Raw genomic sequence first — 72,089 nt, 5'->3', positions numbered from 1 at the left:
AGAAAGAAAATGTAAAAAGGTATTTATTTTTTGCACGGCTCATTATACACTGATCAGCCACAACTTTAAAACCACCTGCCTAATATCGTGTGGGTTTCCCAGCAGAACATTATCCAGAGCGTAACTCTGCCTCCTTCCCATAGTTCATCATGCTACCATCTCTTCCCCAGGTCAATTATGCACACGCACTTGGCCATCCACCCGATCTAAAAGAGAACATGATTTATCAGACCAGGCAACTTTCGTCCGTTGCTCCATGGTCCAGTTCTGATGCTCACGTCCCCATTGAAGGTGCTTTCTGTGGTAGACAGAAGTCATCATGGGCACTCTGACTGGTCTGCAGCTACACAGCTCCATACGAAACAAACTGTGATGCCCTGTGTATTCGGACAATTTTCTATCATGACCAGCAAGTTTTTCAGCAATTTGAGCTACAGTAGCTCTTCTGTGTGATCAGACCAGATAGATTAGCCTTCCTCCACATGTACATTAATGAGCCTTGGACGCCCCACAATCCTGACACCAGTTCACTGGTTGTCCTTTCTTGCACCACTTTTGGTACGTACTAACCACTGCATAACGATAACACCCCACAAGACCTGCCGTTTTGGAGATGTTCTGACCCAGTCGTCTAACCCTCACTATTTGGCCCTCGTCAAAGTCAGTCAGATTTTTTTCGCTTGCCCACTTTTCCTGCTTCCGAAACATGAAGTACAAGACTAAAATACAGTAAAAATGGCGAGGACGCACTATTTTCTGTGTGTTTTGGAGTGATACACACGGTGATTGTAGCACCTTGTTTCTCAGTTTTTATCAAACTTTACCGGTCAGTGGTTTTAATGTTGTGGATGATCAGCATATAACTAAATGATGGCTTTGGATGGTATATCATTTAAATGCTGGAAGGTTTTCCATAATAGTCCTGACTTAGAATGCAAGCCCTGGTATGGGATGAGCCTTACGAGGCAATATATTAGTTAAGTGACCATTCAGCGTTAGGTTGCTTAACATATACTACTCTGCTGGGCCTGATCCAGTGAGCATGTCACGTGAGCCGTTAGCACAAATAACTAGCCAAATACAGTAAATCTACCTAAGAACATTGCTGCCATCTAGTGGTTAGATTGTGCATACCACAGACATCCTCAGGGTTCCACTATGAGGTCCACATTTTTACCTCCGTATTTCCATAGCGATATAAGAGAGTTATCGGATACTGATGATGCAAACATTAAATCTTTAGCTCACACAGAGCATGATACACACATTGCATGATATCAGGTCTGAATAACAGGCTGAATTGGTAAGGATATCTCAGTCTGTGCCCTCCAGAGCTTAATTAATGGTAACAGCTTAAATAGCTGCCACCAAGGACTGTAACTCCCATTAATCTCACACTACGCTGTGAAAAAGAGAAAAAACAAAACCAAACATAATATAAAAGACAGAATAGTAAAGTGTGCACTCAGGGAAAATAATACCATTTCAGGGTTCTGGAGACATTTCTAAACCACTGGACCATCGCTTTTCTAAGATTTCTCAATGGCATTATTTGGTCATCATCCACAGTTCACAGGCTGTGTCTGTGTATACACACACACACACACACACACACCTCGTATGAGATGAACCCACTTACAGGATGCACCCGTCCTCTTAGGGCTCCCTGGAACAAGGTCCCGATAACAGGGAGTTTGAACTCTCTCATTTAATCTTGGAATCTCTCTCTCCACAAGTCTCAATTTAGTGAACAGACGTATGTGAGAGCTGGGTTCCCAGCCTTTTTGGATCACGTAACATTTCAATGAGAGTAAATTTTCCAAGGCACACGCTTCTCTTATTTATCCCACCCTCACCGGACAGATGGGCCCTCTTCCAGTTTATTTTACATATAAGTTCTATATGTGTGTAACATGGGAATTACAATTGTAACGCTTCCATGTGATAACATTTTTTTTTTTTTTAAATGCACACTTAAGGGCCCACTCTAGGCACCCAGCTCACTCCATCTCAGTGAAGGAATTGGAAGGTTTTCATTCCATGGTTTAAATGCCTCTAGTGGCTGTCTGCTACCCCACAAATAGCCACACACTGAGACTAATTGGAGCAGCGCAGCATTTTGCCACACATACGCAATAGCCACTCAACGCTTTCCTATGGGAAACCATTGGATTAGCTGAAATCACCGATCTTAATGATCGCAGGCAAGGAGGCCAGACGGTTGTGCGGAGACCGGCGTTGCGAGGAATAAAAAGCAAGTAAGACAGTTTTTTTTTTTTTCTCACTCCTTACAGGTGGGAGCTGGGGACCTAAGCTGCTATCAGGGCAACATAGCATTCGGAATACATATTAGTATTTCAGATGCTATAGCGTTCCTTTAAGGACTGCATTCAGCCTACTATACCCCCAAGGTCAATGAGTTCACGGCACACTTTGAGAAGGCTTGAGAGACACCTTTGAGAAGGCTTGAGAATACCACTGACACATTGGTTTCACCTGATCTCATGACACACGCACTCCCTTAGACGGTCAATCAGAGCACCATAAAAACTTTTAAGTCCGGCACACTTGATAGTTCAGTCGGCGAGTGCAGTGATTTGTTCTTGGACACGCCTCCTCAGAGACATCCAAGCTGCAGCCAAACATGTGCGATCCAAAGTTCTGCCTGTCGTTGCAGCAGACACTAACGGAACACACGGTACAGTCCATTTAGCATTTCATACTATGTGATGAATGGAACTGCTCCGGGAGGATAAACTACATATACCATATACACCTGTATGTTTCCTGCATTAGAAGCAGAGATATGGTTTTCTTCTTTATTTAGAGCTATACAAAGATTTAAAAATAAATAGGTGGTACTTTTTACCCTACAATTTCCCTTTAAGTACAGGTATAAACGACACCTCGTGCATTTAAATCAGTTGTGGTTTTAATGTAAATTAATAAATTTAACATTTTCACAGGAAGAGATCTATCTAGGCATACAATGCTCCAGTGGTGAAGGAGACGATCCTGTGTGGCTCAGATACGCTAAATTAACGGGAAAATAAAATCACTCATAGAGCTGTTGTGCAGGTAATTACAGTAACATTTGCAGTTAGGAGAATCCCCACCCCAGGCAAGAAGTTAAAGGGGATCTATCATAATCATAGACAAACAAAGGCCCGCATCTGCATTGCAGAGACATCACATGGCGTTAACTCAGCCATTTACAAAAACTTCATCTTAGTAAATTCTGTTTTTCTGTGCAGTAAGCAACACCCAAAATAAATCATTACCTCAAACTGCAGATAGGGCCGTAAGGTTAAAACCAACGAACGCTCTTCCTACAAGAACATTATTCTGAGACTTGTTAGAAGGCTGTGGTCTAGTTTCTGGGCCTCCAAGATTACACACCAACAAATATCTAAAGGGGTTAAAGGGACACTATAGTCACCTGAACAACTTTAGCTTAATGAAGCAGTTTTGGTGTATAGAACATGCCCCTGCAGCCTCACTGCTCAATCCTCTGCCATTTAGGAGTTAAATCCCTTTGTTTATGAACCCTAGTCACACCTCCCTGCATGTGACTTGCACAGCCTTCCATAAACACTTCCTGTAAAGAGAGCCCTATTTAGGCTTTCTTTATTGCAGGTTCTGTTTAATTAAGATTTTCTTATCCCCTGCTATGTTAATAGCTTGCTAGACCCTGCAAGAGCCTCCTGTATGTGATTAAAGTTCAATTTAGAGATTGAGATACAATTATTTAAGGTAAATTACATCTGTTTGAAAGTGAAACCAGTTTTTTTTCATGCAAGCTCTGTCAATCATAGCCAGGGGAGGTGTGGCTAGGGCTGCATAAACAGAAACAAAGTGATTTAACTCCTAAATGACAGTGAATTGAGCAGTGAAATTGCAGGGGAATGATCTATACACTAAAACTGCTTTATTTAGCTAAAGTAATTTAGGTGACTATAGTGTTCCTTTAATATACAGGATTTGACCTCAGTGCAACAAAATAGCCTCCTTCATTCCTAAAGGAACACTAGCGTTGGGGATAGAAAAGTGTATTATGTTCTACTTACTGTAAAGACTTCTGGGTCTCCCCATCTACCAAAATGCAATAAAAAGATAAAGACTTTTACTCACTCTTTTCTCCGGTGCTCAGATCCAGTCACTGCATTCACCAGTACCGCCTCCTCTGCTCATCCAATCCTTCTCTTAGAGAAGCATTGGAAGCGAGAAGCACATGCCGGCAAAACAACAATCCTCTAATTAAATGCTCTCTATGAGAAGCTTTATTGAAGAACCAAGTGTGACTTTAGCCTACAATGAAAGCATTGCCGTTTCTACACAAAGGCAAAGATTTACATTGCAGGACTAAAATCGCCAAGGGCACTGCACCCAGACCACTTCACATGGTGACAGTTTAAGAAAAAATTCTTTAATTTAAGAAAAGAGGAAACATCAAGACTGATCTCTCAAAATACAATGAAATGCGTTCTTATATTGCAGGATGTTGTTTTAGTGTCTAAAGTGAATGGAAAAGAAAAAAAAACAGTTTCTGATGTGCGTTGACACAATAAAAGATCTATGTAAGGGGTGGGCAACCTTCGGCACACTAGATGTTGTGGACTACCTATCCAATGATGCTTTGCCAACAGTATGGTTGTAAGAGCATCATGGGAGATGTAGTCTATACCATCTGGAGTGCTGAAGGTTCCCTACCCCTGTTCTAGGTAATCACTGTGCACCCAGTGGCACTTATTTTATTTTTAGGTGTATGGCACAAGTAACAAAAATTATATTATATATAATATGCAATAAAAGAAAACATTTTAGTTCTTTTTACACATCAAAATTAATCTTAATTTCTTTCATCTTTTCTCGAATAAAAGTTCCTACCTGCAAACGCGCTACTTCATTGTCTAAAATAAAATAATTAAAAAACAAAAAAACCAAACACCACACAACTAAAACGCATTGGTTAAGATACAAACACAGCAGACGTTCCATTGCAATAAATTGTGATTTATGATAAAGTCCCTTTAACCGGATAAAGTACATGCGGTTCTATGGAACGATGCTGAGCTGGACTACTCGGCTCATATATACACAAATTCCTTGTTCAAGACAATGGTCGGTTGGCCGAAGCTTAGCTGGATGCAATATGGCAAATCAGGCAAGCTTCACCAGCACAAATTAAATCTAAGGACGCACAGCGTATACTTTGTTTGAGATCGTAATTAGAGAATACACACCTAATGTTTTGTCTCTCATCTAATAACAACCCTAAGAAATAATCTGTACCCCCCCCCCACCCCCCCTCCCCACTACCTTTTACATCTGTAGCTACTACAATCCAAATATTATCCATCCAACATCTGGCTTCATATAAGGGACAGGTGCTTCTGTCAAAATGATTTCCCCTGCAGTACATAAAAAGTTATTTTATTTCGGTAACGCCCAGGGTTTTAAACAAACGAGTACAAATTCGTCATGTAGCAGGTCAAGTTACTGGCAAGTCCAGGAAACCTATTCTTTACTAGTGTTCTGTGCGTATTCATATAGCTACAGTCATTAGGCTAATTAGCAAATCTCTAACTAAATAACAGGAAAGATTAGAATTATACACACCTGAGAGAATTAAGAATATATTTGTTTAAAATTATTTTTACAACAGGTTTTAGTTTATTAAGCTATTGTGATGAATCTGATTCCTTGCATTATAATTTAACAAAATGTTAATGCATTTCTTGGTATGAGAATAAATTTAAAAAACAAATAAAAAAAAACAAAAAACTAACAATAAATTGCCATTTCCTTTTGCGATTATAAAAACTAAGCATTCTAAACCACAGGCAAGAGAACGTAATTATTTTTTTTTTTTTTTAAACATGCAAATCAGAGAGAAAGTAAGTATTGAGTACAAGGCTCCAGTGCATAAGGTATTCATGAGATCTTTAAGAGATCTTCGTATATAAAATTTCAAAATGAAACTACCTGATGGAATAAAAAAAAAAGAAATAAAAAGAAAAGAAAAAAAAAAAAAAAAACACAAAAAAAACAACAACGATTCTACCCCCACAGATCAACTAATTCCAAAAATAGTGAAAGTGGAGGAAAGTGGGTTAAATGTAGCAGCATTGGCCAATGAGACCATTCCTTGTGCAGCATCATAGTGAGATGCACCAATAGGGTTTGAGAAAATATTCCATGCGCTGCAGGCTCAGAGATTAAATTGACATATTAGCGTACACTTAAATATTACTCCTAGTATGGGATTCCACTCAACGTAGAACTTCTTGTACACCTCTACTGCCAGTGCTGCTAACCTGCAATAAAACGTCTGCAGTAAAAGGGGTTAACTTTTGCAGAGCATTAGATTATACTTTCTGAAAATCAAGTAGACAATTGTTCGAGGTTTTACCATCTGGAGAACGTCACATCATAGTAGGGAATCCAGCAGACAGTTCAAATTATCAGAGTAAGGACAGTCTTTCGGTGGTGGACGGCTAAAACATGAATTAGTGGGTTCTTCTAAGATCAGATGCAGGATATGCCGAGTAATGAGACCTTATAACCACTATAGAGCAAAAGGCAAATTCAATTTAAGAACATTTAAAAGCAATGGATGCATCTACAGTCACAGCATCCACTACTAAACTTTTTTCAAATCCAACCAGGAGAAGACCGCCTGCTGGTCTACCCTCTGAAATGTTTTTAACGGAAACAATAAACCAAGTTTGACACAAAATCCCTTTTCTGTGCCTGAGAGGCATCATTCAATGTCACTCGAAATTGGAAAATTCACAGCTCCTCAGTAATGTATAAATGGAGATGAAATGATGGAAGGATTAAGGTGGACGTGAAGTGGCATGGACAACTAGTTGCATGTGGCCTGGGATCTTTAGCCCATCCTTCTGTAGGTGTAGATATAGGCCTTGCAGTTTGGACAAGTGTGGGTGACATCTTTCAGATCGTTTATCATGCAAGGGATGAGGCAGCAGCCCAGGTCACATCTGGAAAAAAAAAAAAGAGTAAAAAAAACAAACAAAAACGCATATGGATAAAAACGTGTGGAGACCCAGTCCTAGCTACTGCCCAAAAACAAATACTTCTGGTCAAAAGGCCAAGTATACAGAAATAGTTTAGAAGTGTCAGCTCGAACATCAGTGACTCTGTTCCATTTGCCATCAGGCTCAACCCTGCTGTAAATGGGGACGGTTCTGGCTGGAAGGTTCACAATAGTTCTAAACATCGTCACTTAATTTAAGATCAACATGGCCGAGCTGGAGAATTTGTCCAAATCAGCTATGTTCATCCTTGTATTTGCAATTCTATACCAAAAACAACCATAAAACACCAGTGGAAGAATTTGTAAAGGGGTCAAAATAAATATTAACCCTTATAACACGTATAACTGTAGATTTAAAAGACTCCTCCTAATCTTCTTAAATATAGTAAAAATTTCGAAATCTACAGTTGTAAAAAGGGAATATATAGGGCAATACATGCACACCAGTGTATTTTAGAAACTATACTCTCACAAGAGATACTTTGTTTGAGGATATATCATCCAATGCTAAGTATATGTGGTCTTCATTCTCTCTCAAGTCACAAATATATATGAAAACAGGAGAAAAATAGAAATATAGCGTAATTCTGAAAATGAAAAGTTATGAAGATGATAAAGCATTTCACCATCATCAGCCAGGACGTCAATCTCCAAGCTCCAATCCAACAGAATACCCGAAGAATCCTCACTTAGATAGGCAGGTGTATAGCCCAATAAAAACAGGTAGAAATCACCCTACGCGTTTCATCCAAACGCTTGGACCTCCTCAGGGGCACTTGAAACAGCTCACGGAAGAAACCACTCACTCTTTCCTTATAAGTTTCCTGCATCCACGTGGAACTCAAACATCCCATTCCACATGGACGTGGGAGGAAGTCACGTTTTTTCTGTGAGACCTTTGAAAGTGCCCCTTAAGAGATTTGGGCGAAATGCGTAGGGCAATTGTTTTTATTGGGCTATTCGCCCGCCTATTCAAGAGTGAATTCTTTGGGTACTCTGGGGGATTGAAGTCCTGGCTGGTGATGGTGAAATGCTTTAACATTTGTACATTTTGTAAGTGTAATTTTCATTAAAGGATCATTTTACTTGGAAGAATTACACCATGTTTGTATTTTACTCCTGTTTCCATATTAATTTGTGACCTGAGAGAGAGAAGAAAACATATATATTAATATTTTCCGATAGATCTTCAATGTATCTCTTGTGAGTGTAATGGCTTATAAAATACACTGGTGTGCATACAATGTCCTATATATTCTCTATTTTAGATCTGTAGAATTCTAAAGTTTTGCTGTATTTGCAATTGACTTTCTAATTCTCAGGTTAATGAATACAACCCTTTAGTTTTTTTTTATGCTTTTGGACAGGGGGATCAGGCAGAGGTACCTCTCACGACCCTCTACTGGTGACCAAGTTTACTAAAAACAATGTACAACCAGGCTCCCCACTCGTATCACATACCCAACAAAGCAGCAGAAGCAGCACAGCAAGACGTTCATGAGTCCGATCTCATGAGATATTTTGGTAGCAATTGGCTGTTGGCAGTGCGGGCACACGGTCTGCACAGGATTGCTGCCAAAGGCCTCCCCCTGTAGTACAGTCACCGTGGTGGTGGCAGCAGATGAAGCACTGGCTCCTGGGGGAACGATCACGGTGGTGCCATGAAAGTCAGGAGATGGGTACGGAGCTGGGTAAGGCCCAGATGTGGGTGGGTAATACCCCATTGGTGCATAGGGCCCAGAAGGAGGTGGGAAGAATCCTGTAGAGAAAAGGGCATGAATTAATTATTTTGCAAAACATGTCAGCCATATTTACTTCTCCTCTCTGAATTATTTCAGATGCAAAACTCTCAGGGGTTTAAATAGTTGCGCCATTTTCCCTCCATTATACACGTTAGGGACTTAAAAATGTCAAACAAAATTTAGACTGTTAGCTCTTCTGACAAGGTTCACTTAGCATAAAATAAAGGATGTACCCAGCAACCAATAGGTTTAGCTGTCCTGCCTCCAGCCAATAGGATGCACCCAGCTGTGTTGCCTCCGGTTATCAGCCAATAGGATGCACCCAGCTGTGTTGCCTCCGGTTATCAGCCAATAGGATGCACCCAGCTGTGTTGCCTCCGGTTATCAGCCAATAGGATGCACCCAGCTGTGTTGCCTTCGGTTATCAGCCAATAGGAAGCATTAATTTGTAGCACTAGGAAAGACTATTTAGACAGTAAAACACTGCAGCTTAATATAACTGCTAGTAGAGGGGGCAGGGCCTGGGCATCATGGTGGCTGGCTGCACATCGTGAGAGCTCTTGCAAGAACTCAATAATTCAGCCTGTACCCCAGGCAGCCAGCCCCCAAAGCTCAAAGCACTCCGCTGCATCTCAACCACAACAGGCCCGGGGGCGGACTGGAGCAACCTACCTGCGAATATACTCCGCGGAGACCCCGCTGCAGCCCAGCACAGCAGGCGGATGGATGAGGCGGCCGATCACCTGGTCCTTGCAGCACAACACCTGGTGGGACTTGCTGACACCCCCTGTTCTCCCCGCCCCCCTGGACTGGTGGGGGTTATCCCGGTCCCCACTGGAGCTAACCTACCCTCGTGCGGCACACTGTGCACGCAAACGAGGCAAGTACAATATGTCCGCCGGCTAGGCAACGCTGCACTCCCGACCGAGCCAGGAGACTCAGGAGTGGCTGGACTCTTTCAATGCCAGATTCGAAGCGGTGTGCCAGAAGCTGTGTGGCAATGTCTGGCTACCCGCTCACAGGTGATATCGCCTCCTGCTTCCCCAATGCACCACAAACATGTGCGAGGCACCGCATGCCATTTGCCAGAGGGCAGGCTCCCAACGAATTTCTGCCCGCTCTTCATCCAAGCCGGGAGCCCAATTGGAGGTAACCCCCCACCGCCGTCCATACCCCCAGAGGCCTGCCCGGGACCCGGTAACAACATGGGCCCACAAATCTGCTGATGGGATCAATGGATTACAGGCATGGGCCACCACCAAGGCCTTGGGCCGAAGACACAAGCTGCAGAGGTCCCGCGGACCCACACCCTGGCAACATGCAATCACCCACGGCCCTCATGGACCTAGACACTGGAGGGATGGGGTGAAAGTGGAGACACCATTCCTGCCATGGCATGGACTACCACAGGGCCTTAAGGGACACCCACTCCAGGGAATAGGCCAAGCGAATACAGATGGACGTCGCACCCAAATGCTGAGATCCAGAACCAACTGTGCATATGATCTACTATAACTGATCGTTTATTTAGGCATGTTGCCCTTTTATTTTACTTTCTTTCGTTAAGAATGCGATAATACTCTACCACCATAATATCCCCCTGGTTAAGCTCATGGATAAAGCCATTACGGCTTCTATGCTAGCCTTGAGGCCACCTACAACCCAATATGGCCCCTGTGGTCTAAACTTGCTCACTCTCAGATCCGCCACTACCTTAGCAGCTTAACGCCTTAAGCAAACAGAGAGTGCTTCACATGTAGAATAACCTACTATTGACTAACAATAGAGTGCCGCACACTGTCTCTGCACACACCTATCATTCAGAGGCTTCACCAGGTCTTGTGCACATGTTATAACGGTGTTGTATATGTGTGGGGTTGGCCTGACCAGTTTATTCTCGATTAAGCATGCTTTCCCTCAACACCAAGTTAAAGTTGACTACTCATGCACTTAGCCTAATTGCTTTTACTTCTATAAAAATGGATACTGTCCGACCCTGACATGCGCTAATACCGCTACCTTGTAAGCACCTGCTCACATGTTCCTCTCAGCTTGACTGTATCCTTAAGCCTGATGCCAATATACCATTAACATAAAATATTGTGCTGTTTCCTCGAATTGAAGCATAATGTTCTCGCTAAATGTTTAAAACGTCATGCTATATGTTTCATTATTCAAATTCTTGCGATTGCAGGATGTGATGTATTTTCATGCACGACCAAAAATAAAGATTTACAAAACAAAAAATATAACTGCTAGTAGGTGGCGTAGAGAATAGACCTACCTGGGTTTGGAGAAATGTATCCAGGCTGGGCTTCATAGGGAGGAGGCCCTGAATCTGGGGGTGCGTATATTGGACCTCCTGGAAAGACCCCAGGATATTGTCTATTGTCTGCAAAACGTACATAAACAGGATTAGAAAATTTAAAACCATTAAAACACAAACCTAATAAATGATCAACAAATACCACAGATTCAGCATGGATTATTTTAATTTAAGATATGTTTAAACCCTAATTCCGAGAAAATATGAAGTAAACGGATTATATCATTTTAATTTATGGAGAACACACCAGATACATAACACGACAATTACCCAAACCAGCAATTGATATTGTAACACTAGGCCTCACTTATATGATTAAAGGGACACTCACCTAAATGAATGTTTAGTGGGATATTAATTGGGGCATTATGTGATCTATAACTAGGGGTGTGGAATGGGTACCTTATTAATGTAATGCTCAGCAGGATCTCCTAGTCTGGAATGTGTAGGTTACAGTTAGGTATACTGGGTGGTTTTATATTATTAAAGGGACACTCCAGGCTCCCACACACGTTAGAGGCACTGTGTAGGTTAGGTTACAGTTATACAGGGTGGGTTTATATTATTAAAGGGACACTTCAGGCTCCCACACACGTTGGATGGACTGTGTAGGTTAGGTTACAGTTATACAGGGTGGGTTTATATTATTAAAGGGACACCCCAGGCTCCCACACACACATTAGTTGCACTGTGTAGGTTAGGTTACAGTTAGTAATACTGGGTGGGTTTATATTATTAAAGGGACACTCCATGCTCCCACACACATTAGTTGCACTGTGTAGGTTAGGTTACAGTTAGTAATACTGGGTGGTATTATATTATTAAAGGGACACTCTAGGCTCTCACACACGTTAGATGCACTGTGTAGGTTAGGTTACAGTTAGTTATACTGGATGGGTTTATATTATTAAAGGGACACTCCATGCTCCCACACACGTTAGGTGCACTGTGTAGGTTAGGTTACAGTTAGTTATACTGGATGGGTTTATATTATTAAAGGGACACTCCATGCTCCCACACACGTTAGGTGCACTGTGTAGGTTAGGTTACAGTTAGTTATACTGGATGGGTTTATATTATTAAAGGGACACTCCAGACTCACACACACGTTAGGTGCACTGTGTAGGTTAGGTTACAGTTATACTGGGTGGGTCTATATTATTAAAGGGACACTCCATGCTCCCACACGTTAGATGCACGGTGTAGGTTAGGTTACAGTTAGTAATACTGGGTGGGTTTATTTTATTAAAGGGGCACTCCAGGCTCCCACACACACGTTAGGCACACAGTTCTACAGTAGAAAGCTAACATATTAACTATAATTCCAAGTATAGGATGGGCCTTTTGTTGAGTCCATGATATACTGCTCTGTAGGGATTTGCTCAGCACTACATAGAAAGCCCAGCATTATGAATGACCATGTCACTTTATGGTTTGGACCAGAGCTTGACTGCCATGTCACTTTAACTGTGTGCCAATCTCTCTAGTCAGGTGTAAAGCAGGATGTAATGCTCTGCGGCCTGACCAGGAAGGGGGTAAAAGTTTGATGGCTTTTTGTGGCTGCAAATTCCCCAATGTAATGTTCTGCAGACTGGCTCAGCCAGTAAAGGGTTAATAGTAAAATGCTATATCCTGAAACTCTCCAAACATACCATCTTCCACGCCAGATGTTCCATGTTTCTCCTCTAACAGGGGGGCCGTGGGTCCTCCAGGGTAGGGAGGTGGTGGGTCGCTTGCCATGGCTCTGTATATATATATCTGCAAGAAAGCATTAGTCACAGGATGAGCGCTTCCACACGAATGAACACTTAATTAACACTGCGCACATAGCAACGGCTTCCGCAAAATCACAACAAACGCTACCATGGAGGCATCTGTGCCTTCCAGCCCTGATATATATATTATATATATTCTGCAAGGAGGTAGCCTGAGCACCATATTACAGAGAGCAGTTAACACAGCAAGCTTTACAAACAGACTGTGCAAAGAATTCTTATCTATTTCATTGTGTGATGAAAACCAATTTAAATCTTATCTTACTGCTCTGCCTGGGTTATAAACAACCTGGGTCTTCTAGGTATCTCAGTCTATAGGGATACTTCTCCCAAGACCGCCTGTAAACCGCTATGAGGATCGTATGGGGGGAAACTGGGCGTAATGTGGGCTTCATTCCATAAACAGGAAGGGTAAAATAAAGTATAGAGAAATAGCACAATGAACAAGTTCCCAATCCCTTTGTTAATTCCTAGTTTATTCAATAAACACCGGTATTTGGTTTTATCGCAGCGATGAGACACGTCACACGCACTGCAACCCCGTGTGTACAGGACAAAAGCGGAATGTTTGATCAGAAATGCCGCTAATAATGCTAGTTTTGTTGCATTTCAGACCATTTGCCCTCATTACCACCGTTATATTTTTAGAAAGAGTTTTCAAGTATTTCCCGGGGCACTTTGTCACATAGATAACATACACAAAACACAAATAACCATCAGCAGACGTTACAGATTTGCTTTGATTGTATATTAACTTTTTTTTTTCCCCTACAACATAGAATTTGCATTTAAAATTTTACGCCACAATAGCCAAACTTAAATCAGAACGGATTTGTTTGACCACATATACTACAATAAGTGGTTATGGTACTTAGAGTGTCCCATTAAGTTAGTGTGTGATATTCTGGGCTGCTAAACTGATTGACTTATCACTTCAGTACCACTCTTGATTTAAAGGGGCATGCCGTGTAACCTGAGGGCAAAAACATCCCCAAAATAGGAGCATTAATCAACCCAGACACACACAGGCAAAGTGAGATAGGGGTTGTAGTCCAGCCGTATTTAAGTGGTCTGCAACTTGGCACCCTGTGACCGAATGCAGGAATGGGGAATTTATATCGACCGACAGCCAGGACACCCCACCCCTGGAACATCCTGCAAGGAAGATACTAATTTATTGCATGCGTCCAGACGGGTACAATGATTTTACACATTAATGGTTCTTTCCCCCCCCTCTCTATCTCCTTATAAACAGAATCAACAAAGATAAGTGGAAGAGCTCAACTTGTTCACAGAGACAGAAATTGCATCACACAAAGCAACAAGGCCACCCACACAGCCAGCCACCGCTTGCCCAATATTTACATCCAAGTGCTTAAATGGGAAGGGTCACTTTCCAGGATGTTTAATATTATGTTTACTTATCCCTATATTTAATAAATATGTACGTGTGATGTGTGAATAATAATCCTAAATGTAGTAATCCACGCATCTTTACCCTGCAACAGGACCCCTCCATCTTAGCTCCCTGTCAGCCATTGTTATAAGCTCTGTCATTTGCACCTGGCAATCAGCATAGAGAGAGCATACAGAGACAAGGAGAAATGAAACAATATTCCGGACGTTCCTAACCACAAATAGCTTTCTGCTCTCCTGAGCTAACCCTGCAGTGCTGTTGGCTCTCCAGAAGTGGTTATAGTGCCTGGATTGTTTATTTGATAAGTTATAGCTCACAAAGGTCACTGCGTCCAGAAATGGTCTGGGAAACTGATGACTGTACGTTGGGGCAGGCATTGTGGACTAACAGTAAAAACACAACGTTTTATAAAACAAGTATAAAAGTGACATTATGGTGCTTAAATCACAAAACAGCAAATTGCAAGAAAAAAAACAAACAAAAATTGCAAAAATCAGGCTGAAATAGACATCTATGACTAAAGAGCTCATCAGCTATTTTCACCTAAAGCTTGTGTTTGGTTTTCAATTTCCTACAATTTGCTGTTTAGTGAATGAGCCCCATGGCATGACTGAAACCACATCCTCCTAAATTATCAAAGCGTTTGTGTACATTTAAATTCTGCACTTTACATCTGTGGACAATACTATGTATATTTACTCAAACTCCGGCTTATTTTCTCTTTTCAAATGCGACTGACGTGCAATTTTCTCACCAGACTTATTAAAAAGTAATAGAATGCAAACCAATGTAGATGCTAAAATTCAAATGCTTTCACTCTGACAATACTCTAATTGCCTAAAACCACAACCTTCGTTTATCCGTCAAGAAAATAAATGAAAAAAAAAAAGATTAATCTGCTAAACTGGGATTGTAGTGAGATGAGAACAGGCTTTGAATATTTAGGCCAAAAATGTTAAAGGAACACTACAGGGTCAGGAACACAAACATATATTCCTGACCCTATAGTGTTAAAACCACCATCTAGCTCCCCACGATGCCCCCTTGCCGCACTAAATATAGTAAAATCTTACTTGTATTCAAGTCTGCAGCTGCTGCCTCGGCCTCTGATCTGCCTGTTAGTCTGATATCAAAAATGATTCTCTGATCCAATCACAATGCTTCCCTATAGGATTGGCTGAGACTGACAAAGAGGCAGATCAGGGGCAGAGCCAGCACAAGTCAAACACAGCCCTGGCCAATCAGCATCTCCTCATGAATCAATCATTTCTATGAGGAAAGTGGCCAGTGGAGGTACCTCTAGGCTGTAATGTAAACACTGCATTTTCTCTGAAAAGACAGTGTTTACAGCAGAAAGCCTGAAGGTAATGATTTTACTCACCTGAACAAATTCAATAAGCTGTAGTTGTTCTGGTGACTATAGTGTCCCTTTAAGTGGGAACGTTTTAGAGTTGACAGGTAAGTTTTGTAAAATTTGAAAGCTGATCACCAAATTCTCTGATACTCACAATTGAATAGAAAGCCCCTTATTACGATCATCCAGGTAAACTACAGCAAATCATCAGTTTCTTGCATCCGGCGATTAATGTACTTGCCCAGTGGAACCCACTCCAACCAATAAAATAGAACCCACATGAAATGCCACTCACAGGACTTGTACAAAAGTGTTCCTACAGCTTTATATCTGAAAGACAGGGTAGCAGATCGGCTTGTAAAGGCTGCTCGGTTTTAGATTCCTGCTCCTATAGGAGAACTCTATTTATTTTGTTTAGCGAGCACTCCCTTTTAAAGAGACAGTGTCACTAAAAGGCTCCCTTCAATCTTGCCTATTTTGTTTCCTTTATTGCAGATTTTACATTTGTATTCTGCAAAAAAAATAAAGAGAGACAAATAATGAGTAGACTTACTGCTGTGGGAAGTAGTATACTGCCGTACTGGTGTTACAGGGTTAAGCAGTCTGTATTTTTCCAGTGATGGTGTGGGGGGGGGGGGGGGGGGGGGGGAAGAGGAGCTGTGCATGAAATAAAAGAACTCTTTGTTATGGTAACAATTGGTGAATGCAGGACACATACCTCTGTATCTTTCCTGTTTTGATGCACTAGGTTTACAAATATCAAGATACAGCTAGTCTGATTTGCCCCAGCCAGTTCATTCCTTGCAATGATCAAGACATACTGGAACTTTGTCTGTGCTAAGAATAGTCCTTAACAGACTTTATAAACGATTAGAGTTTGCCTACTCCGGTTCATGATAAAAAATCTGCGAAGGACGATATATCGTGTGCCCAGACATGTCTCTGTACATTGACCTGATGGAAGTAGGGACTACTTGGTCTTATGGACAAGCCTTAGGTTGACAAGATGGAGCTTGGACGCCAACTTTGGTCCAATTCCAACAGCTATCACAAGTGACGGCTTTTGGATTCAGCCATGGTCTCATTTATGGCCAAATGTCAGCAAACTAGGCGAGTTGGACATGTTCTCCAGCTAATCTCCAGCTATTTTGGCCTATAGCCCCATAGTTTAGTTTGCAATTCACCAAAATCCAAAAGTGAGTTCAACACCCTGAGGGTTGTTTTGATAAGACAATTAAGCCAAAACAACCCTATGAGAGGAAGAGTCCTATAGTTTGTTAGTATCAGCTTATTGAGTAATAATCATTATCTGCATCAATTGTTCTTCCAGAAACAATGCATCAATGGCTCAACTGATTGCACAGACAGCCTACTGGAAGCAGGTTAATTGCATAACGAGATCCCACTCAAAATTATCGAGTTCTGAATAGAGTCTTTGTTTCTGGGTCTCTAATCTGTTTATATATATATATATTTATTTATATTAAATTGTGTTGGCTTTTCTCTACGTAAATTCCACCATTTTTCACGGAAGCGGCCGCCAACTTTAGAAGTTTAAAAGTGATGGAAATATTTATAAATTGTTTGTAACGCAAAAATATATTTTTAAAAAATGGCGTTCAATCGATGACCATTACGAGTGCAAAAGAAGCCTAAATGATACAGTAACGACAGAAGAATAGCCGAAGAAGTCTTTACTTCACTGCGATATCCCAGGCGACAAGGTGTGGGTCCATATTGCTGCGTATTTACATAATTCATCCCATGATACGAGCACTGACCCCTTTGGGCTATGTTTAAGGAGGAATTTCAGGCTAAAGTTCTAAAAGTGGAGCAGATGCCATAGACACCAATGGAATATTCACTATTTCTCCACTTTTAGAACTATGCCTTTTTATACAGGATCCCTATATCTGTTTTATGGCTGCTAGCGAGGAAAAGAAAATGTCATTTCAGCAGTTCATATCACCCAGTCTTATTCACTCAATTCTGATTTTTCATGAAATGAAATATAAATGGAAAAAAACTGTTGTGACTACGGCAGAGCTGGATAAATCTTTCTAGATCAGTTATTTTGGCCCTTATTTTAATACTCATATTGATTTAATTTGAAAAATTCAGAGTTTAGAGAATACGACTTAGAGTTAGATAAAAAAAAATCAAAAAAAAAAAAAAATCACCCAAATGGAGAAAGTTATTGATATGCTTATTTGGAATTATTAGGAAAGATTTATTCCATTCTTCCAGCAATGTGAAGAGCCTAATTAAAGGGACACTATAGTCACCAAAACAACTTTAGTTTAATGAAGGGGTTTTGGTGTATACATCATGCCCCTGCAGTCTCACTGTTCAATTATTGGCCATTTAGGAGTTAAATCACTTTGTTTATGAACCCTAGTCACACCTCCCTGCATGTGACTTGCATAGTCTCCCTAAACACTTCCTGTAAAGAGTCATCTAAAGTTTATCCTTCCTTTATTGCAAGTTCTGTTTAATTTAGATTTTCCTGTCCCCTGCTATGTTAATAGCTTGCTAGACCCTGCAAGATTCTCCTGTACGTGATTAAAGTTCAATTTACAGCAAGAGATAAAATTGTTTAAGATACATTTGATTGAAAGTGAAACCAGTTGTTTTTTTTTGTGCAGGCTGTGTCAATAAGAGCCAGAGGAGGTGTGGCAAGGGCTGCATAAACAGAAACAAAGTGATTGAACTCCTAAATGGCAGAGAATTAAGCAGTGAAACCTGAGAGGCATGATCTGTATACCAAAACTGCTATATTAAAGGATCACTATAGTGTCAGGAAAACTATAGTGCCCTGAGGGTGCCCCCACCCTCCAGGTCCCCCTCCCGTGGCGCCGAAGGGGTTAAAACCCCTTCAGTTACTTACTTTAATCCAGCACCGGGCTCCCTCGGCGCTGGTGACCTCTCCTCCCCAGCCGACGTCAGCGGAGCCGAACGCGCAGCAAGTGCCGCGCACGCATTCAAAGTGTCCATAGGAAAGCATTTCTCAATGCTTTCCTATGGACGCTCTGCGCGATGGAGGCGAAATGTGCCTCCAGCGTTGCATATGCGCCTCTAGTGGCTGTCCGGAAAACTCCTGGGCTGTGATTTGCCACCATTTGGTTAACAATGTATAGATGAACAGTTAATGGCACCAGGTAGCCCCACCTGTGACTCACACACCCCAAGACAGAAACACCCAGGGGTACATTGCTTTGGTAGCCAGCATAGTGACCATAATAAGAGATTTATTCAGTAAACAGCAAATTACAATGAACTGAACACAGAACATTTAGGACAAATCTTAAAACTCTGCTGTCTTTGGTGAAATAGCACAAATGTGTTTTGTAATTCACTGCTTAGTAAAATAAACTACAACCCACTGAACAATCAATGTGCCTCATTATTGACTTATATTATCTAAACTAAGCATCAGTGAGCACCAACAACTTGGGAGCCAGGATCTGCCATCACTGCTTTTAGAAGTGCAGGTAAACACAGGTAATGGGGGACACTTTGGGGGGTTATAAAGGTGAAAAAGAGCAGCCAGATTTATAAACACATAAAAATAAACAATATAAATATCTCACCAAATGAAATCTGGCCAGTCACCAGCTAGTCTGACAGCCTTGTACAGGGAAACCCACAATGCAGAATTAGCCAGGACATAAATATCCCAATATGAGCCATGCAGCAGCTCTGGGAGGGGGGTGGGGGGTGGGATTGCAGGAGTTGGTATAATGCAATTTAATGCAAATCCAGAGCAGGAACAACACACTGATACAAAGTATCAGCACACAGGGATCTATTTAAATCCTGACTGTGATCTCATCATGATGCAGCTGGTAGGGAAGGGGAGTCTGATCCTCTGTGTCAGTAATCCAGATATAGCTATTTCTGTCTATGTATGTAGACAGATAATTCATATTTATTACATTTAAAGCCCCTGCACTCACCTCCAGCCAGCTCCTCTGCTTTTCTACCTGTTTACTCCTCGCTATGTACAGTGGGAGCTGCAGTACCGCCCCAATCACCCAGAACTACAACTCCCAGAGGGCAATGCGCGCACTTCCGCCTTGTGGTCAGGGGGGTGGGACCTTGGCTCATGCCCCCTCCCAGGGATACAGTCAGACTACATGGATGGCAGGCTTTGCTTTCTATGTGAAATGGCTGGCACTGTGGCACAGGGTCACAAGGGTTCATCCTCTGTGCAGAGTGCAAGCTCTGAGGGTTAGGGGATGTCTGTGCAGTCTGTATTGTCTAAATAAAGTTATTTAGAGCTTTATAATATTATTATAATTGGCATTGTTATTGCGCCAACTTATTCCTCAGCTCTTAATAATATTGTAAAGGGAGAATTTTAACTATAAATGGGACAATTACAGAATTTTACGGGACCATAGGTTGATGAGGCGGACACTGCTCAAAGAGCTTGCAATCTAGAATATGGAAAGATATAGTAATTAAAGGACAACTGTCACCTCAAAAATATTTTTTTATATAAGAATCCGTTGCTAGTGATGAAAGAAATTAGATTTTTTTTTTTTAAATTAAGTATATGTTTAAACAAATTATGGGAAACTCATTCCTACCTTTAATATATAACAAGATCATTCTGCTATATACACTGATCAGCCATAATGTTAAAACCATCTGCCTAATATCATGTAGGTCCTCCTCGTTCTGCAAACACAGCTCTGATGCATCGACGCATGGACTCCAGAAGACCTCTGAACATGTCCCGTGGTATCTGGCACCAAGACATTAGCAGATCCTTTAAATCTTGCAAGTTGCCTCCATGGATCGGATTTGTTGTTCCAGCAGATTCCTTAGATGTTCAATTGTATTGAGATCTAGGGAATTTGGGGGCCAAGACAACACTTTGAACTCTTTGTCGTGTTCCTCAAATCATTTCTGAACAATCTGTGCAGTGAGGTGGGGTGTATTATCCTGCTGAAAGAGGTCACTGCCATCAGGGAACACCATTGCCGTTAAGGTCTGCAACAATTTCTAATTTGGTGGTACGTGTCAAAGCAACATCCACATAAATGCCAGGACCTAAGGTTTCCCAGGAGAATATTGCCCAGAGCATAACACTGCCTTCACTGGTCTGTCTTCTTCCCATTGTCCATTGTCATTGACATTGTCCCATTGTCCATCCTGCTGCCACGCACGCACGCACGAAAATGAAAATTACGCCCTTGATGGCATACCATTTGCAATAGTAGACAACCCAGGGTATTGCAAATGGGGTATGTTCAGTCTTTTTTAGTAGCCACTTAGTCACAACTACTGGCCAAAATTGGCGTTCAAATTAGTTTTTTGCATTTTCAAATATTAACACTAACTTTGGCCAGTGTTTGTGACCAAGTGGCTACTAAAAAAGACTGGACATACCCCATTTACAATACCCTGGGTTGTCTGCTTTTGTAAATGTTATGTCATCATGAGGGTAATTCTTATTCCTGGGCTACCATATGGTCTCAAAGGCAACGTAACCAATTTGGCGAATTTCAATGTGAAAAAAATGAAAAATGTAACACGCTATATTTGACCCTGTAACTTCCCAAAACCCCATAAAACCTGTACATAGGGGGTACTGTTTTACACGTGAGACATCGCTGAATACAAATATGTGTATTTAATTGCAGTAAATGCAAACAGTATTTTGACATTTACATTTAAAAAAACACGTAGAACTAAGAAAATTTAAGAAAATCTTATTTTCTCCCATTTTTTTTTATTTTATTCATATTAAATTATGTTCCATACCTAAATATTTGATGTTAAATGAAAGCCCTGTTTCCCCTGAATAAAATGATATATAATAAGGGTGGGTGCATTTAATATGAAAGAGGTGAATTACGGTTGGACAGACATATAGTGCAAATGCCAGGTTTTGTTTACGTTTTGTTTTGATCACAACGTGTACATTTGGCTGCGGTCTTAAGGGGTTAATGTTGTGACTGACCAGTGAACATACACCTTGGGTCGGACAGTGTTTGAAAACCGACAGTTAGTCTCTATGGTCGTCCCTGCTTTATTCCATGCTCTGTGCAGGGAGTGAAGCAGGTAAAACCATAGAAACTACTCTGAACATCTTCCCGGTAGAGGTGAAAAGTGAAGGTGCCGTCTATCTGTTTTAATGTGGCTGGCAAAGCATCATGGAAGTTGTAGTTCTGTTTCAATTCTAGTCTATCCAGTGGACATAATATATAAATAAATGTGTGGTAGGGTTAGGGTATCATTTATAGATACATTTAGCAGGCCTTTAGCAGGAATATAAATGGCTGAGCATGTTATTATAACTGGGGTACTTCACTCTCTGAATTTGAAGATTTACTGCATTTTTGAGGTGCGGATACAGATTCTCAGGCAATATTTAATCAATTTGTCCCCTCCTTGGTAACTGGAAAACCATAACAAAGCTCCATGCTTCAACACGGGTGGTGCTGTGCCATGTTTTATCAGAGACGGATGGAGATACCATGGGGCACTACCATGGGGCACTTGCCAGGATGCCAGTTTGGACCCCCTTCCGTTAGTATGGGGGTGGGAGAATGGTGCCTTGTATCTCACCGGCAGTTAGTGCAGGTTGCCGCCTCTCTGCTTTCCCCAAATCGCTCCAAGTGCTGCCATGCTGGGAGGCAGCCTGCTGTATGTTGTATGTACGCAGGCCAGGTACTGCCATTGCCATAGAAACACACAAGCTAATTGTGCCCAACCATTAAGATTGTTTCAGCTGCATAGTGTGTGTGTGTGTGCTGCAGCTGGACAGACTGGGCCCCTGACTACGCCATGGGCTCTAGGAAGACACTTTAGACAGGGAAGCATTGCAGAGACACTCTACTGCACAAATACAAAATAAATATACATGTAAATAAAAATAAAAATCACTATTTATTTTATATACATGCATGCATTTAACTATACATTTTTTTCATTGCAGTTATATCTAAAAACATTGTAAACATTGTAAAAGTTGTAGATCTCTTGTTTCAAGCATTTACAAGCCCCTCCCATTCTAACCCCGCCCAGACTTAATGTGGCTGTCCAATCACAGACTTCCCAATGCAGCTCAATGAGAAGTCTTTGCAAGGCAGGTGCTCTGGGCAATTGCTGCCTCTTGGGCTTAGCTTCACTGAGCTAAACAAACCAGGAAGTAACAGGAGCAGCTGTCTGATTGACAGCCAGGGGGTGTGCCAAGGTTAATTTATAAAAGTGTAAAGCAGTGCAGAATTCATGACGCTATATAAATGCCAATAATAATAAGTCAAAGTTTCTACTTAAATCTGCACTTTTTGTAAAATTAGAAAAGAGGTTTTCAGAGTGTCCATTTAAAGGAACAGTATAGTGTCAGGACTACAAACGTATATCTGACACTATAGTTGTTAAAAAAACATGCTAGCTCCCCGGCCCCCTTTGCCTCCCGGTAAAAAGTAATTTTACTCAGCTTATTTCCAACGTCGTACCTGTCATGTCGCAGCTGGATCTGACCCGCTCTGCTGCCTTGGCTAAGATAATCAAATTTGAAAGCATTGGGAGGCTATTCATCATCTCCGCATAGAGGTACATTGACTCAATTAATCTATATGGGGAAAGTTTAGCGTCTCCACGCTCTGAACATCAATGCTGCGCGCTGTGCAGCACTAACCTAGGAAGCACCTCTAGTAGCCATCTGAGTGTCTGCACCCAGAGGTGTTACTAGGCAGTAATGTAAACACTGCCCTTTTTTCTGAAAAGGCAGTGTTTCCATTAAAAAATCCTGCAGGGGCAGGCTATAGACACATTTAGCTGTAGTTGTTCTGGTGACTATTGTGTCCCTTTAAGATCCTACAGGGCCTTTAGCAGGATACCAGGGGCCCCCCTTCACTCTTCGTATAGAGGCGATTAGGGCTGATAACAGGGCTCTCGCCTTAGGTCACCGTATGGTTAATGATATGATTATGTGACTAGTGCAGATCAGTGATGGCTATGTACCAGTACATTTTTACTACATCCATCACATTTCTAAAACACTGACGGGTAAAATAGTCAACATAGTTGTTTGTGGACATTGCGTTGCCAGGTCTGTTTCTACATCTTAATGTCAATGGGAAGCACATGAAAAGTGTTGCCCTATATAAAGCATTTCTATCCTGCAGGAGGAATATCAACGAACTAATTGAGCCTGCACCCCTGGGTTTATTGATTAATTATTTTGTTTTCTTCCTGCAACAATTCAACGTGTTCCGCAGGGCAGCCCTTTTCATGTATTGCCTTACAGAATATAGAAGGGAGATATATCTAGAAAAAACATGGTGGATATGGCAAACCTGCAATTGCCGCATTTTCCCTGGTATCAGCTGTAATTTGGAACTGGATCTAAATTCAAATGTGGGGGGCGGGGCCGGGCCGCCGAGCTGTATAGCAGGCACGAGCTTTAGCTCTGGCCTAAGATAACTAAAAACGACTTAAAAAGCTGTCGTGAGACACCTTAAAGGGGACATCCCGGTAAATAAGTGGTGGCACACTCTCCCTGCACCAGATAGACACCTGTAAGGCACCGATTACGCACCGGGGAGCGGAAAGAAAGCAATCATGGCCGCACATGACCGGGAGCCTGGAAATACGAAGCGGCCCAGGGCGGACGTTAAGTAAGGGACCCGAACCCGATGCCATGCGGACAGGCCCTGCCGGCGGCACGGCCCCGCTCCCCCCCCAGGCCGGTGGGGGTTATCCCGGCCACATGGTGACGATCTCCGTGGCAACGGAAGCCCCCGTGAGTCGATCGCCTACATTGGTAAAGGCTTTCCAGGAACAGCCCGTCAACAGATAAGTGTAAACGGCATATAAGCGGGCGCGGAGAGGTCCATCTACTTACCTTTATGTGGAGGCTTTTGCATGCGGCTTGAGGGGCACAGACGGCTGCCGGCCCACGGACGGACACCCCGGGTGGCCTACCCCCTGGTAACATTTCTGGACCATGCATCTGGGTTTGAGGGGGGCCCGGAGAAGGATGTCCCTGGCGCAGTGAGTCCTGCGGCGCTAGAGGGCACCGACCCCCTCCGGTATACCGGTGGCCATGAGGGGGGAGGTGCACCGGCTCTGAGTGTGAGGCCTGCACTGGGAGACTCGTGGGCCCAGGTGTTATAAGGCAGCGGGAGTGATGCTGGGGAGGTGCAGGGGACAGCGGGTGCTGGGACCTTTGGTGGGGGGGTCCCCTGGACTGGTCTGGATCCCGAGTGCCCACGGCATCGCGGAGCGCTCTGCGGGGGAACAGGTCCTAGGGGAGGACAGACGGAGGACTGGCGTCCTAAAAGACCTCACAGAACCTGTGTGCGGACAGCTTACCGTGTTATGACTTGGCTCAGCATCAGATATGCTGCTTATACTGTGGGATCTAGCTGCACGGGACAATCTACGGGTTTAATAATGTCAGTTAGCTTGTATATAAACCTGAACGCTTACATCGTATTGTGATCTCGCCTAACAGTCTCTGCCATGAGACCTTACTGCATAACTGAAAATTTCAGGACACTCAGCTTATTGTTCACAGCATAATGAAGCATTAACCAGCTTGATAACCTATTGGTCTACTTAATTTCCTCTTAATACTTTTATGCCCATGCTTCTTTCTTTCTTTTCTTTTACTCATAGAAGTTACACTGCATCTGAGCAATAGGTTAGCATGTGCCTGTGCCTGTATCCCAGGGGGGATACTCTCACATGAAACATTACGAGGGCACACTTGACAGACCTGCAGCACGACAGAAGCCTTACACTTAGGGATCACGTTAGAACCTTGGCACGGCTTAGTAAAAAAGTGTTTAATTATTGCCTGCGCTTAAAGGTACATTTATGAGTTTCTTACTGATAGTTTATAGCCAGTAAGGATTAACCTGTATAAACTCCTTGATAGTTAACCTTTACTTAACTTTGTTTTACCATGCATAATCATAGGTTCAGACAAGATCGTTTATGTTTCATAACGCTTACATAAGAGATAATTACTTTACTTAAACAGTTATAATACTTATAACCTTGACACATCACCCTGAAAAACACTTGAATGTCTTAAACCTTGTTTATCATTGATTACGTTACTTTTAATTTAAAAATGTGCACAATAATTATTATGCCATGTTACCATTTGTTGAAATACGGTCTTACATTGCTATTGTGCCGTGACAGACCTAACTGTTCATTCATGCACAAACAAAAATAAAGAATTAAAAAAAAATAAAATAAATAAATAAATTCAAATGTGTATTGAGAAAAAAGAAAGCAAAACCAAAAAAAAACATTGCTAAATTCCAAGTCCCTCCTCGATCCTCTTGATGACCTAATCACAGCTAAATCCAAAGGGCACTACTCCATACTAATTCTTCTTGGCCTCTCTGCTACCTTTGACACAATTGATCATGGCCTCCTTCTCCTAACTCTTCAATCTCTTGGTCTCTGTGACACAGCCCTCTCGTGGTTCTCCTCCTATCTCTCCCAACGCTCCTTCAGTGTCTCTTTTTCCAACGACAACTCCTCTCCTCATCCTGTCTCAGTCTGAGTGCTTCAAGGTTCAGTTCTTGGTCCCCTTTTGTTCTCTCTCTATACTGCCTCTCTTTAATTCATTAATTCATTAATTCATTTGGATTCCACTACCACCTGTACACTGATGTCACCCAGATATACCTCTCCTCCCCTGACCTCTCCCCTGCTGTCCTACAACGTGTCACCAATTGCCTTCTATCTCTGATTGGATGTCCTCCCGCTTTCTGTAACTCAATCTCTCTAAAACGGAGTTTCTTATTTTTCCTCCTTATAACACTGATCCTCCTCCTTCACTCTCCCTGCAGGTTGACGGTACCTGCCTCACCCCATCCTTTCAAGCTCGCTGTCTTGGTGTCACTTTTGACCTCACCTTTGCGCCTCATGTCCAGTCTGTTGCTAAAACCTGTTGATTCCATCTTAAAAACATTGCCCGCATACGCCTCTTTCTTACGCAATATGCTGCCAAGGAGCTTGTTCATGCTCTAGTAATGTCTCGCATGGACTACTGTAATTCTCTCCTAATTGGTCTCCCCAGAAGCCATATTGCCCCCCTACATTCTGTGATGAATGCTGCTGCCAGGCTGATCTTTGTCGATCTTTACACTGGCTTCCTGTACCCTACAGGTGTCAATTTAAAATACTAACCCTTACCTATAAAGATCTAACCAACTCTAGCCCCTCTTACATTTCTTCACTGATTCATAGGTATTCCCCCTCTTGCTCTCTTCGCTCTACTGGTGACCTTCTCCTGTCTGCTGCTCGCATCCTTACTGCAAATTCACCCCTGCAAGACTTCTCACGGGCGGCTCCTTTCCCTCGGAACAGCATGCCTACCCCCGTCAGACTCTCCCCTAGTCTCCAATCCTTTAAGAAGTTCCTCAAAACCTATCTTTTCAGGATTGCTTATGGCCTCCAAGAGTAACTTCTATCTCTCAAACCTTCCTCTTGCTCTCTCTCTCCTATAGGGCCACACTCCACTCTCACCTCCAGATCTGCTACTTTCCCACCATGTCTATTTGCTGTCTTCCTCAATACCCCTCCTCTTGTGTTTTTATATCCCACCTCCTCTAGACTGTTAGCTAGTCTGAGCAGGGTCCCCAACCACCTATTCCTGTTACATTTTGTTATTGTCTCATTTGGTAAATTCCCCTCTTATTGTAAAGCGCTACGCTATATAAATAATAACCAATAATAATAATAATATTATAGATAGATATCTTAGTTAATGTGTACATTAAAGTATTGCTGCTGCACATTCATACTCCTGCCCTTTACACGTAACCCTGGGCTGTCCAAGGGACCAGTGTTACATTGCTTTGTAATGTGAGTTACCAGGAGATAGAACAACAGGGACATAAACATTGAACAAGTGGCCTCTGCAGATTAGCGTTTATTGGTGTCCTGGCAACCAGGGAAACTTCCCTGCAGATACCGGGAGAGGGAAGGCATGGCTGGCCAAGGTTTGGAGGAATTACTATGATCACAAAGCAGCAGGCAGCTTCTGGTCTAAAGAGCTTGCAATCATAGCCGGACAATTCCTTGAAGATCTGACAGTCTCAATATTCTGGAGGTAATTGGGTTGGGTCTTTCTGGAGCTCTGGGGACTTTTTATACACCAGGATTACATCTGCCAGAGGGGAGTAGATTCAGCAAAGTTGTCTATTAACTTAATTTGGAATTTAACACTTGTGAATTTGTCATCAGTTAAGGATTCATTTTAATTGAATGTTTATATACATATAAAATGAATACAAGTAAAAATATATTTATAATCTTACAAAGTAATACATATTGAATTTAAAAAAATATCGCAGGGCTGGCGTAGGTTTCATTTCTCCCTCCTTTTTGGAATAAACCTGTAAGAATTAACTGTGTCCTATACATGGTATATGCTATATGTAACTGTCTGAGTGCTGTCAGTGGGATCAGGGAACAGAACCGAAATACAGAACTACAATACCCAGGATGCTTTGCTAGTCTACAGTCTGTGCAAAGCACAATGTGTTGTACATACCTTATTTCTTAGATAGCTCCCTTTCTAAAAGAATGCTAATAAGATTGGCAGTTAACCATACATATTATCACAGATAATAATGATCATTAAAAGTAGGTGAGATCCCCATAAATTTGAATTAGTTGCAGATTTGTACAACACCTGCTTGTTAGGAAAGGGTTATTCATTGAGGAACAATGCAGTAATACAGTGTGACTCATATCACCATACAGGTACACAGAAACACTCACAATACCTAGATACATTACGTGCAAAACAATTACACAAATAATTCACATACAGCGATACGTTGCACGTAAACCAAGTGACATTTCCATACTAAACAGGAAATGTGTTATACTTACTAAGATTTAGGTACAGCTATATAAACATTATACAGAGCACACTGACACAGTGTTACGTTGCGACACAGATACACAAACAAAATACGCTGATAACTACAGAAAACACAATAGAGTGATACATTATTAAAGTTACACAAACCCATTCAGCAATGTATATTGTACATGCGCAATGACAGGTATAGTGCGTACAATACACAATAAAAATACATAGTAACATTAACTACGAAACAGACACACAAATAATTTACGTAGGACAATATTTACATAAAGTATACAATACAAACTGGCACATTGTTTGAGTAAAATTTAGAAATGAGCAAATAAATTGGAGGGATACATGTGTTTTGTAATGTGACTAGGATATTCATATGATTTATTAAGAGACTGAAACTAGCTAACACTCAGATCTACATATACTCGTATCATTTCTTGCATATTTTACGTAACAAAAATGCATTAATATCATTTGATGTGAAGAGAAACACAGGATTCTTAATGCATGGAAACAATGTGTTAGATTTACTAAACAGAAACTAAACAAGATAAAACACAAACAGTGATACATAACACACAGATTTATTGTTAACTATTTACTAAACACACAAAGTAGATGCAGTGATATGTACAGTGTACACACTGTACATAATATCTAGACACATTGTGACATTTATGTACTACATATATAAATATGTATAAATAAAGTAAATGTCTTTACACAGTATGTATATTTCAAATACACACAACACCGTAAAATGCTAATTAATATAAAGTCATTACATTTACATTATATTTAGACCAGATTTCTCCAACCCCACGTCTACAGCGTATATGTTTCAGCTTGATTGTCAGCTCACAAACTCTCTTATTCACTAAAGAGAGAATTTTTGAAAATTTTAATTGATTCAAAGTGAATTTCAAATTTAAGGTAAAGATCCTCCAAGTCAGCTATGGTTCTAGTTCTGATACTTTGTCCTGTTATGATTTTCTTATATCTGACGTGTTGCTGACCTGTAGTGTATCCTTTCCACAGATCTTCCAATAAGTCTCAGCATGTCGGCGTCTGTGTCTTTCAAGGAATTGGTCAATCTTGCCATCGGATCTCCAGAGGTTGGTGCCGTTAACTTTAACGCTCTTTACACCCTCCTTCATGGAATGCTGGAGCACCTACAGCTGGGTGACGTGCGGAGGGCGCTTTCCCAGGAGGAGAAGGAATTCTTACAGCCAGGGCTGATTCTAGGGTCCAAGGCCAATGAAGCAACGGAAAAGTCACCTTCACTCTTTCGCCAGGTGCAGGACAAGATAACCAGGATGGAGAGTAAACTCATGGAGCTAGACTCTCTGCCATCATCTAATAGTCTCTTACAAGCCAGTCAGTCCCAGAACAAGCCCGTTCAGGAAATGTGGCAGCTGATGCAACTCAAGAAGAAAGTGGAAATGAACGAAGATGGAGTCAACAAGGTGAGGAGGTAGAGTGATCTCAAATGAGCACTGGATGTTCTAGGTCAACGTGCCTTCATACCTACAGGGAAGGCTGGTAAAGAGACAGGAGATAACTGCCCGGTGGTTGATATTGTTCATAGAAATGATCAAAGCAGGATTAACTTTAGTAGGACCTTAGATATGTGCCTGGGGCCTCTGGGTTATGATGGAAACATGAATTTGCTTGGCCCCATTTAACATCCCAACGTGAATAATGAAGGGACGCACCAACCCAACAATCTGTATAATTTCCTATGGGATTTTAATCCTTCTCTGATTAAGCATCCAAAATGCCAACCTACCAATAACAGGGCCTGTAACATTGGTGCTTCCTGGACTCTGATATTAGCAGTGATGGTTAAGTGTAGACTTCTCCTTTGGTTCAATATTTTGCAAGGTTGGAAATTCATTGTAACAATCTCCTGCTTGAATGCATCGCCCAGAATCATGCAGTATAGACTGACATCCCGAATGAGAATATCCAGGTACCCAGGCCAGTAGACACGTCTCAGTTAACACCAACACTGCTGTCATAATACCTGTGTGTCCCTTTCAAACCTCTGCCAATGTCAGCGTTTTGCCATGGTTCGTGTATCTTACTATTAGGGGGGTCTCACTACCTATTTAAGAAGAGGAGCTTATGAAACGCTACAACAAGGCTCAATTGGATAATATGCAGGCTGCTCTCTACAAATGACTGATTAGAGGCATGATGAGTGCATTTATTTAACACGTCCCTAAATGAATAGACAATGTGGCTATACAACTACATGTGTAATGATCTATATATCTTTACTCTCTTTTAATCCCCCTCCATGTTTAATTTGTAACTAAGGTCACTAGATTCCCATCGTCTGTTTTAAATTTACAGCTGGTCACTAGATCCCCCTGGTCTCTTTTATTTCTAAATTAAGTTGCTGGATCCTCCCGTCCTTTTAGCTTTCTAACTCAAGGCATTGGATCCTGCCACCACCCTATGGAGTAGTCTATATTCACTGGAACCCAAAGGATTTGTCCACATGCATATAATTGATACTTTAAGTTATATAACACGATCCTATTTAATTTAATTGATGCATTCACGTAGTTCTTTATATCTGTTTATTAACTGTACTCTGTCTCTCCCACTGCAGGCGATGAGTGTTTTTCAGGAACTGCTCAGTACATTTAACAGCCTAAAACAGACCACTGATCATATCCAAGGCGATCTAAGTAAGCTGAGTGACACCGTGAAAATGGTGAGTTTCGTACGATATCAGATATAGCCTACTACTGGCCGGCCAGTCACCGGTTTGCTATTACTACAAGGGTTTTTATATAAAGTGTGAATAATCCACAATTCAAAGCAAAGTCAAAATGAATTTTGTAATTTAGGCAAAAGTAACTGAACCGGAAGCAGCTCAATTCCATTTCAGCTACTTTGGCCTGAAATACAAATGACTTTTGAATTCCCGACAGTTTCTACTTTGGTGAATAACTCTGTGTGTGTGTGTAGAAAATAAACTCACGTTCATCAAATATTAAAATGCAGCGACTGCATCCGTGAACGACTTGCAATGGCAACAGTCCCTGCAGGCATGGATTTGTGCTTTATCAACAGTTTGACTTGTGAGCAGATTGGGAGAGATCAAAGGCGAAGACGCAAATAAACGCAGGACGCGTAACAGTCACGTGGGTGGAGCATAGTGGAACCAGCACTATTTCGATACAGAAAACTATACAATGTTATTAAAGTGTACCTCTCATTTAACACACAGCTTTACATAACGATAGTACAATAAAATGTTGTCTGTACACTGGGCGTTTACTGTTCATGTGGGGTTTATTCTGGCAATTTTACTATTTGGGACTATTTCTTATTTTATTTGTGCGAAAATATTCTTCACTGCACTCGTTCCACCATTTTATTTTCCCATTACTTTTTTGTTCATGGTTTTGGTTCACAAATTTGTTGCCTCCGATGTTTAATAAGAAAAGCCCAAAAGTTTTCCAACATATTTTTTCCGTCACTGTTAGAGTGGTGGGTTTTCTGAGACGGGTACGTCAATCTATGATAAATTCCAGCAAACTGCAAACGTGCCTTTTTTTTCCTGAATAATATAACTTTTTTCTGTCCTCTCTCGTTTCTGCAAATGTGTTTTCATAATGATCAAATCAATGGAAAAAGGAATAAAAAGCGGAAGAGATATAGATCACTTATAAAAAAGGGGGCACCGATGTATAAAGTGCACAATGGTTTTGTACATAAGAAAATTACTGTGTAATCTGAATTGCTAGACAATTTCTACATAAACTGACTGACATGGGAGAGCAGGAGAACTCCCCTAATGGTGGTTCTCCTGCTTCCCATCGCAAATATTCCCCCAAGCACATCTCTTGCTGACAGGCGGAATAAAAGAATGGAGTGATGGTGTGCCACTCTTTTTTTTATGTGAATGCACTGGTAATGAACTTTATGATCAATGATATATTCATTGCTTTAAGAGCTTGTCAAGACAAGTTCACTTAAAAAACAAAAACAAATTTAAAATAAAAATTGTAAAACAAATATTCTAATTTGTAATATTCTAAATGCAAATGATTAGCTATATCAAAACTTTGTTTTTCTTTACTTCATAGATACCAATATTTTTTATTATTGCTGTTTATGCATATGCAGTAATTTAAGGATAGGAAAATACTTTATTTACTGAAACAAACCAATGTTGCTTGTAATTGGCCTGCAAGCATACAATCTAGAATAAGGGCGACCCATCCACTAACCTACCCTTATCCAGGGGAGATATGTCCCAATCTGGTGGCCCCTTATTAGCCATGCATGCTCTTGGCTAAAATGTATTAATTTTCTATGACATGAACCACATTTCCCATTAGCATACATGGAATTGTGGGACATGTAGTCCTAGAATCCTCTGAAGACCCAGGATTGGACACCCTTGTTTTAACATACTTGTACTGAACCATATGCTTTTGTTTGTCTGTGTATTTTTTGCAGATGGATCTAAATGCAATTCAGCAGAGATTGCTGGATTTGGAGAGGCGCAACAAGGACATGCCCACCCTGGCCGACCAGCTGGTAAGGCCAAACTGATGTCAGAGGTGATGAATAACCCCCCTCCAATCTTAAGTTTGTTACTTTAGTTAGAACACCTGGGTAATACATAAGCTATTAGCAGGGGTGTCTGCCAGACATATTCAAGGGGGAACAAAGTCATTATCTGAATAAGTACTGGAAAGGAGGGGCAGTAGTTGGGGTAAGAGAGGCATTTGTCCCATATTGTCCTATGCTGCAGATACCCATGGCTGTTACAATGTGCTTCTTTCCTGCCCTATAGGAGAGTCTTCAGAAAAAGCTTTTGTCTTATCCAGAGTCAACAGATTTGGCCACCTGGTCCTCACTTCATGACTCATTGACCGTTGAGGTAAGTGAATTTCATGTTGTCTTGTGTAAAATAAAAATTCAGTGAATCAAAACTTATTCCTCTTACCAATTATCTCGACCCCCACCTCTTTGTTCTAGAAGATTATTCATAGTATGCTGATCCAATTTTATGATGATACAAAGTACAATACTGGATCACAGTTACCTTGTCCCTTTTCTAATCCCTGTTGTAAGTGGTCCACTGATTGAATTTTGACTACAATGGCGATGTGGCTTAAACTTTCACTTATTGTTGGACTTCTCTCTTATATTAAAAAAAAAAATACAAAAGTTACAAACAAAATGTACAACAGATTCAACTGTAAATTTTCCCAAACTGTACTTAATGCGACAAAAAGTTCTGAAAAAAAATGAGAATGTTAGTGGAATGTTACTATTGATTTGTTCCACATTTAGAACTTTGTCCAATTTTCCGTATGCAATAAGTTTAAAAAAATAAATACATTTTTAATGTGAACAGTTCCCCGTATTTTAACTCTAACCACACCTCTTTTACCTGTCATGGTCTCGGTTACCCAAGAGAGCATTTTGACTTTAGGCATGCGTTTATCTGACCTCAGGAATCCCTGACCTTGACTCTCTTTGTACTGGTGTTTGCATGTTAGGGTATGTTGCTTTGACATTAACCCTGCATGCGGTTTGCCAAATGGGTGTGTATTGTAGAACTCGAGATTTATTAGTGAAAAAAAATACTAAACTCGTAGGTCAGGCCAGTGAATTGGATCTCTTACATTACCCATGCACATCTTGCCATTTTCTTAGATGAGAAACACTTAACTCCCCCCAAATCTCATGGAGGACAGGGTAACACAATGTTTGTTTGGTAAATGGGGGTCAGTCAGTGTATCTGTGTAAGAGGACACATGGAGGTTGTAGTATGTTTTATATATTGATCTGTACCTGGCAGGCCTCAGACAACATGCTAAGCACTGACGCAAAACAAAAAAATGCCAAGGGAATCCTTCGAAACTTGGGGAAACTGCCCGGGAGACACGAGGAATTGGCCGAACGGGTACACAGTATCGAGGAAGAGCTGAAACGACTGGACAGAGAAATCAGTGAGTCAAAACAGAAATCATATGAAGCAAAGTGGCATCTTTGGTTTTAGAGGAAGATTATTTATTAAATGTGAAGAATAACACACAATGCTTTTTTTGTCGAGCATTAAATATAGGATGAAATGTAACCCCGTAGAATGTAAGAATATTATTTTTGCAAGTTTATTTGTCCATTAAATCTTGTTAGGTTATTGACCTCCAGCTCACCATTATAGTGGATCACATGACACGCAGGCACCACTTACTGCTGGCTAAACTCACTTGGCTGAATAATCATGGTGAAACTTATAAAATCTATTTCCCATAGGTCACAGTGTCGCCTTGAATATCGTGGTACAGGCATTCTTTTATTTGCAACTGCGTAACATTATTTTTTTTCACTATCTGGTTTTATGCAGTACACACAGAATATTCCATTACAATGTGGAACTGTGCAAATAAGCAAAAAAAAAATAGAAACATGAGATAAATATTAGATTAAAAAATAGATAGATGTATGTTACAAAAAAAAGCATATCTTTATAGTTTTATTCTGCATATTTTAGGTCAAATTATCCAAGCTGGAAAGATTGTTGAGTCACAGGTTTTTTCCAATTTGAATATTTTGCTCTAAAATAAGCAGTTTCCCAAGTCAATTGTTCATATTCTCCTAATAATAAACCACATTATGTTTAAGTAATCAAAACACTCCAGCCACTCTTAATGTCACAAAAACCATTGAGGCCATCTGCAAAATGGTACCCAAACTGTGAACTAAAGGCGAAGCCAGAATATATCACTCCAACTGTCTGGAACATAATCTCCCATAATGCTTTCCGTCTCCAGATGCCCCACTGTATAGCTTATCCCATGTTGTAGCTATATATATAGTAAGCTTAATGAGAACATGACTTTCCCATATCATGTGACCCAGTATTACACATTACTTCTCCACATCCCCACTATGAGATTGCATTCACACACACCCTGTTTCCAGGTTTGTCTTGTAATATCTTAGATGTGTGATCATGTTCTGTATCACACAGGTAACGTGGGAATCCCTGACAACTTGTTGCAGCAGCTTCAGAGCCTGAGACGAGATGTGGACAGAATATTCAGTGAAAATAGTAAGGTTTGTAAGAGGGAGAGAGGGACTCTTATACATTACTACAATACTCTAATACAGTACTATATTACTATTATACAGGTCTACAATACTCTTACACAGTACTACAATACTCTAATACAGTACTATATTACTCTTACACAGTACTACAATACTCTAATACAGTACTACAATACTCTAATACAGTACTATATATTACTCTTATACAGTACTATAATACTACAATACTCTAATACAGTACTATTACTCTAATACAGTACTACAATACTCTAATACAGTACTATATATTACTCTTATACAGTACTATAATACTACAATACTCTAATACAGTACTACAATACTCTAATACAGTACTACAATACTCTTACACAGTACTACAATACTCTAATACAGTACTATATATTACTCTTATACAGTACTATAATACTACAATACTCTTATACAGTACTACAATACTCTAATACAGTACTACAATACTCTAATACAGTACTATATATTACTCTTATACAGTACTATAATACTACAATACTCTTATACAGTACTACAATACTCTAATACAGTACTATATTACTCTTACACAGTACTACAATACTCTAATACAGTACTACAATACTCTAATACAGTACTATATATTACTCTAATACAGTACTACAATACTCTAATACAGTACTTATATTACTCTAATACAGTACTACAATACTCTAATACAGTACTACAATACTCTAATACAGTACTTATATTACTCTTATACAGTACTACAATACTCTAATACAGTACTACAATACTCTAATACAGTACTATATTACTCTTATACAGTACTACAATACTCTAATACAGTACTATATTACTCTTATACAGTACTACAATACTCGTATACAGTACTATATTACTCTTATACAGGTCTACAATACTCTTATACATTACTACAATACTCGTATACAGTACTACACTACTAGACTCCTACCAGGTACCTCCTGGTACCACACTGACAGAGTCTCAGAGTTCCACCTGGTACCACTCTGACAGAGTCTCGGAGTTCCACCTGGTACCACACTGACAGAGTCTCAGAGTTCTACCTGGTACCACTCTGACAGAGTCTCAGAGTTCTACCTGGTACCACTCTGACAGAGTCTCAGAGTTCTACCTGGTACCACTCTGACAGAGTCTCATGGTTCCACCTGGTACCACTGTGCTGCATTGCTGCCTTGATATCACATTTCCAGGACATAAATTAATCTGCATATTCTAACTGTCCTCGCCACGTTTATATCCTCCCCGGCCACTTTTATATCCCTGTTCATTCCAGCCCTTCAGTCTTCGCAGTAGCTCCCAAATTGGAGAGAAAAACTATAGGTCAATTAAAGTGTAAGGGCACATGTGACATGTCTATATCTTCTCATGTAAAAAAGTAGATATGTCTCCTCAAAACAGACTTCCATGACCATCAGTAATAGAAAACATAGGATTTATTCAATCTAATGGACATATTTACAACACCAGACCAATGAATGGTCACTGAGGCCTGGTTAGAGAAGATGTCTTTTACACTAGTTCAAAAAATCTTATAACAACCCATTATACGATTGACATAGCACAGTTCAACTTTCTTATGCTTGCTAAAATAAAAGACGTTTTCTATATGTGTAGGGCAAGGATGAGATGAAGACTCTGCAAAATGCTCTACATCAGCTGAACATGGCTCTGCAAAAACTGGATTCAAAGACTGCTAAACTGGAAGCTGACCTATCAGAGACAGCAGTGAGGATGGGGAACCATTGTAGGGGGGTGAGGGTAGTAATGGGGTCTGAGAGCAGGAATGAGGTAATACTGGTGTAATATGGTTGATGAACGGTGAAAGGCTAGGAGGTAATAATGGTACAGAATGCTTGGTGCACAGCGAGAGCCTCGGTGTGTAAGATAATATTGATATAATATGATGAGTGTAACGTGAGAAGCTCGGAGTATGATGTAATATTAGTATAATGTAGTTGGTGTATGGTTAGAAGTTTGGAGTATGATGTAATATTGGTATAATACGATGGGTGTATGGTGAGAAGCTCGGAGTATGATGTAATATTGGTATAATACGATTGGTGTATGGTGAGAAGCTCGGAGTATGATGTAATATTGGTATAATACGATTGGTGTATGGTGAGAAGCTCGGAGTATGATGTAATATTGGTATAATACGATGGGTGTATGGTGAGAAGCTCGGAGTATGATGTAATATTGGTATAATACGATTGGTGTATGGTGAGAAGCTTGGAGTATGATGTAATATTGGTATAATACGATTGGTGTATGGTGAGAAGCTCGGAGTATGATGTAATATTGGTATAATACGATTGGTGTATGGTGAGAAGCTCGGAGTATGATGTAATACTGGTATAATACGATTGGTGTATGGTGAGAAGCTCGGAGTATGATGTAATATTGGTATAATACGAATCGGAGTATGATGTAATATTGCTATAATACGATTGATGTATGGTGAGAAGCTTGGAGTATGATGTAATATTGCTATAATACGATTGGTGTATGGTGAGAAGCTTGGAGTATGATGTAATATTGGTATAATACGATTGGTGTATGGTGAGAAGCTTGGAGTATGATGTAATATTGGTATGATGGGTGTATGGTGAGAAGCTTGGAGTATGATGTAATATTGGTATGATGGGTGTATGGTGAGAAGCTCGGAGTATGATGTAATATTGGTATAATACGATTGGTGTATGGTGAGAAGCTTGGAGTATGATGTAATATTGCTATAATACGATTGGTGTATGGTGAGAAGCTCGGAGTATGATGTAATATTGGTATAATACGATTGGTGTATGGTGAGAAGCTTGGAGTATGATGTAATATTGGTATAATACGATTGTGTATGGTGAGAAGCTTGGAGTATGATGTAATATTGGTATAATAAGATGTACGGACAAGCAGTCTTAGTGTGGTGATATTGGTATAATATGAATTGTGTACGGAAAGAGGCCCACTGTATGAGGTAACATTGGTATAATATAATTGGTGCATGGTGAAAGGTTTGGTGTGTAACGTAATATTGTGATATATGGTTTATGAAGTAGATAACTATCTCCTTTCCCTTTAGACCTTGCAGGGCCAGATCTATGAACTGGAGAAAAAGAAACTCGACCGCGAGGAACTCACGTTAGAACTAAGCACTGTGAGTGCACACTTTCTACCAATCTGTGACATAGTGAGAGAGTGCAGAGCGTTCTGCCAGATTACAAGTGTAGAGTGTAATTTTCAGTAAGTTTACGCGTGTGTTCTTTTGCCCCATTTTACCTTCAGAAAGCGGATAGGCGGGCGCTAGATACTAAAGTGGGTCACTCTCAACTGGAGGCCGCTGTGAGCGAGGTCAATGGCGTGCTGGACGATCTGATTAAGAAGCTGGATGCGCAGGATTCGGAGTGGCGGACCATGCTGGAAAAACTGCTAGCCAGCCTGGAGGCAAAAGTAACGCAACTACACAAATTGCCTTATTCTGGCAGCAGCAAACAATATACCCAGCACTGTAATAAATGTAACACCAACTGGCACACTGCGGACAATTATTGCACTTGTAGGACAACCAGGATACTTATACTAGGCTGCTCCTACTTTGATTGTGTGCCAGCTTATATTTTTATAAGATACAAAGAATAGAAATATATCGATATTTTAAAAATATGTGGGGGAGAGGGGGTTACTCCTCAATCTGATAACCTACCTTTATCTTTGTACAAATTTGATCTTTTGTATAAATTCCCATAAAAAGTGTGATTACACAATATAGTTACAGTCACTCATGGGACCACATGCAATTCTTCTTTTTTTAGCTAAGCCGATCCGACCTGGATGCCATTAACAGGGATCTGGAGGAACTGAGGCACATCCTGAAGAAGCACATGGAGTCCAGACAAGCCTTTGAACCGGATGGGGCTGCTGGTTTTAGGAAGTGAGTTGTGTTTGAGAAGCACAGTTCAGCCTGATATTACTAATCATTGAGTAGGGCCTGCAAGCAGTCTCTGGCAATGGACAACTTACAAGAGAGATATTTATAACATAACAAACAACACTCAGTATTTTGAATAACCTTTTTTTATATATGCAAAGTTTGGGTTGTGGTTGTTATAAATATTTATTTCATAACTAGGTAGTTGAAATGCTGATTGTGAACACAGGCCTAAGCTCAGAATGTTTTAATATGAGATAAGTTAGTTTGGGCTTTTCTTGGTACCTGCCCCAATGTTGAGAACAAAGGAAGGTCCTTTAACAGATGGTGTTAGTGGGAACATACCCATCCTTGCATTGTGTACATAAACTTGTATCGTAACGTAGGGAGAGCAGGAGAGAGGAGATTCTCATTGCTGTTCTATTCTTTGCAGGAAGCTGTTTGAGACAGTTAAGTGCATTTCTTGCGATCGTCCTGTAACCGTGGCAACTGGACCGTAAGTAATCACTCGCCTTTCCTCCTATTTTCATTCCTTATGACTCACAAGCACAGGGGCAGCAAGGCAACATGGGAAGTGTTGTCCTACAACAGCTGAGGGGAGGGCTACCTTTTGACCACCCATGCGCCAAAATTTTCCTGTTGAATGACGATGGTTTCATATAAGAAACATTGTCACCATTATTATAAAACAGGTACAATAACTGCTATTCCACAAAGCTAGTAGCACTAATGGCTAATAGTCACAATGTACTAATTGCAGGTGTGGTCCTCTCTCCCGCTCAGAATCTCTCTCAATATCTTATCACTTCTTTCCAGGCACATGGTTACTGTACGCACAGCCTCCCTGACTCCACGAAACCGTCCCACCACTGCGGACATCATCAGAGAAAGAAGCATTGGGTAAGAACAGATCCAGAGTCGTTTCTCCTACACTCCACATACAGAGATTTTATCTGTTATACACAATGTAACGTAACTTCCACCTCCACCTAAACTGCACACACTGAGATTTTATCTGTTATACACAATGTAACGTAACTTCCACCACCACCTAAACTGCACATACTGAGATTTTATCTGTTATACACAATGTAACGTAACTTCCACCACCACCTAAACTGCACATACTGAGATTTTATCTGTTATACACAATGTAACGTAACTCCCACCACCACCTAAACTGCACATACTGAGATTTTATCTGTTATACACAATGTAACGTAACTTCCACCTCCACCTAAACTGCACATACTGAGATTTTATCTGTTATACACAATGTAACGTAACTTCCACCTCCACCTAAACTGCACACACTGAGATTTTATCTGTTATACACAATGTAACGTAACTTCCACCACCACCTAAACTGCACATACTGAGATTTTATCTGTTATACACAATGTAACGTAACTTCCACCACCACCTAAACTGCACATACTGAGATTTTATCTGTTATACACAATGTAACAGAACTCCAGCCTCCTACACAGTAAATACAGGGATATCATCTCTTACACAAAGTGCAATATATCATATACAATACATAGAGGTAGTCAGTTTGATTATCATTGTCACAATGGTGTCACTCAGAAATCCACACTCTGTCCCTCACAGAGACCCATTACAAGTGACAGACTCCGATTTCCAGTACTCAGAGAGCCAAAGACCCCACACGGCCTGCCCTCACTACAAGAGGATGTCCCGTACACAGCACCTGACAACTGTATACCCATACGCTGACTATGGGCAGTCTGTCTACAGAAATGTGAGTACAGTCTTGCAATGCACGTTTAATAGACTACAAGGATGACTTAAAACACAGAGCTGCGTTCTAGAAGAAAGAAGAGGTGGGCTTTATAGGTACACTATAATTCTTCTTTGCAGGATGCAACACAAGCCAGTGTTACCTTGTATACTACAGATTGTATTTATTTATTAATTTTTAAAAACAAATGGGGTTAAAAAACAAACAAAACACATTATCCACTATCCAGCTCTGATACATAATGTATACAAAATTGTTCAACAGAGATGTTCTAAGACTGTATATGAAAACATTTCCATGGCCATCATATCCCTGACCATTTGTAATTTTTTTTAAATTAATTTCTTGTAGAGCGAGTTTGACTTGATTGGGATAGATGGCATGATGTATAAGGGAAGACTAGATAAGTCCTTCGGCAACCAAACATCTGAGAAGGATCCCTCAGGTAAGTGTCAGCAATGAATGTTCTCGAGACCTGAGCAAGGACTAATCGAAGGGCAAGCTATTGCGTTTCTCTCTGTACTCAATTCCCCTTTAAATTCCATGTTGGATTGTCAACTCTCAAGAAAACGTTCAGTTTGCATTTTGCTAAATATTGTTTTTCCTTTCTCTATAGTGGCGATGACTCCCCTGCCACCATCAAGGATAGAGCGAGCGCGCTCTGCCACCCAGCAGAGAAGTCTGAGCACCCCCATCAACCGTGAGTCCAGTTCTGTTGATGATGGGATCATGAGTTTATTATAGGGTTTAGTAAACAGATCACCTGCACACCTGCGTGTTTTAGAGCATTCATGGCCTGGCTGACACTCTATATTCTCTCTGTGACAGGTTCTTCAATACATTCTTCTCAGAACACCCGCAACTCACTCCATGTGCCAACAGTCACAGAATCCCCCATCCTACAACAAAGCCTGGAAGGTGGCACGGAGACAGGACCGGACCAGTGAATAAACTCATGCAATCACTGTGGGCTTGCAGAACATGGAAGAGGGAACAGTCTGCTATAAATGAAGTGTAATCCCTTCTCCCCGCTGTCTCCTGGAGCAAGTTTGAACCACTTGCAGTCTCCCAGAATTCCCTGGAACTCTTTCTTTTAATATGAGATTTTTACATGTGCACTATATCAATAAATCTGAAATATTTTATCATACCAATTGCACGAGTTTCAGAGGCAGCTAGTAGAAAACATGCTCACATGTAGCTATCAGTGGCCTTCAGGCTTAAAGAATATTTAGTCAAAACATCTAAACCAAGGATATCCAACCTTAGCTCTCAAACAGCTCGATTTCTGGTAAACACATAGTCCAGCAAAAGCTGGATAGCCAAGGTTGCACATTCTACTCAGGTCCAGAGATGAATAATAACCTTGGACATTTGTGAACAGTTCCAATGGTGCTCAGTCACATGCAGCTGTACCTTTGTGTTATTTGCCATGTTTAAAGGAACACTATAGCGTCAGATATATGAACATGTATTCCTGACTCTATAGTCCTGCAATGGTTGTTTAGGTCCCCAACCCCCTTGCTTTGCTTTGAAAATGTGATTTTATTCACCTTTTCTCCCATGCCGGTCTGGCCACGCTCCGCCTCCTTGGCTGAGATCAAACTTGATGATCTCAACCAGTCCAAGGAGGCTATGCACATGCGTGGCAAAACACTGCACTGCGCCAATCAGCATTTAATCAAAACATCTCTATGGGGAACTTTCAGACTCTTCATGCAGAGTGTGGAGACGCTGAACGTCAGTGCTGCACACGGTAGACATTGACCCAGGAAGCTTTTCTATGGGCCATCTGAGTGACTGTCACTGGAGGTGTCCCTAGGCTGTAATGTAAACACTGCCGTTTCTATGAAAAGACAGTGTATACTGCAAAAAGTTTGCAGGGCCTAATTCTACTCACCAGAACAAACACAATAAGCTGTAGTTGTTCTGGTAACTATATTGGCCTTTTAATATATTCAGTTGTTTTCACTCCTGCACAAAATGAATGCTGCAAACTGATGGGAACAGTTTTCATGCACAGTCCTACAGCATAAACATTCAAAGCATTCCTACAAAAACACAGTGACCTGATAGCCCTGCGATGAACCCGCTGTCCCTCTGCATTTAAAGGAATGGGCTTATTACAGCTAAGGCAAACTATAGACTAAAAGAGAAATAAAAAACGGAGATGTAGAAAATGAATAGCACCCAGTATTAGGAATGCACCGAAATGAAAATTCTGGGCCGAAACCAAAGCAGAAAATTCAGGATGCCCTTGGCCGAAAACTGAAACTGAAAATGACTTATTTCCCCAAATGATTTTAAAATAGTTTTTTTTCTATAATTTTATTAATATTGAACTTTGTATCAATTGTTCCCTATTTGGATTTAGCAGACGCAGGATGTCCTAATGCACAGAATCAGTTAAGTGACTTTTGGTGGCCTAACCACCCGGAAGTCCCTCTGGTAGACTAGAGGTGGAGTTAACCCCTCAAGGTAATTATTGCAGTTTCTGAGAAACTGCAATAATTACACTTGCAAGGTTAAAGTGACTGGGACACTGCACCCAGACCATTTCAATGAGCTGAAGTGGTCTGGGTGCCTATAGTGTCTCTTTAAAGGGACACTGTATGCACCCAGACCACTTCAGCTTATTGAAGTGGTCTGGGTGCTGTGTCCCCTTTGCACCTAATGCTGCAATGTTAAACGCATGTTTACATCGTAACTGACTTTTGGTCAGTTATCTGACGCTGGACGTCCTCTTCACAGTCTGCATGAGGACTCTCAGCGTCAGATTTCCCCCCATAGGAAAGCATTGATTCAATGCTTTCCTATGGAGAGGTCTAATGTGCGCGCGTCATTTGCCGCGCATGCGCATTAGAACACGCTTGCTGCACGATGGAGGAGGGGCGGAGCTTGGACCTAGCGCAGAGGGACATAAGATAAGTAAATAAAGGGTTTTTAACCCTGATTTACTGGTGAGGTGGGAGGCAGAGGGATCGGTAGTGCCAGGAATACAGCTTTGTATCTCTTTAAGCACACCCTCTGACAGACACACATACATTCACTGACAGACACACACTGACAGTCTCACACACACATTCAATGACAAACATACAGATGTCACTGACAGACACAGACTCACTGATTTGACACACTGGCAGATACACACTGACAGTCACACACACACAGACGTTACTGACAGACATAAACTCACTGATTGGACACAAACATTCACTGACAGACACTCACTCATTAACAGACAAACACTGGCAGACACATGGATAGTCACACACACACACACACACACTCAATGACAAACAGACTCACTGATTTGACAAACACTCACATACACACACACAAATTATTACATTTATTATAAATCAAATTAACTTTTTCCACCCAGCCTCCCTACCTGGAGTGGATCTGTCCCTGGGGTCTCGCTCCCGGCATCAGTAGACAGGGCACGAGGGAACAGAGCAGGGAGATCACAGCTCCCTTGCCGCCTCTGATTGAAACACAGACGCACACCTCCCAACAGCCCACTGGACCCCAGGGAGAGGGGGAACACCAGGTACGCCAAAGTGTGCGTTTGGGTTACTGCAACCCAAGGCAAATGCCTAGTTTGCCTTGGGCTAATTACACCCCACCCCCTTCCCCCGCGTGTGATACTGCAATTTGCGGTACCGCACATAGGGGAACGAGGTGGGGGGGTGTAATTTTTGGCAGATTTTACCCTTTTTCGGACGAAACGAGATAGGCCCATTTTCGGCAGCCGAAATTTCGGGGCATCCCTACCCAGTATTAGTTGATTTCTAAGCCAATTTTTTTACCTGCACATGCGATTAACACACGGAATCTGTGGTAAAACAGATCTACCTGCAAACAGATCTTTAATTAGCAAATTAGTTAATAAAGGGGTAATTGGAAAGTGGACCAAGCACATTGAACCTGTGTGTGACTAAATCCCAATATTCTACCTCATAAATGGTTTTTGTGTAGCTTTAAAAGAGACACCATAGGCACCCAGACGGAAGTGCTCTGGGTGCAGTGTCCCGGGTCCCTTAACCCGGCAAAGGTAATTATTGCAGTTTTCAATAAAGGGTTAACTCCACCTCTAGTAGTGGTCTACCAGTCAGCCACTAGAAGGACCTCCGTGTCATTAGACAACGCTATGCATGAGTGCATCCAGCGCCATGTAAAGGCCCATAGAAAAGCATTATACTATTCCTATGGGGAGGTAGTAATGTGGAGGCGGAGCCTGAACCAGCACGGGGGACATCGGCTCTGGACTCAGGTAAGTGGCAGAAGGGGTTTTCACTGGGGGGGTCGTGATGGATGGGGGCTCTATAGTGAAAACAACTTTCTGGTACTATAGCTTCCCTTTAATAAACATGTAGCTTATTTTGAATTTGTATGCTGTATCGTGCAACACATACATACCTCCCAATATTTCATGGAAAAAGCACTTTAAATGTTAGATTACTTATTAATAATGTTGCAATGAAAATGTAATTTAGAAGAAAAACAATGTATCTTATTTACACACAGACTGATTTCTAAACACATTTATTGTAATTTAAAGACACGTTACTGGGAGTATTATTGCTGAGGAGCTCTGTTATACACTCAGACACATTACTGGGAGTATTATTGCTGTGGAGCTCTGTTATACAATCAGACACATTACTTGGAGTATTATTGCTGTGGAGCTCTGTTATACACTCAGACACATTACTGGGAGTATTATTGCTGTGGAGCTCTGTTATACACTCAGACACATTACTGGGAGTATTATTGCTGTGGAGCTCTGTTATACACTCAGACACATTACTGGGAGTATTATTGCTGTGGAGCTCTGTTATACACTCAGCCACATTACTGGGAGTATTATTGCTGTGGAGCTCTGTTATACACTCAGCCACATTACTGGGAGTATTATTGCTGTGGAGCTCTGTTATACACTCAGCCACATTACTGGGAGTATTATTACTGTGGAGCTCTGTTATACACTCAGACACATTACTGGGAGTATTATTGCTGTGGAGCTCTGTTATACACTCAGACACATTACTGGGAGTATTATTGCTGTGGAGCTCTGTTATACACTCAGACACATTACTGGCAGCATTATTGCTGTGGAGCTCTGTTATACACTCAGACACATTACTGGGAGGAGTATTGCTGTGGAGCTCTGTTATACACTCAGACACATTACTGGGAGTATTATTGCTGTGGAGCTCTGTTATACACTCAGCCACATTACTGGGAGTATTATTATTGTGGAGCTCTGTTATACACTCAGACACATTACTGGGAGTATTATTACTGTGGAGCTCTGTTATACACTCAGACACATTACTGGGAGTATTATTGCTGTGGAGCTCTGTTATACACTCAGCCACATTACTGGGAGTATTATTGCTGTGGAGCTCTGTTATACACTCAGACACATTACTGGGAGTATTATTGCTGTGGAGCTCTGGTATACACTCAGACACATTACTGGGAGGAGTATTGCTGTGGGGCTCTGTTATACACTCAGACATTACTGGGAGTATTATTGCTGTGGAGCTCTGTTATACACTCAGACACATTACTGGGAGTATTATTGCTGTGGAGCTCTGTTATACACTCAGACACATTACTGGGAGTATTATTGCTGTGGAGCTCTGTTATACACTCAGACACATTACTGGGAGTATTATTGCTGTGGAGCTCTGTTATACACTCAGACACATTACTGGCAGCATTATTGCTGTGGAGCTCTGTTATACACTCAGACACATTACTGGGAGTATTATTGCTGTGGAGCTCTGTTATACACTCAGACACATTACTGGGAGTATTATTGCTGTGGAGCTCTGTTATACACTCAGACACATTACTGGCAGCATTATTGCTGTGGAGCTCTGTTATACACTCAGACACATTACTGGGAGTATTATTGCTGTGGAGCTCTGTTATACACTCAGACACATTACTGGGAGTATTATTGCTGTGGAGCTCTGTTATATACTCAGGCACACCAACAATATGGGGTTTCTAGAAAAGAGGGACATTAGGATAGATAAGAGTGACAGAGGGATTTGGATCCATAATAGGGACTGTCTTTCCTAAATAGGGACACTTGGAAGGTAAGCATGTACTGTGTATCATGAGACTTGATTTGCATTATGCTCCACTTTAAAGACAGCAGATATTGTATCAACCTCGTCTATAGTATCGTTAATTATTATTTTTATATATATATATAATGGGGGGGGGGAGGAGGAAGAGTGGAATTTGAAAATTCCTCTAATTAAGCTATATGTAAGTTTCTTATTTCTGGCCTAACATTTGCTTTCCTTTCAATTCTTGATCTGTTTGGGGATTAACCCCCAATGACAAAATTACTGCAAATTATGTTTCCTTTTTCTCCTACATTACAAACATCTGAAACAACTGTAACTCCTCAATTTAAAATAATATTAAAGATGGGGTTTTGTGTCCTTCCAATGTTCACGCAATTATATAAAGTCAAAGTAACCACAGCATAGCTGCCTTTTTCCATTTCGACTAGTTTGGTTTTACATTTGAAATTCACTTTGAATTCTTACTTTCGTGAATAACCCTGTTTATCTCACAATAAGAGGACGTAGCACACGTCAGGTTGACAATACAGATTTTATAAGACGCTTGTTAAAATAAGGAACCTTTTCTTGTTAATTTTGCCGACCTTCAAATGGACAGCATTGCAATACAGAGTTGTGTTATGACATCCTTTTTTATTTTGATGGATGACAAGTTTACAAAAAAAAAAAAAAAAAACTAAAACAAAAATACATTAATGGAACTGGGGATTCCGGTTTTAGAAATATCTCACAGGTACACATTCCTACACCAGTGCAGAAAACCTTAGGGTATAACAAGTGCTGAGGTCAGGAGGGTCTCTGCGTCAGGATACATTGCAGAGTGAGGTACGGCTAAAATCCCACCAGGTGAGGAAGGTGATGTTGCACAACAGAGTAATGCAGTGTTAGTAGAGGAGCGATGCTCTGCAAAAGTTGTCAGAACTAGCTGGTGCAATGCTCTGCAGGCACGTGAGGTAATCCGGCAATCTGCCATTGCTGTATTGCTCTGTTGAGATCTCTTGTCGCTCTAAGGAGCAATACTTTGCAGGTGTCTCGCAATATAGCCCCAGAAGAACGTTTACATGCCATATTCTGCACCTCCAATTCTCAGTCATCTCATCTCTCAGCCTCCGCACCGGAGTTAGGGTCTACACCTCCTGATCCATGAGAGCAGTGTGCCACTTCTGGACTGGAAAGTCCCGTGCCAGTCTGCTGATTCCGAGGGTCCTGGGAGAAGTTTGCTCCGAGCCCACCTTGATGATGCGGAGGGGACGTAGCCAGTGAAGAGAGGTAGCCGCTATCTGAAGCCTTCAGGCGTGAAAACATGACGAGGGCATCAGGAAAGTTAGGAGGGGTGGCAGGCGTGTTGGCAGGAGTACCCATCTGAAGAAAGATGAGACATTTTTGCTTCAGTAACTTCTACCCTCTCCTCCAAATTTCATCTCCATCATGCTCAATCCATAGCAGTTCCCACCTTTATTCTCCTTGCCAACTGCTCACTTCAACTTGATTTTCCAACTGCTACTGCTCACACCACATTTCAATCCTCCTTATTGTTATATGTTATCTCTAACATTCTCACTAACTGCTCACTTGGTGGGGAATGTCTTTTCTCCATACCAACTGCTCATTCTGTGCCTGTCCTCACCAACCGCTCAACCTGCGCCTATCCTCACCAACCGCTCACCCTGCGCCTATCCTCACCAACCGCTCACCGTGCGCCTGTCTTTACCAAACGCCCACCCTGTTCCTGTCCTCACTCTGCGCCTGTCCTCACAATCCGCTCACCCTGCGCCTTTCTTGAAGAGCTTTAACATTGTCTACCATAAACTGCACGGTTTGGATCCTATTATTCTTTTTTTTCATTTTCATTTTCATTCTTTCCGACCTCCCCACCTCTCTCCTATGCAGCAAATCTCACAACACTAATTTTCAAATATGTCAATAACCCACTTCTGCTACCTTTTAAATCCACATTACTTCCTACCAACTACTTTAAGAGGTTTGTGACAAAAAAAGCTACAGAGCCACATGCTGCTGAAGTTCTTCACATGAGAATTATGATCAATTAACGATGCTGCACACAGTTACAAAGCACCTTCCACCCATCATCACTCGTGCAATGACTCACCAGCAGCTTCTAATTTTTTATCATGTACCATCAACCAGACCCATTACTGCACACACCAGATCACCTCCTCCCCATCATTTGCCCTAGTTTCATAATATCTATGCTCCCCATCCCCCTTCAATCGCCTATTTTATTGTATTTATTATACTGCAGTTCCATATCATTCCTATTTATTCCCTAGTCTAGCAATGGGAAGTCTTGAGTCACCAATCATTACTATCACACACTACTAGCAACCCATCATCCCTACTGCATAGCTCTAAACCACCACTTCCATCTAGACTGTATGGTCCCACACCAACCTCCATCCAGACTGCATGACCCCACACCAACCTCCATCCAGACTGCATGGCCCCATACCAAACTCCATCCAGACTGTATGGTCCCACACCAACCTGCATCCAGACTGCATGGCCCCACACCAAACTCCATCCAGACTGTATGGTCCCACACCAACCTCCATCCAGACTGCAAGGCCCCACACCAACCTCCATCTAGACTCTATGGTCCCACACCAACCTCCATCCAGACTACATGGCCCCACACCAACCTCCATCCAGACTGCATGACCCCACACCAACCTCCATCCAGACTGCATGACCCCACACCAACCTCCATCCAGACTGCATGACCCCACACCAACCTCCATCCAGACTGCATGGCCCCACACCAAACTCCATCCAGACTGTATGGTCCCACACCAACCTGCATCCAGACTGCAAGGCCCCACACCAACCTCCATCTAGACTCTATGGTCCCACACCAACCTCCATCCAGACTACATGGCCCCACACCAACCTCCATCTAGACTGTATGGTCCTACACCAACCTTCATCCAGACCATAGGCATGCACACGGGGTGTGCCTCCCTCCATGGGGCGGTGAGGGAGATCAAAGATCTCCCTCACAGACCCACAGCACCATGGAGGGAGGCAGGAGAGGACCCGGGGAGCTCTAGCCAGCAGCTACTGGGTTCCTCTCGCGAGGCCGTAGCGTTGCCGCAGTGCTCAGATCTCGCGAGTGTGAACTCTAGCCCCCTGCAGGGCTAGAGTTCACTCACCACTGGACCACCAGGGATGGCAGGAGCACGGTCCCCCCTCCCTACAAAAGGTAAGAAGGGAGGGGGGATATTAACTAAACACCCCCCCCTTACCCCCACACAATACACACTAACAGCCCACACACACACACACATCACCCTTACATATACAACACACACACACACTAACAGCACCCTCACACACATAGCACACACAGCACCCTTGCGCACACACACACACACTAAAAGCACCTTCACACACACAGCACCCTTACACATACACACACTCAGCACACACAGCACACACACACAGCAACCTTATACACACTAACAGCATTCTCACACACACAGCACACACTAATAGTACCCTTACACACACAGCACACACACACACACTAACAGCACCCTTACACACACAGCACACACACACTAACAGCACCCTTACACATACTCACACAGGACACACTAACAGCACCCTCACACACACTAACATCACCCACACACACATCACCCTTACACACACACAGCGCCTTTACATATACACACATACACACACTGACATCACCCACACACAAACAGCACCCTTACACACACACACAGCACCCTCACACACACAGCGCCCTTACACACACACACAGCACCTACACACAGCACCTTCACACACACAGCGCCCTTACACACACACACACAGCACCTACACACAGCACCCTCACACACACAGCGCCCTGACACACACACACAGCACCCTCACACACACACACACACACACACAGCACCTACACACAGCACCCTCACACACACAGCACCTACACACAGCACCCTCACACACACACACAGCAGTGTGTGTGTGTGTGTGTGTGTATATATATATATATACATACATACGCGGCGTGTGTTTGTGCTTTAGGGTGCACTCTTTACACAATAGGCTGCGCACGCCTATGATCCAGACTGCATGAAGCTTTTGCCATGATGCACTAAAGGCATGCTAAAGGTGTGAAAAGCATCATGGGAGTTGTAGTTCTACAACATCTGGGAATCTACCCACCCCTGACCTTGAGAATCATGTAAGTTGTGGTAAAACAATATCTGTGGGGCCTAAGTTTAAGATGCCTGCCCTATACTGAATACTTCCTGTGTTGCTAAATACAGTAACCCTTCATAAATGTTATATATCACTCAATGTGCCCCCTTCTTACATCATATTAACCCATCCCTGGGCTCTGCCAACATCTTGCTTACCATCTGGTGGTGCGGGATGTACGGATGGTTTGACTCCTGGAAGAAAGCGCTGAGGGCAGTCTGTGGAAGAAAAATGAATCATACATGTGAGATACGGTGTGGAACTAAAAGGACAGGGTGCACAGAATGTTCCATGCTGGAATGAGGCATAGTATGAATAGTGACAGAGACTAACCGCACAGGAAGGTCACAGCAAGACGATCAGTCATTAATTAGGGATATAGAATGGGATTTACTCTAATTAAATTGATTCTTGCACCAGTTTCAAAAAACAAGCTAGATTGCAAAATAATCAAGAAGGAATTTGGTAACAGAGAGGTAAGGTAGTGCTGGGTTGGCAGATCCATCATGTCTTCCTGGTTACAAATTATTTCTTAATGCCGATGTGCAGGACATGAACTATATTCTTGATTTATTATTTCCCCCCTGAATTTTTTTTATAATGAAGGGAAACTTTTCATTCCCCGACCCTCAGCACAAAAAGTGATTTACATCCAATAAAACAAGACGGATCGAGAAACTGTAGGTGAAGGTGAGAGGGGAGTAGGCGAGACCCACCTCGTACTGCCAGTGTGCTGCCCGCAGTAGCTGCTCTGCCTGGTCAGTGGCACATCCCGCAGCCAACACAAACTGCGATACCAGCAGCTGCTGTTTCAACTGCTCCATGTCCCCAGACATCCCAGGAGCAGTGACTCAGGCAGCTACTCGAGTGGTACCTGCTGATCCTAGCACGATGGGGCTTAATATAGAACTCTGCAACACACAAAGAGCCCAGTTAGTGTGATAAAAACAAACAGAACACAATACGGACAAACTTAAAGAAACATTTCCAAACTTGTAGTATCCAAGTCGCATTGCACACCCCACGCCTAATGTTTATAAAACTACGCTGAACTTCGCTAATTTTAAAAGCAAACAGGTCAGTAACGTTCGTGTTCTGTGCAAACCCCAGTTTATAGAGCTCAACATACACAACATACTCTGATAAAAGTGCTAAAATAGAAAATAAACCCACACTGTGGACAGATCCACAAGTGTACATCTTTATATTTCTAAATAATGGCTATGTAATATTCACACTAACAAGCAGACATGTATATATTCATTTATAAACACACACTGCACACTCACTGCTTACACGCACAACTGCCCGTCTGCAAAATTCAGCCCAGGGGAGGTGTGGAGAAGCAAGGCATGCTGGATCTTGTAGTTTTTAAATCACTGTCTCAGAATCTGAAGCAGGCAGGCTCTACATCTAGACAAAAACTAAGCAGTTCAATGTTAGTTTATCATTAACGCCTTGTTAATGTGACACGTTGTGCTATTTGCCTGTTACATATCTCTAATGATATGTATTTACTAATTTTGGAGAATAGGGTTTGAAAGCTCGTTCGAGCAGGGCTCTCTTCAACTACTGTTCCCGTAGGTCAAACATGTTTTGTTAGAATTGTTTGTCTTGTTTTACCAATTGTACAGCGCTCTATTTATCATGATAAGGGAAATGCACATTTCAGACCAAATAGCCAAGTTGGAAAAATTCTCATTTCAGCTTTTTTATTCCATCTTGTTTAATTTTTAGTTAAATTTGCAGTTATGTGTTAATTCACCACAATCCCCGATTTAGTAAATAAATCCCATAAATATTTTGTTTCCTTATTACAAGTAAACAAAAAACAACAACAACAACCTATCAACACATACAAGTCGATGATTGTGGAAACATTTTACAAGCCCTTTAAAAAATTTTTTTTTTTACAATTTAGGGGTTTATTGATTTAACTGCATGTTAGTGAACTGAATAATAAATCCAAATTAGGCAAGTTGGAAATAACGTAAATACTACGACATTTTAAACTGGCCAGTTTTTGTCTCCGCTTTGCAATGGGATTGCTAAATCACAATTCACAGCTTAGTAAATCCCCCCCATACGCATGAATAAGCATTCATCATTATAGAACCAACTATGACCCCCCTCTTCCCTGTCTGCTTTCATGTTTTTTTTTTTTTACTAAGTAACAAATTGTAGAGAATCAAAGAGCAATATTGCTAGATTTAGGCAAAAATAGCTGGTTTGGAAAAATGCTCACAAATGCTCTGCTAAAGTCACAACTCAGCAATTTTATCTTTAATTATGCAATTTGTTTTTTTTAATTCACTGCAACTCTGTAATAGTGAATACACCACTTAGCTTTCCAGGGCAATAATACACACCCCATGCATTGATAAATTCATTTACCATACACACTTAAAGGCTGTACCATGTATCTACTACTTCCTTCTGCTAACAGTAGCATTTATTTACATGACTATCTATCTCCCATTTAGAATTACACTCTCTTGTTCTACAATTTCAATTTGCTATTTATTAATAGCATCTGTCCACTTCTACCCTTGTATATCCCTCATGACTTGATACAGCCTATTAGAGTGGAACTACAACTCCCCTAATCCTCTGCTTTGTTTGTATAATGAGGTCATCAGGAAGGCTTAGCTCCTGCCCAATAGGCACTTGTGCTGTGGCAGTGTCAGGCCATATAAGGTAAACATTCCCCTCACCAATGGAAGCTGAGGGGAGTATATTTGGGGGCGTGGCTTTGACTTGACAGGCAGCTTATACAATGTATCAGCTTTGCATCTGCTACTATCAGGGTTATTTACTAACATCACAATGGGCCAGGAATTCAAAGTTGATTTGAGGCCAAAGTAGTCAATCTTTGAGTTTTCTAGTTTAGCTATTTAGGCCTGAAATAGAAATTCACTTTGGTTTCCTGACAATTCTCCCATAAGGGAATAAAGCAGTGAGAGGATGTGTGATGCTGTGAGCTGAACTGCTTTAGGCAGCAATAATGGTAAGTACAGGAGTCTGACTCGGACAACTTGTACTTCACCTCCCTGAATCTGCCATAGCCTGAGAAAACTCAAGGGGTGTGACTACATTGAGGATTGCCAAATTGGAAAATGGCTGTGTCTATGGGTGTGCGAGCATTGCCGAATGCTAAATAACCCATGGTAATAGCCTACCCCTCATTAATGCAGGTTGGCATTTGTGATCCCCCTTGTTCGCATACCTTAAGTATCAAATAAAGAGAATGTTTGTAATGTGTTTCCCAAGCCAGTCATCAAGACCCACCAAAACTCCAGGTTTGTCAGTATCTCCATCGGAATAAAACAGGGAATTGCATTAATCCTGGACTGTAAGTGTGGACTGGTTTGGGAACCACTGTGTTTCAGAGTATCAAGGATACAAAGCTGTTCTTAAACATTATAATACACTGTAACTAAATGGATGAATATCCAGCGAGGGGTAACGTGATGTGGTTGGCGGAGGATGCAATACACCTAGTTTGCATAGAAACTCTTTGTCCGATGACAGGTGAAAATGGGTAAGACTGCGGACACCCAGGGGACGCAGGTAATTGTCAAACAGTTATTAAAGAGACACTAGCAACTGCTGTGAAGTTTTGTTTTTCTTTTTCATTTCACAAAAAGTGCAGAATTTAATAGAAATTGACACTTTCGTAAATCAGCCTTGTTACACCCACCGACTGTCACAATCAGTCGACATGTCCTGATACTTCCTGGTTTGTTTAGCTCAGTGGAAATAAACTCGAGGCAGCAATTGCCCAGAGCACCTGCCTTGCAAAGAATTATTATTGAGCTGCTTTGGGAAGTCTGTGATTGGACAGCCACAGAACGTCTGGGCGGGATTTAAAGGGGAGGGCTTGCAAAGGCAGCAGACAAGAGATCTGCACAATTTTTAAAAAATGCCTAATTAAATGCATGGATGTTTTTCATTGGGGGTATATCTACAAAAAAGTAATTTCTATTACTTTGTCATTTGGGCAATAGTGTTCCTTTAATGGTGGATTGGCACTCATTGAGTGCTGGGGAGGCTGGCAGGCTCTGCATACCAACAGGGACCTTTTTAAATCCTGCCATTAGACATGCTCCCTCCTCTAGACAGTAGTCTCATGCTTCAGGTCCCCATAGAAGAACGCTTCTTTCTTTTTAATGTCCCATTACTCCCATTACGGAGTCTCCATTGCAACCTGGCTCCCTGGATTTGTAAAGCCTTGTTTTATGTGATGAAATTACTTAACAACCTAAATATCTATCTATCTATCCAGGGAACCAGCTGTGTGACTTGGCACCGGGTACATGTGGTGCACACTATACACAGACTGTATATATACTGGGTGACAGTATACACAGACTGTATATATACTGGGTGACGGTATACGCGGGCTGTATATATACTGGGTGACGTTATACGCAGGCTGTATATATACTGGGTGACAGTATACACAGACTGTATATATACTGGGTGACGGTATACGCGGGCTGTATATATACTGGGTGACGGTATACGCGGGCTGTATATATACTGGGTGACAGTATACACAGACTGTATATATACTGGGTGACGCTATACGCAGGCTGTATATATACTGGGTGACGGTATACGCAGGCTGTGTATATACTGGGTGACGGTATACGCAGGCTGTATATATACTGGGTGACGGTATACGCAGGCTGTATATATACTGGGTGACGGTATACGCGGGCTGTATATATACTGGGTGACGGTATACGCGGGCTGTATATATAGTGGGTGACGATATACGCAGGCTGTATATATACTGGGTGACGGTATACGCAGGCTGTATATATAGTGGGTGACGGTATACGCAGGCTGTATATATAGTGGGTGACGGTATACGCAGGCTGTGTATATACTGGGTGACGTTATACGCAGGCTGTATATATACTGGGTGACGTTATACGCAGGCTGTATATATACTGGGTGACGGTATACGCAGACTGTATATATAGTGGGTGACGGTATACGCAGGCTGTATATATAGTGGGTGACGGTATACGCAGGCTGTATATATACTGGGTGACGGTATACGTAGGCTGTATATATAGTGGGTGACGGTATACGCAGGCTGTATATATAGTGGGTGACGATATACGCAGGCTGTATATATAGTGGGTGACGGTATACGCAGGCTGTATATATAGTGGGTGACGGTATACGCAGGCTGTATATATAGTGGGTGACGGTATACGCAGGCTGTATATATAGTGGGTGACGATATACGCAGGCTGTATATATACTGGGTGACGATATACGCAGGCTGTATATATAGTGGGTGACGATATACGCAGGCTGTATATATAGTGGGTGACGGTATACGCAGGCTGTATATATAGTGGGTGACGGTATACGCAGGCTGTATATATACAGGGTGACGGTATACGCAGGCTGTATATATAGTGGGTGACGGTATACGCAGGCTGTATATATAGTGGGTGACGGTATACGCAGGCTGTATATATACTGGGTGACGGTATACGCAGACTGTATATATACTGGGTGACGTTATACGCAGGCTGTATATATAGTGGGTGACGGTATACGCAGGCTGTATATATAGTGGGTGACGGTATACGCAGGCTGTGTATATACTGGGTGACGTTATACGCAGGCTGTATATATACTGGGTGACGTTATACGCAGGCTGTATATATACTGGGTGACGGTATACGCAGACTGTATATATAGTGGGTGACGGTATACGCAGGCTGTATATATACTGGGTGACGGTATACGTAGGCTGTATATATAGTGGGTGACGGTATACGCAGGCTGTATATATAGTGGGTGACGATATACGCAGGCTGTATATATAGTGGGTGACGGTATACGCAGGCTGTATATATAGTGGGTGACGGTATACGCAGGCTGTATATATAGTGGGTGACGGTATACGCAGGCTGTATATATAGTGGGTGACGATATACGCAGGCTGTATATATACTGGGTGACGATATACGCAGGCTGTATATATAGTGGGTGACGATATACGCAGGCTGTATATATAGTGGGTGACGGTATACGCAGGCTGTATATATAGTGGGTGACGGTATACGCAGGCTGTATATATACTGGGTGACGGTATACGCAGGCTGTATATATAGTGGGTGACGGTATACGCAGGCTGTATATATACTGGGTGACGGTATACGCAGGCTGTATATATACTGGGTGACGGTATACGCAGACTGTATATATAGTGGGTGACGTTATACGCAGGCTGTATATATACTGGGTGACGGTATACGCAGGCTGTATATATACTGGGTGACGGTATACGCAGGCTGTATATATACTGGGTGACGCTATACACAGACTGTACACTAGGTGATGCTGTAGTTACTCTGTATATGGCTCTGTGATCTGGGGGTAAACATACACCTAACACTGGTTGTCTAGGTAACGGATCTGCCTAATGCGCGGCCCCGTGTCCCACGAACACGAGCTCAGAATGACGCATGCGCAATTCGATGCCTAGAACAAACCATCCCGGAATGTTTCATTGTAAGGGTGCTCCCCCTGTCTGAAGCACTTGGTATATTCCGAACTCTTGTTTTCCTTGAGGTTGTCGATCAGCTGGGTCGGCGCAAGTCATAGTGGGAGTTGTAGGATTTTCAGCGGTTGAAACTGGCTGAGGCCATACATACGTTTATGGACATTGAACTACAACTCCCGCTGTCCTTTGCGGGTCAGCGGCGGCTTGTCCAGGAACTGAGCTGGTAAAAAGGCCTCGGACTGGAAGTGGGATCTCGGTCTGTAAATATCACAATATTCAGGGGGAGGAGGGAGCTGTGTGTACTGTGTGTGTGTGTGTGTGTGTTATACAATATAGTGTGTGTGTAATAGTGTGATTATCTCTCTGTGTGTGTGTAATAGTGTGATTATCTCTGTGTGTGTGTAATAGTGTTTTCATTCTCTGTGTGATGTGTGTACTGTGTGTTCTACAATATTGTGTGTGTAATCATTGTGTGTGTGTGTGTGTACTGTTAGTCTTTGTAATCAGCGATACAATGTTTATTTTATCTGTTACATTGTATATAGTGTGTGTGTGTACTGTCATACAATATAGTGTGTGTCAGATTGTATATTATTATGTTATTATTTATATTATGTTATTATTTATATAGCGCCATCAAATTCCGCAGCGCTTTACAGTGGGTGGACGAACAGACATAGTTGTAATCAGACAAGTTGGACACACAGAAACAGAGGGGTTGAGGGCCCTGCTCAATGAGCTTACATGCTAGAGGGAGTGGGGTAAAGGGACACAAAAGGTAAGGATAGTATTAGACTAATGACAGTTGCAAGAGAGGAATCAGTTGGGAGCTATTAACAGTTTAATAGATACGTTTTTATAAAGAAGTGGGTTTTTAATGACTTTTTGAAGGAGTGGAGACTGGGTGAGCATCTAACGGAGGAGGGAAGTGAGTTCCACAGGAACGGTGCAGCCCTCAAGAAGTCTTGAAGGCGAGCATTAGAGGTGGGAGTACGGACAGAATATAGACGTAAGTCTTCAGCAGAGCATAGGGGCCTAGACGGAACATACTTGTGTATTAGGGAGGATAGATAGGTGGGAGCAGCATTATGTAGCGATTTGAATGCAAGAACCAGAATTTTAAATTAAACCCTATATCTTACATGAAGCAAGTGTAGGGACTGACAGAAGGGTGAGGCGTGGGTGGTGCGGGCGGACAGGAAGATGAGCCTTGCCACCACATTCATTATGGACTGTAATGGAGCAAGTTGGGAGCACGTAAGACACCTGAGAAGCAGATTACAGTAGTCAAGGCGAGAAAGGACAGTGGAATGGACCAGCGCCTTAGTCGCATCTGGCGTTAAGTAGGGCCGGATGCGCGCAATGTTTTTGAGATGGAAGCGGCAGGATTTGGCGATAGACTGAACATGAGGCGTGAAGGAGCGGTCGGAGTCAAAGAGAACACCTAGGTAGTGAGCCTGCGTGGTGGATCTGATGGTAGCGCCGTTGACTTGGAGGGAGACAGACACAGGAGTAACAACACTTGTGGGAGGAAAGACCAGAATTTCAGTTTTGGTCAAATTGAGTTTAAGGAAGTGGGCAGCCATCCGGTTAGAAATAGCAGAGAGGCAGTCAGAGACACTAGTCAAGAGGGACGGGGAGAGGACAGGTAGATTTGCGTGTCATTCGCATAGAAATGATATTGGAAGCCAAAGGAGCTAATGAGTTTACCAAGGGAAGACGTATAGATTATTATTATTATTATTATTTTATTATTTATATAGCGCCAACAAATTCCGTAGCGCTGTACAATGGGGTATAGGTGGAGAACAGTATATAGTGTGTGTGTGCTACATTGTATGTAGTGTGTTATGTTAGTGTATATTCTTTTTTCCATTAAATGCATTAAAAGTCATGTTTCAGTGTTTTTTAGATTACACAAAACTCTGTTAAGTAATACAATGTGAGCAGGATATTGTTTTGCTGCAGAGGGATGTAGATAATCAGCAATTGCTAAAGCCAGTAAAATATTGTCATGTTGTAAAAGGGGCATTCATTATCTGGATGAAAATATAATTTTACCTTTTTATAAATTGCTGGTAAGACCACACCTTGAATATGCTGTGCCGTTTTGGGAACCTGATCTAAAGAAGGATATTATGGCACCAGAAAGAGAACAGAGGCGAGCTACAAAATTAATAAAAGGAATGGAACATATCAGCTATGAAGAAAGGTTAACATTGAGTAATGCTTTCCTATGAGCACTTTGCACGCGTGCGCGGCTTTCGAAGCTGACATCGGCAGGGGGGGGGGATAGGTCACCAGCGCAGAGGGAGCCCGGCGGTGGATTAAGGTAAGTGGCTGAAAGGGTTTTAACCCCTTCAGCCCAGCGGGAGGTGGGCTCCGAGGGAGGGACTTAATAACCCGATAGTGCCAGGAAAACAAGTTTGTTTTCCTGGCACTATAGGGCTCCTTTAACCCCTTAAGGACACGTGACATGTCATGATTCCCTTTTATTCCAAGAGTTTGGTCCTTAAGGGGTTAAGGTGTATTGCAAAATTTACTTTAGTTTTAACTATATTATATTTGAAGTATTGTTTACAGAGCTAATTTTACAACTGGAGACTTCGTTGCCAATCTGGCCATGCACAGAATTTAGGTCTCTGTTTATGCCAGTGGCAAGTAGCCTTTTTTTTTATTAACGTTAACATCTGTTTTGAATAAAAACAGCGAGGGTTCTCTACAAAGAGCACTTCTAGTGCAAAGTCCTGAAACCCGAATGGAGCAGTTGCCATGGACACCATTATGCTGACGCTGTTAAGTAGAACCTTGTCCCAGAATTCATTGTTACGAAGTTGGAAATGTTTCTTTTTCTAGGCTAACCGCCAACGCTATGTCATAGAAATAACGTCAACGTGTAGCTGGAAAACAGGCTTCTTTCGAACAATATCTGTGGTTTACACTTGAGGGCCATTCTTTTACTTGACCGTGTTTGGACTTTCTCATTCCTTGACTGAGACGATCAACCTCATCAACTCAGAGTCCTCCATAACATTGTGTTCTGCACTTGCATGTATCTTGTTGTTCATACACAACTCATTTCTCCTGCATTGTCATACTGTTCAGTGATGGCTTACCTTTGATACAGCTGCATTGTGCAAGCTGGGAGGCTGCTTGAGTGAACCATACCGTCGGGTTATATGTATTTGTGTAGTGAACCAGACCACGCATAGAACTAACTTTGGAACTGCATATGCTTGTGAACTACGTTTCCCTTAATGCCTAGTTAGACTAATGGTAAATGTATTTCAATAACACCTGCTGTCGAGAACACATTTTGCTTTTGCTTTACCAATTATTGGTAAAAACACAGACCTGATTTCAAATAGTCATTATTTCTTTAATAACGGACTGTCTTTATTTATTCCAGTATGCACGAACATAGACTCATTGGAAGATCACATCTGCTGCTATTCCTCACATTTGTGGCCAAACTGAGAGGTGACATTTAATATCAATGTACAATAATAATTTTTATTTTGCAGATTATTTTTTTTTTTTTTTTGCAAGTAATTTATTTTATATCCCTTCTTTCTGAAGGCCACCAAAGGCACAGAAGAATGTAAAATAAAAGCAGCTTGCAATATTTACACTTTCTAACTTGATTTTCGGCTGACGGAACAAGAATTATTCTTTAAAGTGTGAATTGTCTGGAATTCAAAGTGATAATCAAATTTTAGGTCAAATTTGCCACATTAGAAATAAATTGGTTAAATAGAAAGTCTGTTATTTTTAGATTGACTATGTTAAGTTGTATGTGTGTAAATGGTAAAATTCACCGTGAATAACCGTGATCAAGAAGAATTGCATAGCACAGGATGTCTAATTATGATCTGATATTATAACGAGGAAGTGACTCTAATAAAACATAGCACATTATCAAAGAAAAGAGAGAGAAAGTATCACCCGATAAATCAAAATCGAAATATTTTTATGCTCCAATAAACATAAACAATCTACTTTAAATATTTGAACTTTCACAATATAATCTGACATTTGCTTTATTTAGTTAAAGTATTTTTTTTTATTATTATTTATTTTAGACGATGGGGGCTGTTTGGGGCCGACGAATGGCTGGTGTGGAAGATATTGATATCCAGGCAAATTCTGCATATCGTTACCCTCCTAAATCAGGTAGGTGTATCTATTTGTTTGGATACAACTGAATTTCAGAATTGAGTGACGCAGTGAAACCTTTAATGTAGAAATGAACTAGCAACGGACATGCCTATGCAGATAAAGTTCGTGGTTTATTAGACACAGTGAAAATAAAAATGAATTCTGACTTTTTATTGGTAAATGACTTTTAACCTTTTGGATGTCCTTCGGCCCAGCGTAAGCCTTCTGATCCATTTTGTCTTCCAGGAAACTATTTTGCTAGCCACTTTTTCATGGGGGGAGAAAAGTTTGAAACCCCACACCCAGAAGGCTATCTTTTTGGCGAGAACACTGACCTGAACTTCCTGGGGAACCGGCCAGTGCAGGTACTTGGGATAATGCTTACCTCGGGTGTGCTATCTGCAATGCACTATACCGTTTTACAACTGCAGACGCTTGAGCCCATGAGATGCTGGTTTAATCTCCCATCTTCCCTTATAAGGTTTTTGTAAAACCACTGCAGAGAAGTGATGAGCGATCACATTGCATGCTGAATGCTCCTTACAATTTTCATTTAAAGGGCCAGGCTAGGCTTTGCAGTGAACTCTAACCTCCCCTCGAAATAGCTGAATTAGTTCAGCCAATCCTATTGCTCCCCTAACTTTCTGTTGGATTGTGAAGGATATGCCATAAACCTGTCCCTCTGCAGTTTGTGGGATAAGTGCTTTATACAAAACAACAATTAAATACCGCACTCATACGCATAATCGTATGCATGAAAAAATAATCAGAGAGTCTCTATTTAATATGCAAAAAAAGTGAAATTGATTTATTATACACTAGTTGTCTAAATTAATTAATCAACAACATATGAACACTATTGCATTCTGATGATCTCCTTCATAATTTACTAGTTCATCAAAATTGATAAATCACTCATATATTGGTCACTACATGAATGGTACACAGTTAGAAATAAATAATAAACTCCTTGATAATTCATCTATGGTACAAAATGCTTATATATATATATATATATATATATATATATACACATCCCAGGCTATGTACAATTATATACATTAATTAGATACAACGTGTATAAGTGAACAAATGTTCAGATGGATCCATTCCTTGGTGGTTTTCATTTGAAAAAAAGGTGTATACAAAATTGAAAAAATTAATATACAAAAATTGCAAAAAATTAGAAAATGAGAAAAAATGAAAAAGGTAAAAAAGGAAGAAAAAAAGAAAAATTACTAGTCCTTTGAAAGTTCACTCTATATATATATATATATATATATATATAATACAGAGATGGTTGGATCTCACCAAATGAAGGTTTCAATAATAGGATTATGCAATGGCTGTAAACGGTCCAATGGTTCTCAAATATGTAGAGCGTAACAAAACTTGTTCATAGGAGTTGAGAAGTGCACCAAATTAATTCTCTCTTAGTTGCTGGACATGTATATCACACTGTTTCTCCGTTAAGATGGTCTCGTTGGCATCCTGCGTAGTGGTGTATAAGTTATCGTCGGGCATCGATAAGTGCTTTATAGTCTGCATCGGTTTCATGAAAAGACACAAAGGAAATGTCTGCTCAGTGTAACCAATCAGCAGTGGGACTTTTGGTCCAGAGGTTTCTAGAGCCTCTTGGTGTTTCAATGCTTTAATGTGTTTACTACTTGTCCACCTTTACCTGCAGTTCCCCTATCTGACTCCAGCCCCCCACGAGCCTGTGAAAACTCTGCGAAGTCTGGTGAATATTCGCAAGGATTCCCTGCGTCTAATCAGGTAAAAAAACAATATGCTGCCATGCAAACCTTGGTTCATTGCAGGACCTGCTGTCTAAGGATACTTTTCTATGTGTTTGCAGGTACAAAGATGGTGTTGACAGCCCCCTGGAAGATGGAGAGAAGCCACGGGTGCTGTATGGACTGGAATTCACATTTGATGCAGACGCTCGTGTAGCTATAACCGTGTACTGCCAAGCCAGTGAGGAGTTTGTTGGAGGCATGGCAGTGTAAGTCATGGGGTGGCTTCCATATGCAGTGCATCATGGGTAGCAGGATCAGGTGATATTGTCTCCTGGTTTCTGAGATTTGGATGTTGTGTCTGATTAATGTGAAAGATGTAAATGCTGCTGAGTTTTAGCTACTTAAGTGTAATTATACTCAATAAATCTATGGAACGTTCTATATACTTATAAAGTATCCTGATTCATTTCTATTCACATTTTTCTTTTCACTCATTGCATGTGTTGACCTCATATGGTACACGTCTGTGGCTGAAGTCATAACTCATAACTGAATTTTTAGAAATCTTTGTTGGGTTTTCATTTTATTTTTTTTTCCTGCTGGGGGACCTAATAAACGGCACTAAATTGATTTACATGGAATATTGTATTTTGCAGACTTTGTAGTTTATTCACTAATCCGCTAATGATGGTGTATTGAAAACTGAATCGCTAAAATAACCAGCTGTGGCTTTTGTGGGTAAATTGTGCAACTTGATATTCTGTTCACAATAGTTTGTTTAGTGAATACTCCTCCACAACCCCCCTCCCCCCAAATGATTGATTGCTTGTATCCTTTCTTGCTGCAGGTACAGCCCCCGCAGCGCCGCTCTGCAGTCCCAGACTGTGTATTATAAGAGAGGACTAAACCAGCAATTCTCTCTCCCAGCATTCAAGATAGATTTCAGTGACTGGAAGGACGAAGAGGTAGGTAGTTCAGATCAGTACATGCTATAGGATCTGCCCACTATCTGTTGGCTAAATATCAGTTCGTACTATATCATATCTGCCCTACCTTCTGATTGCAGCAGAATAGTATGTGCCATGTCTCCTGCCTCCTGATTGATCATTTAACCATCTCATAAACAAACGCAGAATGCTGCTAACTTTACCTCCACGTATGTCTGGCTTTGACGTAAGGAAAAACGTAGTTAAAGGAACATTTCAAGCACCATAACCACTACAGTACGTGGATATTTGCCAGAAATGCCGTGGTGCCCTCTCAGTGTAAGTAATCAAACTGCTTGCAAATAGTTTGACACATTACTTGAGGCCTGCTGGTCACCATTTAACTCCTCAGGAGGGCTGGAAGCTCTCCGCATTGATTTAGCAAACTATTTGACTATTTGGCACCATTCTTACAGCGCACTCTAGTAGTTCTAGTGCTTGGAGTGTTCCTTTTAAATTGGACTAGCAGGTTTATTTTGATGGTGGTGGGCAAAAGTATGTGTCTGTCTGTCATCTTTGGGTTAACATTTAATTCTTTATATAAAAAAAATAATAATAATTCTCTCTTTTTTTTTTTTTTTTTTTTTCTTCAGCTGAACCTTGACCTGGATAAATGCACCATACCTCTAGTCATTCATGCGGTTGTGTCCGAGGGAGGAGGTATGTTAAGAACTGTATATAATGCTCCATGTTCAGATCGATGGTCCTGTATTTAGTAGAGTCACACGTGACAATGTGGCAAATCTGGATCTCTGACTTCCAAACATTTTGCTGACTCCTCGGATGTTGCAACTTGGTTTCTAATGCGGCTGTTCCCTCTGCTTGTGTCTATAGATGGCTCTGGTCATGCTCATGTGCTGTTGGCTGCGTTTGAGAAGGTAAGATCCTCCATTTTTTTCATTTTGTAAAGTGGAGAGTCGTCCTAGGTGTTTTATCCAACACTGTTCTATATATTACTCCAGGACGTTTGATAATATTTTTATATATTATTTTTTACATTTTATCTTATGTTTATTTTCCTTTTTCTGCAGCATGTGGATGGCAGTTTCTCAGTGAAGCCTTTAAAGCAAAAACAGATTGTAAGTATTTAGCTGATGCTGCACACAATCTGTTCTATCTGTGGAACGTTTCTGCACAGTGGAAAACCAATATTATTTGATGCTGTAATGGGACGTGGGAGTGATGAGATTGTGTTGTGTATCTCACAGGTGGATCGAGTCAGTTACCTCTTACAAGAAATCTACGGCATTGAGAACAAGAACAACCAAGAAACAAAGGTAAGAAACCCATGCTTTCTCTGCATGCGCCGCACTGCCTCTGCTCGTCTTTGTTCTTGCATATTTTAGCTGCTTGTGATTTTTCATTTCTCTGTAGCCCTCTGAGGACGAAAACAGTGATAACAGCAATGAATGTGTGGTTTGTCTCTCTGACCTAAGGGATACGCTGATCTTACCATGTAGACATCTGTGTCTGTGTAACTCGTGTGCAGACACCCTGCGTTACCAGGCCAACAACTGCCCCATCTGCAGGCTGCGTGAGTACTGCTATTAAATTTGTGTGCTGTGAGATGTGTGGCAGTGAAGCTTGAGTTAAATGCCACCGTCTATAAATCCTGTAAGAGTAGTGTCTGTAAAGTTATGCTTCAATGTAACTATAAAACATTTAGTACTGCAGACATTATGAATGTGTGGTGGATCACTAATGTATGCATGAGAGAGGCTGCCTGCATGAGAAGAAGGAGAATCCGTTGTGTGACACATTGTATTGTCTTGTGCAGCGTTCCGGGCCCTCCTGCAGATCCGGGCCGTTCAGAGGAAGCCAGGTCCTCTCCCTCCAATTTCTTTCAGCCCAGTTCTAGCTCAGAGCCTGGATCATGATGACAATTCTGTGAGTATTGCTGGAGTAGCAGCAGTAAAGGAGGGCTTCAACCAAATATATTATTAAACATTCTTGTTTTCAGAGTGCTGACAACCTGCCTCCGGGTTTCGAACCCATCTCACTGTTGGAGGCCCTCAATGGGCTACGTTCTCCACCTCCTTCTGCCCCATTATATGAGGAGATTCCCTATAATGAGGGGCTTCCTGTCCGTGGACCCCCAGACAATTCTGCACACAAAAGCAAGCATGTAAAGTCCCCTGACAGGTGAGACCATCTATATTGGGTTTTATTTTCAGAGCTGCTTTTCTTCCCATTGGCCTTGGATATGTCTAATGCTACTGTCTCTCCCACTGTTAGTGCTCTACGCTCACCCTCTTCTCCCATCCATGAAGAAGATGAGGAAACGTCAACCACTTCTGACAGTGATAGACCTGCTCTCCTCGGATCCCTCAGCAGAGACCCTTTACACACTGAGGTGAATATCACTCCTTGGTTAGAGCCGGGATTCAGACTGTATCTCTGGCCATTGATCTAAAATCTGTTTGTCTCCATAGGCTCTCTCACCTACTGGCACCCCAGAGATTGTGTCCGCTCATCGAGGTGAGTGACTGGTGCCTGTTGGTTGAGAGCCGATTAGCCCCAGTGTGTTATCAGTTCGATGTTTTAGACTTTATTCCTTTCATTGATGGTCTGTATTTCATTATCCACTATTAATAGCCTTATCCATCCCTTTGTGACATCATCATAGGCCTTGCGCAAACCATTGCGATTACACTAACCTGTGCAATATTTCTTAAAAAGAAGAAGCTATGGGCAATCTGTTGCTGCCTCCTGGGAGCTTGCTGTATCTGCTTGTACAAACAGAGCACCACGAAACCATGTATCCACGGTGGGGAGTTTGCGGTTAATATCTGCCTTGATAACGCTCTCCTGAGGAAGCTGCTAGACACGAGCCGTTTCAAGACATCCTCACCTTCTCATGGGGGCTCTTTGAGCCCAGACAGAGAAAAGACTTAACGACTGAGATCATCTTCTGAAGCCCAGGAAAGGGTTTAACAATTCTTAGACCAGATGAAAATGATTTTGTTTCTCCTTTCATTGTTCAGTAATGAATAGTTTATACTGGATCTTATTCACTTCTAAACTTGTTACACAAAATCTGTTTCATTTTTGTAACATGGGTGACGTGTTGCTCAGATTGATATAAATTCCTAGGGCTTCACTGATTTTAAAAAAAGTTGCCTTTAATGTATTTTTACTGCTTGAGATGATTTATGGCGGTGTTCGGGTAAAGCAGGGCTAATCTCTTGGCAAATGTTTTCTAGATAAACCTCCCCCATTGGACACTATAGTTTCATGTTTATTAGACTAGTTGTCCTGTAGGCATGATGTGTGCATGTTCAAGCTGTCATATTACGTTGATCTACCTCCTTGCCTGGTATTTGCCAGCTCACTGCCAAGTCACTCCTTTTCTTTCCTTCCTATTAATAAAACTTGGTTGCTTTAAGTTCTAGTTGCTCACTTGAGACGTTTTATCTTTTTTTTTCTTTCTCTTTCTCTCACCGTCTCTAGGCTCCCGATCACAGCCTCAAAACGATGTCCACAAGGAATTTTCCGACCCCTTACAGATGAAGGAGGAAGAGACAACAGATGTCACCGGTAAGTTCACACCTAATTATTCATTTCTAGGGGATCTCAGTGGCTAATGCACCAACATCTCTGTGACAAATTAACACAGTCAGGATTATTCCTTAAAGAGAAAATTCAGGGTGAATTCAAAGTATGTTTCAAATGTAAGGCCAGAGTAACCAAACTGGAAGCCAATCTAGCCTAAATAATTTTTTTCTCGTTTGGCTATTTTGCCCTTAAAGGGAAACTAGTGCTAGGAATACAAAATTATATTCTTAGCACTATAGTACCCTCTGCCCATCTACACCCCCTAGTCTCCCTGGTAGACAGCCAGTAACTGCAGTAATTACCATTGTAGGGTTAAGGGGACAGTAACACTGCGCCCAGACCACTTCAATGAGCTGAATTGGTCTGGGTGCCTATAGTGACCCTTGAAATTTGAAATTTACCTTGAATTCTTACTTGTGTGAATGAGTATCCGTGTAGCTGTTCTAATGTTTGAATTCTCTTACACCACTAAGGGTCGGGGATTTTGATGAATTCAGTGTAGTTACATTAAATCTTCTCTCCCGGGGTGAGCCTGGAGGTTGAATTAAGCCCATCTGAAAATCCTTTCTTAACCAATGCACTACTCCTAGTAGAACTGTTGCTTTGTGAAGAAATCACAATCTAGTTCTTTTCCTATGATATCCGGCACATTTAACCTCTTCTCTTAGCCATGTTCTAAACTCTTTTACCTTCTCTCTCCCGGCAGCTTTGGGTCCTGACTCGTGCTCCATTGGCATTGATGAGTGAAAGGTAAGTGGTAGAATACAAAATCCCACAACTGCAAAAGGTGTCCTAAAAACCAAAGTCAGTCCGGATCAGCGCAGTTAAATCGTTAATCCTTTCACCTGTCAGGTTTGATGCAAAGCTTTGCCTGTCAATGTTACCTGATCATCTCCGGGAAAGGGCATTATCTGCCTCCACAGGACACAGACTCTGTTATTCACGAAGGTGTGAATTCCAAGAGAATTTCAAAATAGCAGATCCAGAAATATTCTCTAATTCAGCTAAACGTCCAGTTCAGCTACTTTGTCCTTCAATTTGAAATAACTTTGAATTCTCAATTTCGTGAATAATCCTGATTATAGAGTGTTTGTTTTACTTTATAAGATCTAATTTACCAATTCTCTGATTTCATTAACATTCTTCTTTTAATTTGATCTACTGGTTATGGTTAAATCCCTTCGCTTTGTCTCTGGATATTACTACATTGTTGCAGTCACAGACATGTGTGGTTTATTGCAGAGCGATATTGGGTTCTCACAAGAGATGCACACTAGTTAGAATGAAACTGGTTCATTTAGTTTTTTTTTTTACTTTATTTTTATCAGTCTTTCACAGTTTCTCCTTCTCTCGTTTCTTTATTTCCTCTTGCAGATGCCTGATCAGACCTGGGGTGTTGAAAATGACCAAACTGTTCCACACTCGTTCCTCCTGAGTGATCTGCTAATATGGATTGGAGGAAAGAGATGCCCCAATTCTCCTTGACTAGTTCTACACATTCCAAGAGGGGGCTAGTCCAGGGACCCTACATTACGTTAAAGCCTGGATGATAGAAAAAAACTCCTTGACAATGTGCTGGGCTGTTACTGTCAGTCGTAGTGCCAGCTTCATGTGCCATGTGGCCAATGCCTGTACAAATGTATTGTGACTGTGCCCGTTTTATGTGTACAGCTGTGTGCATGGCACTATGTGCCAGCTTGCATGTTGGCCTTACTATGTGCCAGTCCTGGCAGCCAAAGATCTAGCATTGATCTTCTCTGTCGCCCTCATCTCTAGAGGAAAACTATATCTGGTTAATGTGCCAACCAGCCCCCTCCCTTTACCATGCTGAATTTGCACCCCATTAACTTACTGAATCCAAGGAACATTTATTCATTGAACGGTTTATTGTCCTGGCAAATGCTTTTAATCCATTCTTCGCATTGTAACACAGGTAGAGATGTGGTTAATTGGGTAAGTCACTGTAATAAAAAGTCATTCAGCATATAAACCATTTTTTTTTTTTTTTTTTGTAAAAACAAATTTCTGAAATAATAAATATTACATTGCTAATACTTAAAATTTTTCACTTTTTATTTTTACATGGGTGGCTTTGTTAGATAAACACACATCCTATTTCTATTTATACAATAATAATGTAAACAATGAATGGCAAATAAACAAAGTTGTGTCTGAATTCCTTCATCATTGGTAGTAAAGGGAACTTCCAGCAGTGTCCTGTTGTTGTTTTTGGCTACCAATGGGATGTGCATATTCGAAGCTTTGCAGCACTTGTGCAGTTGGTTGGCAGGAAGTCCAGAAGGTAGGTTTCCGGCTCGAACGGGAGTGAAATGCCCGTAGCTGTTAGAATAGCTTTTGTATGACAGACGGGCTACAAAAATCAGAAAAGTTCAAAAGATATGTGATGTACCAAATTTTGATTTGAGATGCCAACAGGAGATGGAATTTGGAAAGATAGCTAAAAGTCAGGGGGACATGATACCATTTCAGTAGCAGTTTGCGATTGCGAAGGAAAACTGCTTAGAATTGTTGAGAAACGTGGGTGAGGTGGGCATCCATCCAGGCAGTTATATTCGGGTTTGCTGTAGTTTTGTGGATTATGGTTGCATATCAATTTCTTTGCCCAGTGTCTCCAAACGTGAAGGGAATGTTTGGTGGTGGAAAGTATAAATTGATGGGGGGGTTGGGGGCAGAGTGTGTACAGATGGCTGAGCCGTTCTGGGCAAGGAAGCAGGCCACACAATGTCCACTAACATGGTAGCCAGACCACTGCATATGATATTTATATGCTCAATTCTTAGCCATTTAGGAGTTAATCACTTTGTTTATGCAGCCCTAGTCATACCTCCCTGCATGTGACTTACACAGCCTTCATTAACACTTCCTGTAAAGAGTCATCTAATGTTTACACTTCCTTCATTGCAAATAGTTTAATTTAGAATTTCTTATCCCCTGCTATGTTAATAGCCTGCTAGACCCTGCAGGAGCCTCCTGTGTGTGTGATTAAAGTTCAATTTACAGAAAAGGAGATACACATGTCTAAAACAAGTTAACATCTGATTGAAAATTAAACCCCCAGTGGAGGTGTAGCTAGGGCTTCATAAACCAAAACAAACGTCCCTTTCTTAACCCTGAATGTCTGTAAATGGCAGAGTATCCCAAACTAGTTCCGTAGACCCAAATCAGAAGATCAATTCTTAAAGGGATACTCCATGTGGAAAATTACTTTCGTTGTTCTTAAAGAGGAACTGCCACTACTCTGGCATTTGTACCATTGACTAAAACATAAAAAAAAAAAAAAATCATCCAATACGTGTGTTGATCTATTTTGTTTCCCCCCATGGAATACTTCATTTCCTTTTAAATGCTATTTTGTTAGCAAATTACATCATAATAAATGTCAG

The 72,089-nt window shown here is 41.4% G+C and overlaps 4 protein-coding genes across 5 annotated transcripts; 2 read left to right on the top strand and 2 right to left on the bottom strand.

The window, feature by feature from the left end:
- Positions 1–5,779: 5,779 nt before the first annotated feature.
- On the bottom strand, positions 5,780–19,709 carry CDIP1 (cell death inducing p53 target 1). The gene is made up of 5 exons (XM_063429015.1): positions 19,631–19,709; positions 12,781–12,886; positions 11,087–11,194; positions 8,522–8,819; positions 5,780–7,004 (listed from the first exon to the last, which is right to left on the bottom strand). Exons 2-5 carry the CDS (start codon positions 12,866–12,868, stop codon positions 6,893–6,895), a joined length of 606 nt encoding a protein of 201 aa, XP_063285085.1. The 5' UTR covers positions 12,869–12,886; positions 19,631–19,709; the 3' UTR covers positions 5,780–6,892.
- Positions 19,710–27,595: 7,886 nt separating this feature from the next.
- On the top strand, positions 27,596–42,513 carry C8H16orf96 (chromosome 8 C16orf96 homolog). The gene is made up of 17 exons (XM_063430720.1): positions 27,596–27,771; positions 29,590–30,017; positions 31,172–31,276; positions 33,034–33,114; positions 33,374–33,460; positions 34,388–34,538; positions 35,564–35,649; positions 37,291–37,401; positions 38,753–38,827; positions 38,956–39,120; positions 39,483–39,601; positions 40,032–40,094; positions 40,415–40,498; positions 41,213–41,363; positions 41,715–41,808; positions 41,980–42,063; positions 42,192–42,513. Exons 2-17 carry the CDS (start codon positions 29,610–29,612, stop codon positions 42,308–42,310), a joined length of 1,983 nt encoding a protein of 660 aa, XP_063286790.1. The 5' UTR covers positions 27,596–27,771; positions 29,590–29,609; the 3' UTR covers positions 42,311–42,513.
- A 5,479-nt stretch (positions 42,514–47,992) lies between these two features.
- On the bottom strand, positions 47,993–53,068 carry LOC134570983 (UBA-like domain-containing protein 1). Its single transcript, XM_063429014.1, has 4 exons — positions 53,009–53,068; positions 52,429–52,623; positions 51,871–51,930; positions 47,993–48,841 (listed from the first exon to the last, which is right to left on the bottom strand). Exons 2-4 carry the CDS (start codon positions 52,546–52,548, stop codon positions 48,575–48,577), a joined length of 447 nt encoding a protein of 148 aa, XP_063285084.1. The 5' UTR covers positions 52,549–52,623; positions 53,009–53,068; the 3' UTR covers positions 47,993–48,574.
- A 5,305-nt stretch (positions 53,069–58,373) lies between these two features.
- On the top strand, positions 58,374–70,779 carry MGRN1 (mahogunin ring finger 1). 2 transcript variants are annotated; one of them, XM_063430719.1, is made up of 19 exons: positions 58,374–58,503; positions 61,657–61,745; positions 62,330–62,420; positions 62,652–62,770; positions 64,093–64,181; positions 64,264–64,410; positions 64,992–65,109; positions 65,724–65,790; positions 65,965–66,008; positions 66,162–66,209; positions 66,339–66,407; positions 66,505–66,664; positions 66,908–67,017; positions 67,091–67,272; positions 67,366–67,483; positions 67,563–67,608; positions 68,581–68,667; positions 69,392–69,435; positions 70,060–70,779. In XM_063430719.1, the coding sequence occupies exons 3-18, from the start codon at positions 62,333–62,335 to the stop codon at positions 69,430–69,432; spliced, it is 1,533 nt and encodes a 510-aa protein (XP_063286789.1). In that variant the 5' UTR covers positions 58,374–58,503; positions 61,657–61,745; positions 62,330–62,332; the 3' UTR covers positions 69,433–69,435; positions 70,060–70,779. The 2 variants fall into 2 exon arrangements, with proteins under 2 accessions (XP_063286789.1, XP_063286788.1); XM_063430718.1 differs by having other exon boundaries at positions 61,657–61,727; positions 70,060–70,778.
- Positions 70,780–72,089: the final 1,310 nt, after the last annotated feature.

Source organism: Pelobates fuscus, chromosome 8 (genome assembly GCF_036172605.1).
Source record: "Pelobates fuscus isolate aPelFus1 chromosome 8, aPelFus1.pri, whole genome shotgun sequence".
Lineage (NCBI taxonomy): Eukaryota > Metazoa > Chordata > Amphibia > Anura > Pelobatidae > Pelobates > Pelobates fuscus.
Note: the sequence above shows the minus strand (reverse complement) of the source record. Positions and strands in the feature narration are given on the sequence as shown.

What these genes read in the sequence shown, in the direction of transcription:
- LOC134570983 (XM_063429014.1), bottom strand. Translation starts at nt 52,548, where the DNA reads ATGTCTGGGGACATGGAGCAGTTGAAACAGCAGCTGCTGGTATCGCAG. An exon ending in CAGCACACTGGCAGTACGAG is followed by an intron (nt 51,931 to 52,428) that starts GTGGGTCTCGCC and finishes TTTCTTCCACAG; the next exon opens with ACTGCCCTCAGCGCTTTCTT. An exon ending in ACATCCCGCACCACCAGATG is followed by an intron (nt 48,842 to 51,870) that starts GTAAGCAAGATG and finishes ATCTTTCTTCAG; the next exon opens with ATGGGTACTCCTGCCAACAC.
- C8H16orf96 (XM_063430720.1), top strand. Translation starts at nt 29,610, where the DNA reads ATGTCGGCGTCTGTGTCTTTCAAGGAATTGGTCAATCTTGCCATCGGA. An exon ending in TCACGTTAGAACTAAGCACT is followed by an intron (nt 38,828 to 38,955) that starts GTGAGTGCACAC and finishes TTTTACCTTCAG; the next exon opens with AAAGCGGATAGGCGGGCGCT. An exon ending in GGGGCTGCTGGTTTTAGGAA is followed by an intron (nt 39,602 to 40,031) that starts GTGAGTTGTGTT and finishes TATTCTTTGCAG; the next exon opens with GAAGCTGTTTGAGACAGTTA.
- CDIP1 (XM_063429015.1), bottom strand. Translation starts at nt 12,868, where the DNA reads ATGGCAAGCGACCCACCACCTCCCTACCCTGGAGGACCCACGGCCCCC. An exon ending in ATACATTTCTCCAAACCCAG is followed by an intron (nt 8,820 to 11,086) that starts GTAGGTCTATTC and finishes TTTTCTCTACAG; the next exon opens with GATTCTTCCCACCTCCTTCT. An exon ending in TGCTTCTGCTGCTTTGTTGG is followed by an intron (nt 7,005 to 8,521) that starts GTATGTGATACG and finishes TTTTTTTTCCAG; the next exon opens with ATGTGACCTGGGCTGCTGCC.
- MGRN1 (XM_063430719.1), top strand. Translation starts at nt 62,333, where the DNA reads ATGGGGGCTGTTTGGGGCCGACGAATGGCTGGTGTGGAAGATATTGAT. An exon ending in TTTGTTGGAGGCATGGCAGT is followed by an intron (nt 64,411 to 64,991) that starts GTAAGTCATGGG and finishes TTCTTGCTGCAG; the next exon opens with GTACAGCCCCCGCAGCGCCG. An exon ending in CTGCCCCATCTGCAGGCTGC is followed by an intron (nt 66,665 to 66,907) that starts GTGAGTACTGCT and finishes TGTCTTGTGCAG; the next exon opens with CGTTCCGGGCCCTCCTGCAG.